The sequence below is a fragment of the Tenebrio molitor genome, chromosome 2 (assembly GCF_963966145.1).
Source record: "Tenebrio molitor chromosome 2, icTenMoli1.1, whole genome shotgun sequence".
In the NCBI taxonomy this organism is placed as follows: Eukaryota; Metazoa; Arthropoda; class Insecta; order Coleoptera; family Tenebrionidae; genus Tenebrio; species Tenebrio molitor.
The window spans coordinates 26998055-27068445 of NC_091047.1; the positions used below are offsets into that span (position 1 = coordinate 26998055).

Consider the following 70391-nt stretch of genomic DNA (forward strand, 5'->3'; position numbering starts at 1 on the left):
TGATTAATTTACATCAAAATAAAACGGGGGTGTTTCAAATGTTCCAAAATATTCTTGGATATAATTATTTAATTCATTTTCATCGTACAGGCCGTTTGGTAATATTAATATCATTTCTAATGTCTTCTTTCTTGATTTCATTATTTTTGAGTTCGGTACGTACAATGGCCGGCAAAAAAAATTAGCCATCACTTTTGTGTTACGTCAAAATCCAAATGTGTAATTAATGCTTTTTTGACATTGACATTTAAATGATGGCTAATTTTTTTTGCCGGCCATTGTACTAGTGGATTTTTAGCAGACCTGTATTTTATTTCGTTGTTTTTATACTCTTCAGTAATGTTATCCCAAGTATACCAGAGACTTGCTGTTTTTAAAGCAATTTACCTTTTAATCCGGATAAATTAACAGGATTTTCAGAATAACTTATTTCAAAATCATTTTCTTTAGATCTAATGTGTATCAGACTCATTTATTCAGTTTAAAAAAGCAAGTTCTGATGAAATCAGCCCAGATTCAAAGGCGAAGTTAAAGACCGTCCACGACTCTGAAGAAATCAGCCCAGCGTCGAGAATATCCTTTTGTGATAAAATAATTGAACAAATTAATAAAGATATCCCGTCTTTGAGTTCAGTGAATCAACTCATGAATCGTCTTTGATGAACAAATATTTTTTACCACTACAGTCGAATAACGAGTCTGTACTAAATAAACTAAGTTTAAAAAAACTAAAATCCATTGCAAAAAGACAGGGTTTAAAGAACTATTCACAATATAACTCAAAGACTAAATCACATCTTATAAAATTAATTCTAAAAGAAGAGCTTAATGCTGGCGATTGGTTTAATAAATCTACTCCAACACCATGGCTACATGTCTTAGCGCACATTATTCCGTACGATATTAGAAGAAAATACGTAACAAAACGAATTTGGGATAAATTTCAAAATTCACCGAACATGGAGCACATAACACAAGACATGGCAAATTTACCACCCTTTAGATTAAAATCGCGTAAACCACTTTGGAAAGAAGAATTCCTCATGCAACCATTTTCCAAATCTGACTATTGGAAGGCAGAAGGTTTACAATCTTACATGCTGGGTGTCGGTTTGGCTTTTTGGGAGGATGTGATCTTTTACTGGAAGCAGTAAATAATGACAGAGACTACCACAAAACAATGAACGGAGAAATATTTCAAAAATGGGTTATTATTATTAGTCAATTAATTCCTGGTTTAGCAAAACTACCATATACCTAAGTGTGTTGTGATAATGGATAATGCACCGTACCATTCAATGCAATTCGAAAAACTGCCCACGTCGTGTTCCACAAAAGCAAAAATGCAAGAATGGTTAATAAATTACCATGTCCAATTTGAAGCAAATTATACCAAAAATCAGTTGTGGGAAGTAATAACACCTTTTAGAAGAAATTATCAAAAACAATATGTTGTAGACAAAATTTTAAATGATCGTGGACATGAAGTTCTTGATTACCCCCATATCATTGCCAATACAATCCAATTGAATTGGCGTGGGGATTGTCTAAGAATTATTATAATAAACACATAAATGAGCAACCCTCAAGTAGAAATAAAGTTGCTGATTTATGGTCGGAATCACTTTTGAAATGTACACTTGCTTTCAAAACTTTCACGTACACCTATTTTTCGCTGTATTAAATCAGGGTTGTAATTAATCAATTCTGACATTTAAACTTTTGAAAAGTCAGAATGCCTCGACTGACAGAGCAAGACAAAGTTTTGATGCTTTCCAAATTAGAAGAGGAGTGGTCCATAAGAGGGGTTGCTACTCATAATGGACTAAATAAAAGCACTGTTTTACAATTAATAAGTAAAGAAGGTGAGATGGTGGGAACAAGTAGGGACCGTGAGTAGAAGACCAATTATATTTTTTTTAATTGCTGTCAATGTTATCTTTAACCTAATTTCAAAATTACCCGTTCACACTGCTTAAATTTTGCAAAATCGTTGTTACTTGATTTTGAATGTGTACGTGAAAGTTTTGAAAGCAAGTGTACTATGCCGGCCAAAAAATTTTGGCCGTCATTGTCTGTCAATTCCAAAAAAAAATTTGGAATCCCTACTTTATTGTCATCATGATTACCGTCTTGATTATGAACGTTATTTTTTGGGTGGTAAATTTCAAAACTCAAAATTATTTTGTCATCTCTACTACACAGAACGTTTACCTCAGGTTATCTATGTATGATTGCTCTAATTTTGTTTATTCATGTCGGATTTTCGGAATATCTGAGCTTCAAACAGTTTAAATTGATTGTCAAAATGACAAGAATCGAAAGTGGGGTTACGATTCCTAAAGGTTTATTTACACTTTACTTAAATGTCAAGAAAGTGACGGCCAAAATTTTTTGGCCGCAATAGTACACCCGAAATTTGGCAAAACTATTGTACACAATGCGAAGAATTAATTGCTTCAGATTGGACAAAACACATGGGTAATTTTTCGGTTGCTAATATTCCTCCGTTCATTATTTCGTTGGCAGACTCTGATTCAGAATCAGAATCAGACTTTTGTAACTCAGATTAATAACCATTTAGGAGAATAATTTTTAACTTCTTTTGGTTCAAATATACCTATTAGAAATATTCTTAAACGAGAACTGCGCTACAAATATGTGTTTCATTTTAATTAAAGATTTAGATTATTGTATTGTATTTAGATAAAATGTGTTTAATTATTTTTTTCTACTTCCTTCTCTAAAGTGTCAGATTTTGCACTGACAAATAGTGTATAAAACGTCACTTTAAAAACGATTGTTCATTAGTCACAACTTGGTGTCAATTCGGGCGTTTTCGGGATATTAAACACGCTCGAAGTTTCTTTAAACACGGCTTGAATTTTTTGGACATATTTAGCTCTAGATCAAGTTGGTATTTTGACGTTTATCAGCTGGAGCGCGTTCATAATACTCTGGGTAGGTATAAAGGTTACCCGTGGGTCACCCAAACGCCGTTCACAAATTAAAATTGGGGGAATAATCACGCTACCCCAGATCGTTCGCAAATGTTTAGAGTGACACAAGGAGTGTGCCCATGTTACCGATGTCTAGCGGTGCGGGAGAAATTACCCATACGTCAGATTTGACGTCTGTGAAATATCTGGCGGCAGTGGAGCGGCGGCTGCGTGAAAAAAATATGTTCTAAGGTGTTTTTATACATTTTTAAATTATGTTTTCAATAATGGGGAGAAAATTTTCGAAACTGGAATGGCTGACTGCAATGCATTTGAAATTATCTGTTGGTGAGTGTTGGTTAACCCCGGTGCAATCCATTCAACATATCCAATTCTTAAAGGTATTCCTTGTGCAACCACACTTATATTCTCTTCTTCCCCTTCCTGTATTGAATCCGGGGATAACAAATTAAAGGGAAAAACCGTTTTTTGGCCCAGAAACAATTAATTTTCTTTTTCTTTCGTCAAATTGCATTTTTAATTTGTTGATCTTCATTTAAGCAGGTGGTTAAATAGACGACAATTAAATGTGAGTTGACAATGTTGACATTTACAAAAACAAAAAACACGTGTTTACCCGATTCCGTTCATAATGCCGGAGTGACACTGCAGTCACGTGATATTCCCCACACTCTACCTTCGCCCATATTTTATGAACGCGCTCATGTGGTTTATCAGTTTTGCATCCGGCGTGAAAGAAAACGTCATTGCAGTGGAATAATTCGTTGTATTTTTCAAATATGGACCTGAAGCCACCAACAGTTTGTATCCTGAGAAATATATACACTGCCGCTCAAAAAATTCCGGACACCTACAAAACTGTTATTGTGGTACGGTCGGTGGACAAATAAAACTGGGACACTTAAAATTTAATCTATGTAAATCAGACCATTGAATTGTCAATATATTTGTCAGTGTCTATATAATATGTCACACCAAAGTTAACCTATTTGTGATAAAGCCGTAATTAAAGGATGCAAATTTGTAAATTTTGACTTATGTGATTGTCATTATTGTCCCAGTTTTATTTGTCCATCGACTGTACATGAAAAATCATGAAATCTCTTAAATTGTGTTTAAACACAATTTAAATAAGGAACATCATCTTTACCATGAAAAAACGAAATGAAGAAAAGTTAAATTAACAAAAATAATGGAATATTTAATCAATTAACATGCAATTAACACCTACAATAACACAACTAATTCAACATTAATAAAGGGTGTTACCACCGCGAGCTCTTATAACGTCTCTTAAACGATTTGGAATGCTTTGAATGTAAGCCCATTCTTCCTGCAGAGCCACTCTTAAGCCATTCAACGTCTCCGGTCGGAGTTAGCGACGTCTCACTCTTTTGCCCAGAAAATCCCAGACGTGCTCTATTGGATTCAAGTCGGGACTATCGGCTGACCACGGAAGAAGTATACCAACTTGTTCCAAATATCGAACGACAATCCTCGCCATGTGCGGAGGGCGAGCATTGTCATCCATAAAAAGAAAATTCTCGCCAATAAATGGGGCATAGGGAACCACATGAGATTCTACACATTCCAGGACGTACCTATGTGCCGTCATTGCGCCGTTTTCAACAAACACCAAATCGATGTGGACCTCTAAAGATATACCAGCCCAGATCATAATACTGCCTCCATTATATCCAGTTCTAGGCGATATGCAGCATTGACTGTATCGCTCCCCTGGTCTTCGCCACACCTTCTCACAACCGTCTGGTGATCTAGGATTAAATCTGGACTCATCTGTGAAGAGCACGTTCTTCCATTCGTTGTCGCCCCAATTCACATACTGGTGTGCAAACTCACGCCGAGCTCTTCGATGTCCTACCGTTAATCTGGGGTCTGTAGCTGGTGTTTTCGCAGACAAACCTCTTTCCTTCAGTCTCCTTCGGACTGTTGGGGCTGAAATCATAACTCCACGAACATCAGCTAATCATCCAGCAAGGATAGTTGATGGCAATCCCCTATCTCACAATACAGAAAGACAAAGAAAACGGTCATCTCGATCAGTTGTTGACCTGCTATGATCAGATCCGGCCTTCTCGTGAATCCATGTGTTCCACGGAACCACGAGAGTGCGTCTTGCACAGTACTTCGCGGTATATTAAGGTGTTGTGCACTATACCGCACACTTCGGCCATTGTTGTTGAAAGCTACAATTTGGGCAGCAATTTCAGAGAGCATGGTACACAAATGAGCCAAATCTGTCATCTGAAATGTAGCTTTGAAAAGAAAACACAATCTAAACATAAAGCAACTTTGTAAATGAATAGTTTTAGATACGCATAAAGTGCGAAAATCACTTAATGTAGGTGTTGCCCTAAAGAGTACAATATAATAATTAGCATTTTCTTTTAAAACCCTGCTAAGGCATTAATTAATTGATTACTTGACTTAAATTTTCACAAAAAAAATAAATTAAGTACTTTAAATTTAAAAAAATGAAGTGTCCGGAATTTTTTGAGCGGCAGTGTATATTCCTATTTGGTATGTTCATTTAGTTGTATGTTTAAATTAACGTTTAATAAAAAAGTTGCTTGTTTCGTTTGTGTGTTCCATTTGTTAATTTGGTCGTAGAAAAAGTATAGTATTCAACTCGTTTATAAACTTCTCTAGACACTTGTTTATTAAACACTCGCTCCGCTACGCTTCGCTCGTGCCTAACATAAAACGCGTGTCTAAAGTGCCGTTTATAAATCTTGTTGCATAATATACTATTAAAATGTAGCAAACCGGCAGCAATGTTCGGTTCAATTATAACCTAAAATAGATTGTGTAAATGGGGCGGCCGATGCTGATGCCACCTACTTCGTTCTTAAAAAAAAAAACACACTATAGTGATTTATTTTATTAACCATTGACCTCTATAACAGAGGTCAGTGATTTTAACCAACGTAACAACTGCAATTTTGATTTTGACAGTCTAGACAGTGGTGGCTCGTCAGGGTAGGCAAGGTAGGCGCCGCCTACCCAGACTTTGCCAAAGATATAAATTTATTCAAGTTAAAATTTATTAATAGGCAAATATAATTTAATAACTCCGAAATGTAATTTTTAATTTTTGTTTGTCTACATTATCGAATGTTTTATCCATTAGCAGCGCGCAATGAGCGAATGAATCTCCGCCAATAACTTTGCACTGTCTACCAATACTTTGGCTTGAATCATGTGTGCTACGCTATTGTAAGCGAGGGCAGGCGACTGCACGCCTAAGCTAAATTTCATCTGAATTTTGCGAACGTGAGAGATTACCCTCTCTCTCTCTTTTCTCTTTACACTGTGTCAGAGTGAAATTGACGTGAGGGCAAAATATGTCAATATAGCGTTTAGAAGGCAACTGGATCGGTTGCCTTTGCGGCTTTCGCACCGATTCGTTTTCTACCTAGTCTGGGGCGCATGAGTTGTTGCTTCATTTTCTTCAAAATTCAGATGATTTTACAGATGTTATAATAAGTACAGTGGGGAGCACGGAATTTCGCACGCCAATTTGTACGTCATTAAAAAAAAACTATCTAGTCTAAGCTTTATTGTCATTATAATCAATAATGAGGTGGGATACGCATGATATATGTGATCATGACTGATGTATCACCTAAACTGTCACGAAACTGCCGCCAGTATCTCATTTTAATAAAATTAAGTCAGTGAAATGTCCAATGTGTGCGAAATTCCGTGCTCGCCACTGTACATTTTCATTTATAAAGGATAGACATTTACAAAAAGTAGGTAACTTGGTATTGTTAACTTGTATAAACCTCGTCACAAATTAATCAAGGAAAGAAATAAAATCAACTTACTTTTCATTAATAAGCAAACTTGTAACTTGTAACTATTAGTATTATTATAAGTTACTGAATAGTAGTTTTGTAAACATATAATTTTTGTGACCAAAAACATTAATTAATATCTACTGGTGTCAAATTATGTACATAGCCCGTTCGTTAGAAACTTTCTGATTTCCCAAAATCGTATTAATATGAAAATTGGTGGCCGACTATAATCGACTGCTCCAAGCTCAAATAAAATATTTTCAAAATGGCGACACTTCCGGAAATACCGGAAAACGACGTCATCTTTGTTTTTTTAAATAGAAAGGCCCCATTTTAATTATAAATTTGGATTCTACGTAAAATTTTGAGTTTAGAACGTTCTTTTGTTAACACTTATCTGTCATCGTTTTTGATCCACGTCACCTTCTTCTCTAAAAAGCAAGGTTACATGGCTTCATTAAAAAAATATATCTCCTGAACCATTCCAAATAAATAATTGTTTTTTGTTTATCGAATTCCTGAAGGTTTGGTCGATCTTTTGCGCTATTCTATTAGTGACATTTTTTTTAATGTTTCATTCGCCGACTGCAATTTTCAAATTTATGTATTGCCGCCTACCCACACGAAGAGGGTACAAGCCGCCACTGAGTCCACAGATAACGTAGTCCAATGTTTTTTGAATAGACTTTACTGTATTCTCCTGGGCACAGCTCCTGGGATCTAGGCTCCTGGGTATCAAAAAAATTAACCTGTTTCGATTCGACGTTGTTCACGTCTTCTCAAGTTGCAGCATTACTTATGCATTACTTCAAGTGAAATAATAAAAATTTTAAATAAATCATTCCACAAAAAGTCAAAAACCAATCTGAAATGGAAAGTGGAAACGAAAATGACAGATGCGAGATGCGCCTAGCTTATCGTGCCTAACCTCAATATTTCACGATTTAACCTAAAAGTTTCAAACAAAACGGACTTAAATTTTGCATAAAAGCCATGTGTTTAGCAGTTTTAGCAGCGAAGAGTGAGTAACTGTGACTATGGAAGTGTTGGATAGTAAATTAAATTCCGGGACCCCGGTCCTAATTTCCCAAATCATTTCGAAACTAGTTGAAAGCATCAAAAGTAAACGAGTCAACGATCTGCTAGAAATTGCAGAGTACAAGTTTTTAAAAGAAAAATGTCTCAATGGCGATTGTGCTGTAAATGTAGTAGCCGCCAGTGCGATTTTATCGCTTGCCCGCGACGGCAGTCCTTCACTAGTTAAAAACATGATTACTGATTTTGTCACAATCATTACAACGACCAAGTAAGTACAGCACTGACAACATAATTTTTATAACTCTACAAATTCTAGGTATTCTTCTAATGTAACACTCTTAATCAACAACTTACTGTTGATTGATTTACAAAACGAATTTTCTACAAATAATTTGTACAAATGCTCATTTAATCTTCGTTTGCCCCAACACCCATTCATAATAATGCTGAATGAAAACCCCAGCTCATGGTTCCAAATTTTCAAAGAAATTACATTTTGTTATAAAACTGCAAATACAGAGTATGGCCAATTACATTTTTTTTTTTACAAACTACAAACTACCATTTCAGAATCCAATCCCACTGTAATAAACTATATAAACCTGTATTTTTGTACACCTTATGCAATCCCAATGGGAGTCATTTGGTTGCATTTAAACTAAAACTGTGGACCTTTCTTATTCACACTGAGACAACAGATATTATCAGTACCTTATTAATGTGGATGCAGGTAAGTTACACACTTGAATTTTTTTGAATACCTACCAAATTATCTATCATTGTAGTTTGAATGTGGAGATACAGTTGAAATTAACAGTGAATTGTTAATTGAATTGTCATACTTAAACCCTGAAAGAAACATCATCGACCCTAATCTTCTTCTTTTGTGCCAAATTTCCACATTACAAAAACTCATAACAAACAATTTAGACCCCAGAGCTATGATATTCAGTGTGTTAAATACGTTAGAGTGTCATGAGAGTTTGATTGTCTTAAATCCTGTATTGTTAATTCTAGCCAAATCAATTACATCATGTTCTTCAGTATATTTATCACAACTACTACAATTATGTAAGTAAGATTTAGTGTCCAAAACAAGAAGCTCATTTTTGTGTTGTAGGCAAAGTAATAATTTATCAGACAAAATACGACGCAGTTACGAAAAATATAGTCAAACATTCTCTGTTGCAATGGATAGCAAACCCCTCTAGTTTAATCAGTGACGCTGTCAAACAAGCCAACACTCTGTTTTCATTCCTTGAAAAGAACACAGTTTGCAGCTCACACAGTAAAGATTTTGTAAAATTTTGCGAACATTTTGAACAATTTATAATCACAAACAGCGACATCTACACTGCCAAACAACTCTACATCCTGTTGCAAAACTGGAAGAATGATGAAGATATATTGATTTGGTTGACTAAACTTCAAAACGTCCCAATCTTTTTCACAGTAAAAATCGTAGACTTTCTGTTTGGATTGTTCCTGACTAACTTCGACGAACCTGACATTAATTTGAAAGTATTTGAACTGATTCTGAAATGTGTGGGATATAAGAAAATTTTAGCCGCTAATGTGCTCACTGCCATCTTGTACAGGTTGACAAACACCACTGACTCCAAATTGCATTATCAACTGTTAAAAGCCGTACCAAGAATGGCCGTTGTGAAGGACAACATGCAGAAAATCGTCAGTACCATTCAGGCTTTGAGTAAAGGGGGAAGCACTTTGAGGACATTCAGTACAACTTTAATGCTAGACTTGTGGAAAATCGATCACAAGTGTTACTCCTGTTTGGAGAACTTGTTGATATCTCCGTACGCTTCCCAGGGGAATAGGTGGGAGTTTTACGTCACCAGAGCCTACGTTTTGAAGGAGTTATGTGCTTTGAAGTGAGTACATGTTTAAAGGGTACGCAACACAAAATACACCGTTTTAGTCACTAAGGTGTTTTTTCTATTTCGGTGTCACAATGAGCATTTTTTGTAATTTGCCTCCATTTTGATTATCTAATAGACATATTAAATCTCTGATATTAACGAACGCGACGTCATCATCTGGGATGTCCTTATAGCCATTATTTCAAGGAACATTTTACGAAAATTTTTAGGTTGGCGAAGCTTAATCCTTCATGCGTGTCAGTTTAAATGTGCAAAGAATTATTTATCAGGCAACAAATTTGCGACCGTATTTTTGGCAATTTCACGTATTTCAGCGAGCGTACATGAAAGATTATCTTCCACATTCGTGTTTTGTGACAGAATTTGGATAAAACAAAAGGCGACTTTGAAGACTTGATCAAATTTTCACTTTTAAAATTAAGACATTACCAACCGCCACAAAAATCCCTAAATCGAGGAAAGTAAACATTTTTGTTTAAAAACGGCTTAAAAAGGGCAAATTACAAAAAAATAGTAAAAAACTCGTTTCATAAGACCTTGAAAAACTCATTCTTTAAAATAACTCGTGGCTACGCCACTCGTTTTTTAATCTTGAATTCGTGCTTAAAGACTGGTCTTATGAAACTTGTCTTTTACTATACTATTTTGTGACACTGAAAACAGTTTCATAATACATAGATCAATTTTATAGCATCGTTTCTAGTGATTATGGAATATTGGGTTGGTATTGACAGTAAATGTCAGCGTTAAATGTGATGTCATTTAAAGCTGAATCCATGCTGTGTCACTAGATAATTATTTTATATTTTTTAAAATTAAATGAATGAAGCCGACAGAAAAAAATAGAATGTTACACTCGTTTCACAAGACATGTTGTCGAACTTGTTCCTTTAGAGCACTCCTCGCTACACTCGTCGTGCCCTAAACCCTCTCGTTCGACAACAGACCGTCTTGTGCACTCGTATAACAATATATGTACTAATTAAATGTGTCCAGATATCTACATTATTGTGTCCTTTGTTATCTAAATAGTGACTTATTTACAAAAACCTATTTTTTTTTTGTAAAATAAAACAACTCTCAATCCTTTTTTTAAGGCAACATACACATCGTCTGTCTCTTAATGTTGTTTCTTTATCTATTAGCTTGTCTTGAACATTTCAGGCCTGAGCTTTACGGCAAAGAAATGGTGGCTCACATTTCAAAAATCCTGAACGAATGCAATAACGCAGATGGCGCTTTGGCAAGCGCCTTGGCCATCGAGGGTATAACTCACTTGTGCAAGTCTGAAATCATCGACGCCGTCACAACTTGGGCCACTTTGGCGCCGATGTTCAAGAACGAAACTAGAGTTCCAGTCATAAAAAGGTCCACTCTTCAATCCCTCTGTTGACCATTCACTTATCGATGGATTTCAGTGTGTGCACTCTAATTTCGGAAATTCCCAACCTGTCGTACACCGAAGCCTATCCCCAACTGATCGAAGAAGTTGTGGCAAAGTTGTGGGAGTACACCGTCATGAACCCCGACGACGAAGTATGGACCGCGGCTTTAAGCGCTTTGACTCACTTCAATCTGGAGCAAATCGTCGCACAAGCCCCTGACAAGTACTTCGACGAGGAAACGTTGAGTATGAGCGAGAATGATCACGTGGTGGCGGGTATTTGATCGTTGGATTTTATTTATGGTTCGCTGTTAACAGTCGAGTTTCAGGGCATTGTTGGATCTACTTTTTGAAAAATTGCAGCGAATCAAAGCTGGCCATAGCCGGTGATTTTTTGATCAAAATGGTGTCGCTGGAGGTGTCGAGCTATTTGAAATTTGTTTATCAGGTTAAGGGGCCCAGAGAGCCCGCCAATCACTCGTATTTGCCGGTGAACAGCGTAGTTCGAGGCTTGTCGACTTACATAAAGTCGAAGATAATGAAATGGAAAGGGAGTCCCTACAAAGAAGTGTATTTGCAGTGTTTGCGAATTTTCAGTCGGGAATATTCCAAACCGTTGCCCCCGCTCGACTGGTGCTTCCTCCAGGAGCTTGTTCACGAACCCGAAGCGAAGGATTACTGTGTGAGCATCGCAGCCCGTCAGGTAGTCCTCTCAGGAACCGCGAGGAGGTTCATAGTCAACTATATCGAAGCGATCGCGCAAAATCGCACAAATGTGAGTCGTTCTGACATACTGGACGAAGTTCAAATAATTAGTTTGCAGGAACATGACGTTCTACACGTCTACAGCAATTTGAGGCATCTTGGCAACAGTGTTCAACCCTTCGCGCTCAAACCTTTCCTAGAGGTGACAATTTTGAACGCGGTCGAATTATTTAAAGTTGGATCCAAGGAGCAGTTGGTGACGATTTTGAGACATTTGGAAGATACCTTACGCGACGAAACCATCCAAGAAGCGAATAAAATTGTGATTGCTCAAATCATCAGCGACGTATTTAATCAGACCGAAATTTGTTGCGAGGTACAGATGGTTGAAGGTTTCGATGAAAAGTGTAAATATTCTGATTTCAGTTGTTTGAAATGTTGTTAGAATGCGTTATACTGTTCCCCGTCAAGTGTATAAACGACATGAGTTCGCCAAAGTCGATGAAAGAGGTGAGAACCGAGTGGTTGAAGAAGGCGATCAGAATTAGGTGTCATCTGGCGGTGAATAGTAGCGATGCCGCACTGAATTGGCTGAATGATTTGGTGGAGAGCGGGAGTTCTTTTCCGGCGTGAGTAGACTGTTAACAGTTGTCTTTGTTGAAGTTTAGTTTGAAGAAACAATTTTCATTAATAATTTGAGTGTTGCACAACCATTAATAAACCACTGTAGATGCGACATCAATTTTGAAAGCAACTGTACAGTGGGTGGTTCTTGCATGTACATTTACGTATAAGAGACACTAACTTCAAACTTTTTTGTTGTTTCCATCTCGATAATAACCCATTTTTTATAACCACCATTTCTCTTCGTCGTCGTATTGTTTTTTCTTTTATTTTAAATTTTTTCTTCATTTATTATTTTATTTCTTACGTTATCTTTTAAGGGTTTTTTAAGCAATTTCTATTTTACAAATCTATAACACACCTTTTTTTGCTTTCTTCTTCTACAGTCTACAATGATCCATTTCTGTTTCCCGTTAATAATGTCCTATCCTTTTTTTTTTCTTTTTCAGTTCTACATTTTCTCTACTTATATATTTTATTCTCGCGTTTATTGCCTTTCTGTTAGGTACTTAATTATTTCCTTCTTTAGTTCTAACTTCCGTTTTTATTCAGAAGCCTTTTTGATTTTATATCATTACATTTTTCATATTCTCGTTAATACATTTTTTCCTTGCTTTTGATCTTCTTGTGTAATCGTCATGAATTTTTTTAGTGATTTCAGAAATCCAAATTCTTTAACATCAATATCTCCTTTATTACCTCTTCTCTAAATGCATCTACGATTTTTCGGCATAGATTTGTAAATTTACTACAAATTCCTATATTTCTTTAATTTTCATGTATATTTTCCCAGTACTCCTTTCATTTTCTTTTTTTTTTTTTTTGTTTAAAGCATCCTTACTTATTATCTTCTGTTGAAATCAGAATGTAATTTTTTTAAAGTTCCATCAACCCGGCGCATCCACCATTTTTATAAGGTTTAAAATAGTTTACTGTGACATTTAATTTGGTCTGGTAATCTCAAAACAAAAATAGAACGAAATTAAAAACACAAATTTTCATAAAAAATTAAAAAATCGAGTTATTTTTCTTCTAAATACATATTATTAACGTTGTTGTAAAACTTTGATAATCTAATCCTTCCAGCTTTTTTCTGCTGGTTGCTCGATGTTTTCATTCGAAAAAATATTCCAATATTTACGTCACACATATGTAATCAAATATTTAAAATTGTATTTTTCCAGAACCACAAGATTCATGTTCGAACAATTTGCCACAGTTTTCGAGAAACACAGAGACAACACCGAATGCGTCTTGTGGGTTCTGGAACTCATCGGCCAAATTCAAGCCGTCACTGCTGAAAAAGCCGAAGAAAGCGAGATTCTGTTCCTGTGCAACACCTTCATTTTGGCAACGATCGTTTTTTCTGGACACTCTGTATTTCTTCAAGATTTTCCCGATTGCGACGAAATGTGCAAATATTTCCCCCGAGCGGTGGCCACTTTATTGGACATAAATCACTGGAGCATTTGCACAACTCAGGTTTGTTTCCGTCATTTCAACAGTACAAAAAAAAAAAATCTGACAAATCGAATTTCAGGCGCTGGAATGGTTTTGTCACATGACCACGGAGAAAAGTTTCAATAAAAAGTACAAAGAGATGTTCGTGCAGTGCTTACAATGTCTGAGGTACGAAAGCGAGTTTCAGAAGAACATGAAATGGACAAAATATCTAAACGTCGAGTGTTGATTTATCATAACGAGATTTATTTTAACGCTACGATCAGACTTCACAGTTCGTACAACTACGAAACAATAAACTTGAAAAATAATTCGAACTAAATAAGCTAGATAGTTATCTAAGAGCACGGTTACAATAGGCCCACGAGAAAATTATGAACCTTCTCGTTCTATTGCTGATTTGGCACAGGAAACTCAACATCATACAGAAGTTTCGTTGTCGGCCAATGGGGGAACAGTCAACGACGTAGGTCTGGAATCGATTCTCTCCGAAACACTCAAAATTTCATCGTCAGCGACATAACTTGGGGGTAGAGGGTGTAATCGTGTGGGGTCTAATAAATTTCTATTTTTTTCTTGCGGTGTTTGCTTTTGCCTGTGAGGGGTGCGATTCGGAGATGACTTTCTGCTATTATAGGACTTGAGTAATTTCGCCCTGAAACAGTAATTGCAGAATCGGAATTTATCTCAGTACATGAACTTACGCATCGAGCAGCTTTAGTAAGAGTCGGTTGTACTGTTGGTACTCTTCGTCCCCAAAGTGATTGGGGTCGTGACGGGCGTGTTCGTAAAGATCACAGAATTGGTGAATCAATCTTTGGCCGCTGCCGTTTAGTGGAGCTGCTAAGGTTGTCAAGAGATAGGCTCGTAAGTTTTCACTCGGGTGCCTCACTAGACAACTATCCTGTTTCGTTATTTCTGCCTCTGCAAGAACATTTTCAAACTGTTGATTTTTTTTAAATCTTAACAAATTTACCTAACGTTTTAACATCATCGACAGCTTTCAATCTGTAGTAGTGAGCGGGAATCTGCTGACCAGGATATACAATGTATCTAGGGTCCTTTTTACTTATTAATTGTGGTTCACATATAATCTTAGGTATAAGGTCAATACGTCTTTCGATTTCTCTTTTTAAAACCTACGAGTGTAAAATCTCAACTTTCTACTTATGGAAACTGATAAAAACATACCTTGGAACCGTCGTGCCCTATAGGTACATGCGGTCCTCTTCTAGATCTAAGCGCAAACCTCATGATTTGCCGCTTAGCAAATATAAACAGGAGAATAAAAGTCAATACACCTAACCCTATTATGATGACCACAGTTACACCAGAAAGTTCCTCAGACATATTCTTTGGTTTTGTTAATTTTTCTGCGTGTGCAGGCATTTGGCAGATCTATCACGGCTACTTAAACATTTAATATTTAATTCTCCGGTGAGGCGACTCCTTGCAAAACACTTTCTAACAGTCAAAGCGTGCTACACTTTTTAACCTTGACATTATCGACACAAATATTTGCACCACCTCCACATAAAGAATTAAACGAAATAAATTATTTACAACCGCCCCAACAGTAATTATACACAAAAGTTTCATAAATACTTTGATTTGACAGAACTGACATTTCAACAAATGAGAAATGACAAGCAGCTTCGCCAACAAAACCAAAACAGAACAAACACGAAGTACGAAGTTGCTGACTTGCCGTTCTCGACATGCTGTTGCAGTGGCTAACCTTAAATTTCCACATTTTTCCTGTTACATTTTAGGCAAGATGAGTAAAATATTTGAAGGCGATTCGGACTCGGATGCCGATATTAAAACCGACAACGATTATGCAAAGAACTACGATAACTGGAGAAAGAAAGAGGAACTGAATAAATGTAAATATATAAAGTGTGGTCCAACAGGAAGAGTGTCTTTTTATTCTAGTGAAAACAAAATATGGAGAAGAATTGTTAGATGAGGATGCATCGAGTTCTTCAGACGATGACGACGACGGAATTGAGTTGACAGAAGAAGTTGAAAAACAGTTTTTCAAAACTTTATCCTGCCTAAAAAACAAAGACCCTCGAATCTATGATGCAAATGTGAGATTCTTCGATGGCCCTGAAGACAATTTGCAAAAAGTGCAGAAAAAAGTGAAGAAAGAAAAACCACTGTACATCAATGATTATGAAAGAGAACTAATTTTGAAGAAGAATGGAGAACTGAGTGAGAGTGATGAGGAAAAGGAAGATCCACGTGCAAGGTATTATTAAGTTTTGAAATTAAATCGTGATTGTGTACAAGCAAAGAAGTTAATAGGTCACCAACATATGTTGAAGAACAACAAAAAATTAAGGAAAATTTGAAAAAAGTCCTCAGTGGTGTAACAGAAGATGACGATGAAGAAGAGTGGGGTGGGATGCTTAAAGTGAGACAAAAAACTGAAGAAGAGAAAATGAGAGAAGAGGCAGAGTATAAAGAGTGGCTGTCAGGACAAAAGGAAGATATCGAAGATAAAGACTTTAAAAGTGAGCTGAAGCCTCTTAAAGACTATTGGAATAATCCAAGTCTAGATAAGGATGAAAAGTTTTTACGAGACTACATTTTACAAAAAAGGTAGAAATTTATGCTCTTTACTTTAATTAGGCTAATTTTAGAGTATTACAGATTTTTGAACAAAGAAGATGAAGATTATATTCCAACATATGAAGAAATCATCCATGATTCTGATCAAGATTTATCTGAAGATGAAGATGCCATAGAGAAACAAGAAGAATTTGAACACAAATACAATTTCAGATTTGAAGAACCAGATCAAGAATTTGTAAGTCACTCTGCAAGTAAAGTCAGATTTGATTATTCAGATTTTTTTGCAGATTAAACGCTACCCTAGAACCATGGAACAGTCTTTAAGAAAAACAGATGACAAGAGGAAAGTCAAGCGAGCAGAGACCAAGGAGAGGAAACAGAAAGAGAAAGAACAGAAAATGCAGGAACTGAAGAAACTTCAAGAGCTCAAGCGCAAAGAAATTGAGGAAAAAATACAGAAGCTGAAGGAGATCACTGGAAATACAGACATACAATTTAAAGATGATGATTTAGAAAGTGATTTTGACCCTGAAGCTCATGACAAGCGCATGCAGAGCTTGTTTAATGACGAATTCTACGAAGGTGCTGAAGAAGATCAAAAACCTGAGTTTCCAGAACTGGATGAATATCTGGAAATAGGTGAGTCATTTTTTATTATTTGCTGAATGGAAGTGTCATTCAACTGATTTGTAGAAAACTGGGACAGATGGGATGGTAATGAACAAGCAGGTGAAGAAGCAAGAGAAGATGAGGAACATGTGCCACATTGTGAAGATGAAGATTTTAATGTGAGTTTACAATGTTTTTTTTTTTTTTTAATTTAAATATTTTGCTTTTTAGATGGATTGTGATTATGACCCAAAAGCTGATGTGAAGAAGGAAATGATTGAAAATAGCAAAGGAAGGAAGAAACGCAAAAGAAAGTCTTTATTCGCCAAAACTGTAAGTGAGCCAAAACCGGTTTTTGATCCCAAAGACAAAACGTATGAAGAGTATTTAGACGAATATTACAAACTGGATTGTGAAGACATCATTGGCGATCTTCCTTGTAAGTTTAAATACAGAAAAGTGGAGCCAAATAGCTTTGGACTGAGTATTGAAGAAATCCTGACGGCGAAAGATCGAGAATTGAATAAGTGGTGTTCTCTTAAAAAAGCGATACAACATCGTCCAGATCATGTGGAAAAGTATGATCAGATCGCATTCGCGAAAAAAGCCAATAATGTCGAACTTAAGAAAAAGATCCTGCCGAGTCTGTTTGAGGATGAGAAAACTGATCAAAACGAAGAAGTAAAACAGAGTGGAAGTAAGAAGAAGAAAACGAAAAAAGTCCGATGCGTAAAAGGCGGAAAAGGAAATGGCGCCAGTGAAAATGACCACGTTGGCAGTAATGAGATAAAAAAAGACGATGTGTCTGAGGCACAAGATTTAAATGAAAGTAATGTGATGAAAACTAACGACAACACTACTGAAAGTAGAAACGAAAATGAAGTGAAAACTGGCGGAGACAGCAGTAATGTCAGTAGAAAGAATAAAAAGAAAAAGAAGAAAGTACAAAATAACGACAAAACTAGTGGTGTTGACGTCACTAGAGGTAAGAAGCGAAAGCGTGCGAATAGTAGTTCCAATGGCGACGGTGTTGCAATTAAGAAAATTTTCAAAGACAAGAAACAAAATGTAGGAATTTCGGATGCCCGATTATCTGCGTATGGAATTAACCCGAAAAAGTTTAAGAACAAATTAAAATATGGCCAAACATAAAGTACAACATACATATTGTTATGTAAATATGACGGGAAAATATATCATTTAAGTAATATGTTGAAATTACTCATCCTTCCAACGTAAAGATGGGCTGTATCACGACACCGTTAACTTTAATCATGACTCTAATTACCATGGTGACCAATTCATCTCTTTCTAGCAAGTTATAATTGCATAAATCTATATCGTTTTATGTTTACTTTAATTACGACTTTAGTTAACGCACACTTTAATAACGGTGTCATGATACGGCCTGTTCTTTACGCGTTTCTATCCAGTATTCTCAACAATACTGAAAAAAATGTTACAGAGAACACAGATAATAGAAATAAAACTCGTTATTGAATTATAATTTATTTATTTCACCCAGGTTAGATTAAAATAAAATGAACTATATTAAATTTACATCTCAATATAATATTTCGGCAAATCGGAGTTTAAAACAATCACGGCGAATTCGAAATATCCATATTGTCAGATTTTTCTGATGATTCTTTCTCGTTGGTGGAATCCGCCTCTCTGGCGTTTGACTTCTCCTTTTCCGAATCGAAACCCTTCTCCTCCTCATCGTAATTCCTCGGCACCTTCGATCTCGACCTCGACCTCTCCTTTTTCTCCTTTCGATCCTTCTTATCCTTCCTCCTGTCTCTGCTCTTGGACCTGCTCCTCTTTCTCGAGAGGCGCGGCGACGGCGTTCTCCTCCGCCCCTTCGACCTGGACCTCCTTTTCTCCTTGTCCTTCCCCTTGCGATCCTTTGACCTGCTCCTACGCCTACTGCGCGATCTAGACCTCGACTTCTTCTTCTCCGCCGCAGAGCCTTCAATACTGCTCTCTTTGTCGGTCTTCTTGTCCTTGGTCTCGCGACTGCTCTTCTCCTTTGTTTTGCTCGTCTCTTTCTCTTTAGACTTCCTCGGCTCCTTCTCTTTCGACTTTCTTGTCTCCTTGTCGCGCTTGCGGTCCTTCGAGCGATCCCGAGTCTTGCTGTCTTTATCCCTCGACCGGGCCCGCGAGTTTCTCTCCTTGGACCTGTGCCTGCTGCGCCTCTTCGTCGCCGACTTCGAGCGCGACCGGCGAGACCTCGACCGTCCCGAACCGGAGCGCCTCGACCTGGACCTGGAGCGTTTTCTCGACCGGGACTTGGAGCGCTTTCTGCGATCCCGCGATCTCGACCTACGCGGCCGCGACGACGACCTCCTGCGGCGGCTGCGAGAACCGCGCGAGCACGACCTCGATCGCGACCGCCGCCTCCTGCCCCGCGAGCGCGACCGGGAACGGCGCGAGCTGCGCTTGTCTTTGGTCAGCATGCCGATCACCGGCTCTATGGAGGCGTTGATCATGTTCTGGGCCTCCTTGAAGCGCGACATCGCCTCCTCGATCTCCTTTTGAGCAGCCTCGTTACTCTTGGCTTGTGGCTTGATGATTGGCTGGGTGGCGTGGATTATCTCCAATGGTTTACCTTTGAAATCCTCTCCGTTCAGCTTCAAGGCGTTCACAACGCTTGGCTGTTCCGTGAATTCGATCAAAACGTGCGTGCTGCCGTCGTTGGGGCACTCACATATGCGCAAATACTTCACTTCTCCGCATGACGAGAAGAACTGAATTATCTCATCAGCAGGTATGTTGGGGTCAAAGTTCACAACTTGGACGGTTCTGCGAGTCTCCTCGACTTTGATGCTGTCGTATTTGGCGGGTAAAGGGGGGTACGGTACCAGGCCGTTGTCTATCAAGTGCGGATCTGTCGTTATGACCACTTTGTCTTCACCAGTGCCTTGGAAAGAGTTTGTAACATGTGGGGGCAACTTGGGTTCGTTTACGTTAAATCCGGGTACGATTGTACCATTTCTTGTCATCTCGAGGGCATAGTATTCGTCAGGGATGTCTCCATTTATCACCGGAATTACGATCAGAGCCCTATCAATGAATACAGTGTTGGTCATGTGTTGTGCTACACCTACAGTGCTGGAATCTACAAATTTTACGTAACATATCCTGGATTGCACGGGACAGGAGACGTCTCTGATCGTGGGGTACAGACGGATGTCTTCGATTTTGCCCAAATAGCCGAACAGCGTCTGCATCTGATCTTTTGTGGCCTGGGGGGCTATGTTGGTCACTTGGACCACTTTTGTATTTCCTACGACCATTTCTGATGGAATATGCGATCACTTATTACTCCATTTACACTGAAATCAACGTTTCAACTTCTTTATTAATAACGCAAAATGTACGTTTACGGTGCCAAACACAAGCGACACTTTAACCACAAACTTGAAACTGACACTAATTTAGTAATTTATTATTCTCATTCTTGCCAACCGTAGGTGCGTAAGTGGGATCGAAATCCCCCACTGTTTTGCGCGCGTGCGTGTTGAGAGTTAGAAAGTGGTGCAAGGGGAAATTTGACGATATTTAAATTTAAATTTTATATCAAACCTGTCATCGTGTCAAACGGCTCTATAAAACATACAATCATACATCATCTGCCAAAAACATAAAATGGATTAAGGGCCGGTTGTATAAAGCTTAGTTAACATCGTGTCAGCTAACAACGCGTCAAGTCGGAAATCCGCTCATTTGATTGGCTGATTCAAATAAAATGTTAAATATCATCCAATCAGATCGCTTGACATTATGTTAACTTTAACAACGACTTGACATCGCTTTATGCAACCGGGCCTAAATGTAATCAATATGAATTCAAAACTATAGAAGCGGGAAATTTAAAAAGACTAACCCTTTGTTTCCAATCACTTAAGAAATTATAATTATAAATTATACTTAGAAAATTATACTTTACAAAAAATACTTTCATTTTTGCTGTTCACAATCATAATTAATAAAAACTACAGACCAATGAAAAACTAGAGAAAATTTGCCAAACAACTGTCACTAAAGTCTATTTTTTCCTGGTAGGCGCGTGCGTGCGCATCTCCGAAAGGTAGAATCACATAGCTAAGATTTTTAGCAGGATGCAGGAATTGTTAGTATTTTTGGTTGCATATAATCTAGGGGGATCATTATTTTTGGTTGCATATTAAAACTCATGTTCATGATTTAATTTTTGTATAATTTGTAAAATGTAAACAAAAAAGTTTATGAATAAACTCGTGGAAAAATTGATAACAAATATTAAATGTACATTTTTTATTTTTATTTAATACATACAGGAGTTAATTTGGGTACAAAACAACTCCATACTTTTGGATTCAATCGTTAATTTCAAATAAAATAAAATAATCATCACCGCACTTTTCACGTAAATAAAAATAATTACAGTGACATTGACAAAAATTGACAGTTCACATGAAAGCAGCAAAAATTTCATAACATGGACATGGCCTGCTTCGACTACAATCATTTATAATAACCATGTATCTTGCAAGAGAAAAGGAAAAGGCTTAATTTACACAGCATCAATTGTAGGAATTCTGTTTGCAGAGAAAAATGAGTGCACTGTTTTTCGAATGAGATATTTGTGATGTTCATCCAATTGAATCATACATTTCCTATCAGGTTTCTTCGGTGCCTGTAATTGCCCACACTTCTTTTCTTCCGCCAAGTATCGTTGAATGGTTCTAAATCCACAACCTTCAACACAAAGTAATTAAGCTGTGATACAACAAAAAAAAAATCAGAAAACAATACCAGTATAATCTGCAGTTTTTTCCATTTGAGGCGTCTTGGTTAACTCGGCAAAATCCTTGGAGATCTCACGAAATACTTTAACGATCATTTCTTTCTCGGCTTGTGAGAAATTTGCTATATGCATTAATAAAAAACTGTTACTTTCTGTTAGCATAAATCCAACTTACTTATTTGGTGATCGAAATTGAGACATCTTGTTGACATATAAGAACTTCTTAACCTCTAAGAACTGTTTTTTTAATAAATAAATGGACACAACACAAAACAAACAAAAAAACACACACAAACCACGAAAGGAAAATTAAGACACGATGAAACAAAAATGGCAGCTTGGACCTGATTGACAGTACAGAAACAGAACACTGTAATATTGCACATTTCTCCAGTGTAAGTAGAAAAATAAAGTAGCCAATAGGAAAGTCGCATTTCGTTGCAGGATTTTGTAAATGCGCACGCACGCGCCTACCAGGAAAAAATAGACTATAGTTTTGACATTTTACTAGTTTTAGTTTGGTGGAATTAGATATACCCAGTAAATAGTTACAGTAAGTGCCACGAAGGTAAGCGTAATGGATATTGAAACTAATTGTCGCCAATTTTTCATCGAATGCGTCGATTTGGTAAAAAACCGACCTCAGAGATTTGAGGTTAAAGACAGCTAATGATCTGACTGGTCAAATTATCTAATTATACGTAAAAACCTTGGAGTTTGCAAGAATTTGATAATTATAAGTGAAACACAAATGAAGCACAATTTGTTAAGTATAATTTTTTAATTATAATTTTATTGTGCACACCGTCATTCACAACTATGGACCAAACTTTGTTAATTATAATTCGTAATTATAAGTGATTGGAAACGAGGGGTAAGGCCCCGTTGTATCTATAAAGCGATGTCAAGTCGTTGTTAAAGTTACTCTCGTGTCAAAAATAAATTACTCCCTAGAATTCGAACTTTTAGGGAAATAACGTTTTTCATGTTGTGTTAACTAGAATTTTCAAAAGTTATTTTGAATGTCTAAGGTTGGTTACTTTGAATTGAGAGATTAAATCCAAATAAATATGCCGCCAGTAACCAAAATTGATTGTGAAACGAAAAATCATCTATCACTTAGCGAGAAATTAGTCATTTGCAACTGTTACTATTAATTTGCTGTCTTACATTTTTGGGATATCTTTTGTTTGTCACCAGAAACCACATAGCCTCCAACCTAACCAAATTTATGGCAACCTAGTAACGAATATCCCTAAATTCTAGGGAGTAATTTATTTTTGACACGAGAGTAACATAATGTCAAGCGATCTGATTGGAGGATATTTAACATTGTATTTGAATCAACCAATCAAATGGGCGGATTTCCAACTTGACACGTTGTTAGCTGACACGATGTTAACTAAGCTTTATAGATACATAAAGTCCATTCACGTTGGATTTTCCCTGCCAAATTGTTGTTACTTTGCAAGCCTGCGCCTCCTTTCCTAGTAATTTTTACATTATCGTGTTTTATTCGTGATAGAGCGATTGAGAGCGATTTGACGTCTTTAATTTTGAATGTTAGTTTGACGTGTGAAATAAAGTCACAGATTTTTTAATAAAATTCTATTCCTGGGTGATTTTACCATGGGGAAAAGAAAAAAGGTTAATTTTAAAATTGCGTTAACCTTCCACAACTGACGTAATGGTGGTAATGTGACGAAACCCGCAAGCTAATACGGACTCAAGAAAAAATAGCTTCAGTTCGAAAATTAATTAGTTAGAATCCTTTAATATTTAATGTATTGTATGTATTAACATGATTACAATCTATTTACGACCTTTATTGAGCAGTTTTAACAATACAACGTTATTTTAAAGGTAATATGTACATCGAAAAAACTTAAATTAGAAAAAAATCATTAAAAATCAAAATACACCTTTCTTTTGTGGTATGCAATTGTAACAATACATTCTTGAAACGTCACAACCACAATCAAAACGTATAAGTGTCTCTGAATAACTGAAATTTTATTGCCAAATTTGTTCCATCATTTAGATGCATTCCTTACTTCCATCCAATGAAAGAAACTTCACACAATTTCCTATTGGGTTCATTTTTTATAACTTATTCTGGTTCCTCATCACTCATCAATCATCATGTTAGTCGCAGAAGGTTAAGTAAATGTAGTCATTAAGAGTTTTTTCACTTAATCAACAACGCAAGCAGAAAAATACAACACCAGTAGGTAGGAGCATTGTATGTTCCTAATCCTATCATACCGATTAACAACTGACACTATTTTTAGTGCAAATGATAACAAAGTGGATGTATTATTACCTATTGTTATCCTCTAAAAAGCTTAATAACAATATTTGAAAAATGACTGTTTCTTTGCTGACAGCGAATAACATAACCTCTACAGTCTACGAATGACTTGGTTACTTTATCAGCCCGTATTGGTGACATACACAGCTAAAGCATTTTTGAACCAAAAATCACACTGCCACAATATTGAATTATTTGACCTTGACTAGGAAAATCCAACGTGAATGGACTTTACATACTTACAACCGGGCCATAGACAACTATTTGCTCCACTAAGTACAAAATCTTGTAACAGATATAACCTGAGTCTGTGACCTGAGCAATACTGTAAAGGGCAACAGATATTTCTGTTTTTCTATTTTTACTGTACATTCAAGCATGTGTGTCATATTTCCACTGGCAGAATTAGTGGAAGTATATTGAATCCAATTGTTTGCCTCAAAGTTTCGTATTTAGGTGACGTTATTAATAAATACGTTTGAAGCACAACAATTATTTTATTTACACATAAACACCTCTACAACTATTTATTAAGCAGCATTTTCCTGAAATCTTCGTTACTTTTCGCCACCACGCTCTTACTCTCTCCGTTACTGGTGCCACCTTTCACCTGGAGCGTCCTGGGAATCATGGGCACCTGCAGCTTGATTCGAGCGGATCTAGATGGCACCGTTGATGTCGGCAGGGCCGGTTTCTTCGGAGGGGGCGCGCTGATGGCGACACTGATGGTGTGTTCTCCAATCTTCATCTGGTCAGTTTTCTGAATCGCTTTTTTGGCACTCGAGCCATCCGGGAACTCGACGTACGCCAACCCCTTGGACTGACCGCTCTTATGGCGAACAAGTCTGACAGTTGTTGCGCCGTATTCTTTGAAGATGGCCTCCACCTCGTCCTCGCTCTTGTCGACTGGCAGCCCCTTGACGAAGAGCTTGTTGGCCTCGACTTGCACTGAATATTTGAAACCTGCTTTTCTCTCGGTGCGGTCGGGTTTGCAGTTCGAGATGAAGATGGGGCGGCCGTCGAGGAGTTCCCTGTCGCGTGCCAACGCTGTCATCACTTCTTCCTCAATACTGAACTGGACGTAACCGTAACACCGCGACTTCCCTTGCCTGTTGGTCACCACCTCGATATTGACCGCATTGGGGAAGACTTTCTTCAGTTTCTTCTCGTTCACTCCCAGGTGCAAATTACTCACAAACACGGTCCTCGTCGGATCCTTCAGGATCGGCCTCTTCTTCTCGCTTTTAGACTTTTTCACCTCCACTTCACGGTCTTCGCTTACAAGCTTTCGCTTCTTTCCTTGGTGCTCTTCAACGACGGTCTCTTGTTGTCGGGGCTGAATTTTGACCAGCTCGTTGCGCTTCTCTGTACATTTCATAACGTCTGTCAGCGTTCCGCACTCTCGTTCAAACGTGAGCCACTCTTCTGCTATGTACTGGGGCCAGTCGGTGCAGCTCGCCAGCGCCCTCTCGAACAAACTCCTCAACTGATTAGGCTGTCCGTGTTGTCTCTCCAAATTCGCGTACTCTAACCAGATACTCGCCACCCCTTTGTTCTTGGGATTTTTCAAGATATTCTTCCATAAACGTCTCGCCCCCGGCATGTCGCCGTTTTTAGCCAAGATCCTAGCGTACCATTTAGTCACTTTGGCACTGCCTTCGTCGTTGTATCGCAGTTGTTCGAGAGCTTGATCAAATGATTTGTACAGTTTCTCTTTGTTGTCTGACGTTCTGTTGACATACTCGAGGTACGACAACCAAAGTTCTGTGTTCTGACTGGTCCCTAGATTTGACAAACCTTGCTCAAAACATTTCATCACTTCAGTTTCTTCCCTGCCCAAGTGTTCCAAGATTCTCAATCTTAGTATCCACAAGTCTTCACTCCAGGGACAGTTTCTCAAGGCACGGGAACTGACTTGATCTGCTGCTTCTCCTAGTTTTAGGGCGTATGCGCAATAGTTTGCCCAAATGGTGACGTTGAGGCACATTTGGGCCACTGCTCTTTCGTAAACACATAAAATGGTGGAAGGATCTGATAGGGATTTGATGTAGTCTTTGTAGATTTGCAACAACTCAGTTTCTTCTGTTGTTACTTGCAGCTTGTCTTCAAAGGGTCTGTAAGTCTCTAAAACCTTTATAGTTTTGTTATATCCCCACTCCACTGGTTCCGTCTTAACGTTTTGGTCTTCTGGGAGTTGACCTAACCACTCCTTCCATTCTTTGTAAGTGTTCTCCATGTCGAGTAGGGGGACTGACAGTTGTCGGCGGAAGACTTCTACTACTTTGAGTACTTGTTCCTTCCATTGCTCTGTGCCTTGTTCTGCTACTGACAGATGGGCAAATTCTAGTTCTCTCAAAGTGTCCCACAGCAGACTCCCATCAGCTGCATGCAACCCCGCTGCTTGCAGGCCCCTCTCTAGAATTTGACGAGTCGTATCCAAAGTGCTGGCGCCTATAGAATATTGTGCATACTCCACCCACAAATTCACCGCTAGAAAGAAAATGACAACTGATAAATGACCTGAGAGAAAAATGATTTAAAAAAGTCATGCTATGGTCACTCCACATATAATAGATATTTACAATTCAAGTGGAATAAGACCATTATTAACAAACGCATGCGAAATTTGCACAACGAGGCGAAGCCGAGTTGTGTAACCGCACAAATTCGTTAATGATGCGTTATCACACGTATTGGGCGATTCAAAATGATTGTGGATAAGTATGGCAACTATGTATGAAAATGTATGTGGCAACTGTGTGGGTAGGATAGAGTTGACATTTCTGTGACAGTTCATAGTCGCGCAATTTTGAAAATTGTCGAGTTAATGTGTAATGTTATTAAAAAAAAGTCAAATGCACGCATATGAAATGTCATACAAATGTCAACTCTACCCCACCCACACAGTTGCCACATAAATTTTCGTACATAGTTGCCATACTTATCCACAATCATTTTGAATCACTCAATATAAAAAAGCGTGCGATAATTAAGTTCTTATCTACGCCCATGGGATAAATGACTCTTATCCCATCCATTTTGGGTGAAAGATAAGAACTTATTATAAAAAAGCGTGCGGTAATGAAAATGCGTGTGGAAATGTAAATGCGTGTGGTAATGTAAATGCCTATGGTAATGAAGTTCTTATCTCACGTAAAATGGATGGAATAAGTGTCATTTATCCCACGGGCGTACATAACTATTACATCTGCAACCCTACAAAATGAAAATATGTGACTTACACAAGTAATCCTCGACAGCTTTATCAAAAAGCGCAAAAATATGTTTGACCTCGCTTTCTGAACTTGCCAATTTTTTCTCGTCGTTAATCCACGCCAACCAGATCTCGGGAGTGAGTGGAAAATATTCGTGGAATCTCTCATAGGCCAAACGCATTGAAGTCAAGTCTCCAAGTTTGCGGTACAAGTTAACCAACTCTTCGTGTGCATTATACAGATATTTGTTGTCAGAAATTTGTCGTTCTAGCTCTTCAGCTTTAGAAATGAGAATCTGAAATGCGAATTTGGCAGATTAAAATGATTTTCTCGGCTAGACAAGATTACTTGTTCTTCCGCATCGTCGTCCGAACTGGAATTGCCCGAGTCCGAATTGACGTCCATCGGCTCGTTTGAATTGTCCTGTGCTTCCATTTTCCAATCTTCACTTTTTTGAAGCGAAATTAAACAACCGTACAATGTTGGTGGAAATTAATAAATTGCGAAACATAGGTTATGTTGTGTTTACTATCCCCAGCCGGCGGTCACCAACAAGTTATGTACTCGACCAAAATAATGTTAATTAATTATGTATACAAAACAAATTTGATATCTAAATCTAAAAAGACCGTATAAATAACCATACATGCTTCAGTTTATTTGAATTACGTCTCGTACGTCATTTTTACATTTTTAAATAATTTTCTTTTAATGTTTTAGGACTCATGTTGTAACTGATACGCATGCGCGTGTCAAAAATGTCATTAGAAACGTCATTTTTGAATTTAAAGAGGAAGACATTTCGTTAGTTCTTTACAAATGTGAATTGTTATCATTTGATTGTTATTAACTTATTAGATTCGAGTAATTTGATTTTTTTAATTATGTCTATTGATTCGAAAGTGGAAGCGTGGTTGAGGAACATGGGATACGACAGACAAATACCTGAGAGCCTCACCAAGTTAGTCAAACACACACACCAAAGTCACACCACTAACTTGTAATTTTCAGGATTTGTAATCCTTCAACTGCATTTATTTGGGAACAGCTCATCTCGAATGTTAAGCCGCGACAGGAGGCGCTAAATATAAAGAAAAACATAATTATAAATAGGTTAACAAAGAAACCCCTTGAAAGACAGGTATGCTTTAAATGAAATAAATTCTTGTCTTTAATTCACCATTTGTTTTAGAATGAGTTCAATTATCCTATTAGAGAGATTGAAGTATACATGGAGAGACAAAGATTAGAGAAGAAAGTTCAAGTTCTTGAGCATAAGGTGGAAGAGAAGGGTGCGATGATTGATGATCTTTTAAAAAAGAATAAAATGAAGTGTAAGTTTTTGAAATGAATATTTTATGTGGTATTTAAATTGTTTGTTAATTTAAGATGTGACCATCGATAATATAAGGTCAAAGATAAAAGAAAACAAAGAGAAGAAATTCCTTTTAGAAAAAAAGTCAAGAAAGATGGACGAGGATGCTTGCTATGCTGAAGAACTTCTCACTTTGGCTAGAAACTTGACGCCAGTAGAAATGGAAGAACATACAACAACTGGAGATGCCATTACTGTAAGTTTATGGGAGATGAAGAATTTTATTTAAAAAAAAGAATTAGGAAACGTTACAGAAATGTGCAGAGAAGCTACAAAAGCTTGTGGACGGTTTCTCTTTCCCTAAAACAAATAAATCTTTATCTACTCTGTCCAGTACGATGAAGACAAAAACACCTAAACCTCAGTTAAAAATTGATACATTTTCGCGTTACCTGAATCACTGTACTACCTTAACTAACATAATACCAACAAGTAGAAAACACAGAAAGGCAGATAAAGAAAACATTAATTTTTCCAAGCAGAGTGGGTCAGTTAGAAGTTTAAAATTTTCAAGTGATTGTAATTTAGATGTGCCAAAAAAAACTAACACGAAAAAACCCCAAAGAGAATCTTTGGGATTGCTACCAGATGATTGTATAAACTTGAGCACTGAATTAGATTTTTTCTTGCAAAGTTCAAACAAAAGCGAGTCTTCTCTTTTGAAATCGATGTCTGATTTTGACAATTTAATGCTTGAACCGGTCATAAAAAATCAAGATAAATGCCTCGAGACGCTTTGTGAGGATAAGGAGGTAATGGAGAGCTTGAAACACTTATTGCACAAGAACAACAGACATCTGATTTTAACACAGTGGAAAAAAAAATTTGAAAATTCGATTGGTGAAATAGGAGATATGCTGATAAAATGTAATCAACCAATTAGGTACAGTTGAAACACTTTAGTTTCCAGTTAATTTCACTCATTCAGGCGTGTTTAGGTCAGATAAAAATTACAATCAGGATGATTTGACCCAGCTGTATTTCACTCACGTCAAAATGGAGTTGGAGAAAGAGAAATGTAGAGCGGTCTTGAAAAAGCTGCAGGAAAGTACGAGAAAGCGCAAGGAGGAGATTCTCGCAAACCTGCAGTCCCAAAGAAACGCAGACGAACTCGTAAGGTGTTTCGAGTTAGAAATGGAAAAAGCGTACATCACTGGGGCTAACAATTTTCTGCGTAAAGAATGTGAGAGGTCGCAAATGTCTGACACTGGTAATGAGTTGCAGAAAGTGTGTGTGAAGATTGATCAAACAAAAGAGGAGATTGTGAGTGGGTGGGCGGTGACGGATTGTTGTTTATTTTAGTCTTTTCAGAGCCACAAATCGCAGTGTATTCAGAGCTTGATCAGCGACACTTACAGGGTCATAGAGAAGATTCAAAGTAATCGGGAAGAGTTTTTGTCAGTTGTGAAGAAGTTTGCTCCGTATTTTTCCGACCTGTCTTGGGCCACGGGTTTAAAGAATGAAGTAAATAAGCAGGAAGTTGAGACTTTCAAGTCGTTTCCTCTCGAGTATAACAGAAAGATTAAGATTGGGTAGTGGCGGTAGATTTTCGGTGGATTTGTTTTGCTCAAATTTGATTTCCAGGGGGTCAAAGATTTTCTGCAGAGACATTTGTGACACAACAGTCCCATCGTACATTGAGCTGGATCCAAGTAATCTTGAAATGGTAACGGCACTAATGGATTCGCCCTGCAGCACCCCAGAAAGTGTCATATTTGACATCCTCCAGTCCAAAGTTACGTTGAATACGTTTTTGAAGTTTGCACAGTCGACTTCAGAGTTTCCAAATTTAGATGGGCAGACTTGTAAAGTTTTTTTGTTTCAGTTGAAATATGTTTGCTTATTGTATTCATTTCAGATTGTTTGGAGGAGCTCACTCACAAGGAGAAGTACATCGAGTCGGTTGTGAACAAATTAAATTCGATAATCAATTCAGCAGGTGTGAAGCGAGTACTGTCGGGACCAGAGGAGATGAAGAAAGTGGCCGATTTGCGGACAGAAATGCCGTTCAGAAATTTTATTTCAGAGAAGAGGCTAGTCAACGGTCACAATTATCAATATTATGACAAGATGTTGGAAAATTTGCGTCATAATTCCTAATTTATAGGAGTGAATTTTGTTTTGTTAAATGTAATAAAAATATAATTCTACAATAAATATGAAATATTGGGTAGTTCTTGTTCTATTTTCTTCACGTGGATGAGAACTTGGTTACTAGATTTGAAAATTGATCTAAACGAAAGTGTTGTTTGGTGGAGTCTAACCAGGAGAGGTCGCCAGATGTGCGACGGCTTACGGACTGCTTTTTCAACAAAAAAAAATCTGGGTGGTTGCCCCGACTGCCCATATCACCACCCTGAAAGGAAACGCTCGAACGTTCGTAAATTTACGAGAAAAAAAATGGCAAATTTTGACGCATTTGTCACGCCGGTGGGACAGGCTGAACGCTCGTCGCTCCGGGTTCGAATCTTTTTGTCGGAGTTTTTTTTTAATAGATAGAAAGAAAACGCATTACTGTAGCCTCCTTTATGATTCCTTTTTTTTTACATGGGAGATGAATTCTATCGACAGTATTCTACACTGCTGAAATGCTGGAAATGTGTGATGTGCTTGGAATGTGATCGAGTTGTTCCAGAATTTAAGTCACAATTTAATTAAATCAGAATTTCATGTCAAACAAATGATTTATTTTCTTCCATTAAATCTGAAATCACAATGAATATCAAGCTGTTTTATTAACATTTCGATTTCGATTGCAAGATTGATGTTCAAGCATGACCAACTTCATTAAACTAAAGTTGACTCAAGTTGCAAAAAACCACTTTGCATTTGCAACAGCACTTTTAGGGCATTAGTCATTTGAAATTACTTTAAAACTGTACTTATACGGAAAATATTCAATCCAAACTATGATTTTCTGGTCCCTTTGTGCCTTTATTTGTTTCAAAAATATGAAAAAAGTGCTGTTGCAAATGACAAGTGGTTTTTTGCAACTTGGGTCAACTATATGTTATGGCCATCCCAAATGTCGAAAAAACGTAAACCAAATGACAAGCCGATGATGGAGATGAAGTGGCGATATCTAGTGAAATTTAGAATAACCACACATTTAAAAAGTTAAATATCAGGTTATGTTATATGCCATTTCATTGTCAAAAACTGTCCGTTTATACTTTTATGCACGGCCTCCTAGATTCATAAGAGACTCGTCTCTTATCCGGCCTGCCGCATTCGTAGTTCTAAGCAGTATTTTTGTTTTATAGGGTGCGCCACAATACGGGGCTTATGTGTTGTACTGGTTGCCTGCCTTGCAGGAAATTATTGTTTTATAGACGTGTTTTCAACATTTTTCAACAGTTTTAACGCACACATACATTTGACACTTTTTCAAAATCTCAAATCAAAAAGTTTTTTATGAACGGTAAATTTAATTTCAGCAATTTTCTTTTTTATAATTTTTTTTATTTGTCTGTGAGTGCAAGTTACAAAAATTTACAATGACAGGAAGTTCTAATTTTTAAATAAGTGTCTTACTCACATTTTACCATGAACAGGACAATGAATTAGTGGATTTCCCGAAAGATTGAGGCCAAGATATTCTTTAAAACAAAATTTATATTTTCCTTTGGAATGCTTGGTAGAATTTCTACTATTATTGAAATTATTGTAAATTGTATAGTTTGCGAACGAGAAATTGGAATTTTAGCTTCTTCACTTGCAATGGGTAGATTGTAAAGATTATAATAATGAAGATTTACCATAGTGTAAGTTTATTTACCTGCTAGTTACTAAAAAGGGATGCCGAATATCAGCAAAATGCAGATGTTTGTTTCTCCTGGAATGAACTGCTCATAGCCGTAAATCTTCATTATTATCTATAATGTTTAATCTTCCCAAAACCCATTGCAAGTGAAGAAGCTAAAATTCCAATTTCTCATTCCCAAACTATACTAGACCCACAAATTGATCATTGGGGTAACTTAGCCTTCCTCTATCTTAGTAATAAATTAATTCCAGTAAAGGGATTTTCTTTTTCGAATTTGAATCTTGTAAATGTGACAAGCAATAATCACATCCATGGATTGCCTCCGTTATTTTCATAATTAAGTAGCCACATAAAAAGCTGTTGCCGCCGTCTCAATTTGAAAATTGGTACTTGGCAAATAAGTAAAGGAAGACAATTTTTCTAGTTTTTCCAGAGAACTATCTTGCAAGGTGACTGAAATATTTACATTGGTCCTTAAATTTTGGAATCTTGGTAAAATTTTACTACATACTTGCATATTCTGCGGCACGCATGATATTACCAGTACGATCTCTCAGTCCTATCTTCCATGCCGCATTTAAAGTGATATCATTGGGTAGATTATGATAAGAAATGTTAACTTTATGTCGTGAACTAATACAACATTTTTTCTTTGTTTGTGGCATTTTTTAAAGTTTCGACAGCACTTAGTTTTTCAAATTGACAATTTATTATATAAAATGTCATTATTCATACGTATTTTTAGTTGCATATACTAATATATGGGTCACATTAAAGTCGCTAGATGGACATACTATACGGGGAATTTTCAAAAACAGACATTTATCGAATGCGACAGGCCGGATAAGAGACGAGTCTCTTATAAATCAAGGAGGCCGTGCTTTTATGACACTATGGCAGGAACATGAAAAATTAGTTAGCGTCTTAGAACCTCGAATTCTGTAATTCTTGCATCGTTTTACTCCGAAATGATCAAGCTCCACGACGAAATTCCCATTCGGAGCGGTTTTGCTGTGATCTTTCATACTTGCGTGTGTAAAAACGTATTTAGAGGAAAGTTAGCGTCTTAAAAACTCGAATTCTGTAATTCTTGCATCGTTTTACTACGAAATGATCAGGTTCCACGACGAAAACGTATAAACTGACAGTTTTTGACAATGAAATGGCATATAATATAACCTGATACTTAACTTTTTAAATGTGTGGTTATTCTAAATTTCACTAGATATCGCCACTTCATCTCCATCATCATAGACAACACAGTAAACCTATAGAACGCAAACTCCTATGCATTTTATCGTTTTTTTTTGGAAACGCACCCACCACAAGCCGTCAGGGGACGCTGCTGTTTTATAAAAATAAAAATCGCGGAAACTTATGCCAAAATTAAAAAAATATATATATTTTGACATATTAAGTCAAATAATAAATCCACTGTTACGAGAATTTGCAGAATGCAAAGGTATTTAAACCATGTGGAACTCGCCATAGATTTTCAAATCCAATTAAATATCCTGGGCATTTTATGGAATGGATTAAAAACACGGGTAACAAGCAGTAATCAACTTTGTAGCCTATTAAAGTGTAGGTATAACAGCTACACTGTGTGTGGACTTTATTTTACCAGCAAATACTTCGGCACGAACAATAGATTGCTGAATGTGGCCGTACCCTCGACTCAATACAACTTCCTTGCTTTTCCAGTCCAGACTTACTTCCAGTAATAGTAAAAAAATATTGATAATTATATTTTAACTGAAAACTATTTTTTATAGAATTTTCATCCGATCTACTAATCTACGATATTTCTGCTGAAGACGCTATAAGTAAATTGTGTAAATCCTGTTTTATGTAGTAATGAAGATATAAATTCTTGTGAAAGTTTCAAAAAGAAAATAAGAAAAGCTGAGCATAATCAAAATTATAAAAAGTCAGAATGTTAATCCAAAATTCGGGCTGCAACTACGGGCTGCAATGTACCGAAAACGTTACATGCAAAATTCGATGTCAAAATAAAGAGCAAAATTTTGAAGGTGAAGAAGCCATAAATCTCTGTTTGTCGCAATGGAGGAAAAGAAACACCAAATCAAAATTTATAAAAATGCAATGGAAGTGCAAAAAATTGAAAATAAAAACTTCAAAATAAATGTAGTCTTTTAATTTAATAAATAAATTATTTTGAAAATTTAAATAAATAAAAAAGCCAGGATATCCAGCTGGCTGTGTCTTATTGTGCACCTACCACAAGCCAGTAGATGGCGTCGGGACACAAAAAACTATGGGAGTTTGCGTTCTATAGGTTTACTGTGTTGTCTATGTCCATCATCATAGTCCATCATCGGCTTGTCATTTGGTTTACGTTTTTTCGACATTTGGGATGGCCATAACATAGTTTAATGAAGTTGGTCATGGTTCAAGTAAACAATCCGATTGGTTTGATTTTTGACAGATAGATTTTTTTGATTCACAATTTGACAATCAGCTGACAAATGACATTTGTGCACGTAGCCAAATAAATTGGAATAGAAATAAAACTACATTTGTTGGATAGATCGTGAAACAACACAAAAGTAAAAACAAATGTCATTTTATTTTAATTTAGGCTGGTTTTTCCACATTTTTCTCCAAATTTTCCAGATTTTTTTTCTATTAAAAACATTCAATTGAGTTACCTATGTAAGTATTTCCATCCCGGAAGGATATCGAACAAAAAAAAAGAATTAATTAAATATGTCGTTCCTATCGTCAGTTATATTAGAGAGTGCATACAAAAATTATAAATTTTTAAGTTTGCCCGAATTTTCCGACTTCCCTTTGTAATTGCCCCGAATTTTTTTTTCCGAAAACTTCCAAAACCAAAACAAAAAAGAATTACACATAGCCATCGTTCGAATCCTGAGTTATGGTTTTGAGTTCATACAAAAAGTTTAGTTTTCCGGAAATCGTTTTGAAAACAACATTTTCCTGCTTATTTACGCGCACGAAAATTGAATTTTCCGAACTAGTACAGTAAAGACTTCACAAGATGCAAAATACAAAAGATACTTTAAAAAAGAACAATTTTTACAACACACGCACAAAATTGACAAACTTGATTTTCGTGGAATTTGTAAAAAAAAAATTCTAAAATTGGTAAATTTCGTCTTTTTTATGATTTCCGAAAAAATTTAATACAAAACACGTCAGTAAAATCTCTTACTTGACTCGGAGCTTTAAAATACTCGGCACAAAGTGCCTCGTATTTCAATTTAGCTCCTCTTCAGTAATGTGAGATTTTCCTGACTTTTATGTAAATAAATAGTTTCCAGATTTTTCTCCAAATCTTCCAGATTTTTTTTCTATTAAAGACATTCAATTGAGTTATTTTCATTCCGGGACCATATCGAACAAAAAAAAAAAAAGAATCAATCAAATATGTCGTTCCTAAAGTCAGTTATGATCGAGAGTGCATACAAAAATTATAATTTTTTCTCCCTACCGGTTAGAAATGTAGGCTGTGGATACCTCATTTGAGGTGAGAAAATTCAACTTTCTCGCTAAGGTAAGAAAGTTAATAATGAAATGTTTATGGTAAAACTGTACCAAAATACAAATGTCAAAAGTGTCAAAAGTGAAATAAGTTATTGATAAATGAAAGCCAATTCAATGAAGTAAGTTGGTAGGTCAATCATATAATCTGGAAAATAAACAGATAAGCTAGGTAGGTAGATTACTGTACCCTGTTTGTATCAAATTTTCGAACAAACCTCAAATCTTCAAATGCGATGACAAGTTAATTAAACAAATAACACAGCCTACTATTCAATTCTCAAAATTTTCGTTTTAATCACGAATATAACCATCTTTTTTGACTTTTTTCAACAAAGTTGTGCCGGTAGGGAAAAAAATTGTATTCAAACCTTGTTAAGAAAGTGTCCTTGCAGACCTTAGGCACTTACAAACCTCGTCTACGACTCGGTTTATAATCTTTGCCTGCGGTCTGCAAGAAACCACTTTCTTACCTTGGTTTGAAATAAACTATTACAGTTTGTCTGAATTTTCCGACTTTCCTTAATTAATTGTAATTGTCCCAATTTTTTTTTCTTGAAAATTGTTAGGACTGTAACCCTTTTGTCTGCTGTGTTTTTGCTGGGTTGTTGTGATCGAATTGGACGCTTTGTGATTGTCTTCAACCACCCACATTTTCCTTTCTATTTTGCACAGATGGGGGTTTATGACCGCTACCCTTGCAGCTTCTTTAGGGGCTGGACAAAACTTGTATGAAATAGCGTAACTTCACTTCTACTTGAGCAGCTAAACGTCCAAGACGCCTTGTAGTTGTCACCAATTCGTAAATAAATTCATTCCTTGTTAAGTTTAAATCCGTTTATTTTATTTAATAACAACATTCATATCATCGTACCGATCGAAGCGTACGATACAATACATTGGTCCTTCGAGCCGGATTTAAACCGAATTATTATAAAAAAGTGAAAAAGTTCTCGAGTGAGTGTCGTCATCGAGGATTCCGACTCTTGGTTCAAGAAGCGTGGCAGCATCCAGAAGCTCGGTAAACAAACCCAACGCCATAGTCTCCACCCAGGAAACCAACAGGCAGTCAAGGACAGCGAGACGTACACCCTCATCGTGGACAACGAATCCAGGTCAGAGATATCTGTTTCCTTTTATCAACCATCCTCACCCGTTATTGCCATATTGTTCTTTTTGTATTGTCATTACGCGGCGTGAGAAGTTTGAGTTGCAAGCTCGAAATCAGATTTAATAATGCCGGAAATGGAAAATCCAAAAACTAGTCGTTCCACGGCAAAAGGTAAATTAACGCGAATAGAAAAATACGTAAACGATGACACAATTGAAAAAAATATTCATGATCTAACCATACGTTTAAACTTGGTAGAGAATGCTCTAAAAGATTTTGAAAAAGCACAGTGCGGTGTTGAGTCATTGCCCGGTATCGTATTAACCGACGAGGAGGACGAACGTGATTCCTTCGAACGGCGTTATTGTGATGTAGTCTCCAAAATTAACAGCTTGATTCACAAAAATCAGAATAAGGAACAGGCGACCACAACATCTGTCCGTTCCGTATCAAATTCAAATCGCGATGATTCTTTAAACATTCAATTGCCTGTGTATAGCTTGCCTACATTTTCGGGTTGTTATAAAGACTGGTTATCATTCTCAGATCAATTTAAGTCAGTTATCCATGAAAACGACAAATTAGATAGTTGCAAAAAATTCCATTATCTAAGGTCTTGCCTAAAAGGCGAAGCGCTTAAGACCGTAGAATCGTTATCGGTGTCAAACAATAATTATCAAATTGCATGGGATCTACTCGAAAGACGTTATGCCAACGAGAGATTAGTAGCGCAAGAGCATGTGTATGCTATTTTAAAATTCCCGGTAATTGCAAAGGCCTCGCATACTCATTTACGCGAATTAATTGATATGTTGAACACCAACATGGAAGCGCTAAAAATGTTGAAAGTACCGGTAGATAGTTGGGACGCGATCATTGTTCCGATTATAACCGAAAAATTGGACTTTCATTCGAAAAGGGAATGGCAGAGCAAGGTCGATGCATCTATTCCCAAGTACAAGGATTTTTTACTTTTTTTAGAAAAACGCCATCAAACATTAGAATCGTTGTTTCTTACGAATACACTGGTAGTAACGAACGTCCAACCATCTAAATCAAAATCAAACAGCTACTCAAGCACGTCGAACAACCAGTCGTCAAATAAATCAAAATTTTGCAATGCGTGTAAAAAACCAAATCATTACACCAATCAATGCATCACATTGTTGAAATTAGACCTTAACGAAAGGCTCAAATTAATCCAGCAATTAAAACTATGTCAAAATTGTTTCAAGGACAATCATAATGCCGTTAATTTCAAATGTAAGGAGTGCGACGCGAGTCATAATACTCTAATCCACGGTGCGACCGGTCTGGAATCATCAACAGCCCGTCCACAGTCGGTTTCTTTAAATTCTTACTCTCGTGTAAACTTAATAAAATCAGGCATTCTCCCGACTGCTATAGTTTTAATTAAGGACAAAAACAATCAATTCCAAGAGTGTCGCGCTTTTCTTGATGGGGGTTCCATGAACCATTTTATAACCTCCGATATGTGCAAAAGGTTAGGTCTCACGCGACAAAAGGTTCGAATAGAGATCGGAGGTATAAACCAATCAGCGAGTAGTGTAAATCACGCGGCTCGGGTTACAATAAAATCGCGACACAACCAATATTCGCAAGAACTCAGATGTTTGGTCTTAGACAAGATTACAGAAAATCTTCCGGTTCACATAATGGACATGTCAAAGATAGCCGTCCCCGAAAACATTAAATTAGCTGATCCGCGATTTGATTGTTCAGGACCAGTCGATCTCCTAATTGGGGCCGAACTATTTTTACCGTTAATGTGCATCGGACAAATCCATCTGGCGCCGGGGCAGCCACACTTTCAAAAAACCCATCTGGGCTGGATTGTCGGCGGCACTTTGGGCGAGTTGGATAATAAAACAAAAACTTTGTGCCATTTTTCGCAACAAAAGCTCGACCTTCATGAGCAGGTAGAAAAATTCTTCTCCATCGAAAGTGTTAATGCGGTCGCCGACAAACTTTCACCGGAAGAGAGAGAATGTGAAACCCATTTCTGCAACACCATAAAACGGGACGCGCAAGGGCGGTTTATTGCACGTCTACCTTTTCGAAGCAACCCACCAGACTTAGGAGATTCTCACGCTGGGGCTGTAAAACGTTTCCGGTCACTAGAAAGTAAACTCAACAGACACCCCGAATTAAAAGAACAATATTCGAACTTTATGACCGAATATCGGCAGTTGAACCACATGGAACTTCTAAAGGATCCGACGATCAATTTTGAAAATTCTTGTTACTTGCCGCACCACGCGGTCCTTAAACAATCAAGCAGCACGACGAAATTAAGAGCGGTATTTGACGCCTCTTTCATAACGACAAATAATAAATGCCTAAACGACAACTTACTTGGGGGTCCGGTAATACAAGACGATCTCTTTTCTATTTTGATCAGATTCCGAACGCATCGTTACGTGATTACAGCCGACATCGAGAAAATGTACAGGCAAATCCTAATCGACTCGGTAGATACGGATTATCAGAGAATCTTGTGGCGCGATCACCCCAACGAAGAATTAAAAACGTACAGACTAACGACTCTCACATACGGGACGAAACCAGCTAGTTTTATCGCGACACGTTGTTTGGTCGAATTAGCCGTACAAAATCAAAATGTGAACCCGTTGGCCAGTTCAATAATAAAGCGTGATTTTTACATGGACGATCTGTTAACGGGTGCAGACACCATCTCGGAATTGTCGACAATTTGCGAGGACGTATCCACCATTTTACAAGGAGGAGGTTTCAACTTGCGCAAGTGGACTTCAAATGTACCCCTGACCCCCCCTAAGATAAACAATTGTCAAAAAAACGGTATAGTTAACTTGGATAACGACGTGACGAAAACCTTAGGATTGCTCTGGGATTCAAAAAATGATCTTTTAAAATATGACGCGAAACCAATCGATCAAAAATCGAGGGTAACCAAGCGTTCGGTTTTGTCAATCATAGCCCAGATATTCGATCCACTAGGTATCATCGGAGCGGTTATTACGAGAGCAAAAATAATCTTGCAAAAACTTTGGTCCCTAAAGATTGGATGGGATGAATCAGTCCCACAAGACATCCATTGCGTTTGGATCAACTTCCTAAAAGAATTACCATATTTACAAATGTTAAGAATACCAAGAGGAATGTCCGAACTGACGCAAATTACAAGCGTGGAATTGCATGGCTTTTGTGATGCGAGCATGTCCGCGTATGGCGCTACCATATATGTTCGCACCTTCGCCGAAAACAATTGTTCTGTCCGTCTTCTATGCAGTAAATCGCGCGTAGCACCCTTAAAGACAATCACATTGCCGAGGCTGGAGTTGTGCGCGGCCTTGCTATTGGCTAGACTGATAGTTTCGGTAAAAAAGGCGCTAAACATTCGCGTCACCAAACAGTATTTATGGTCGGACTCAATGGTAGTGTTAGCATGGTTAAATAATAGTCCGAACACGTGGCAGACCTTCGTCGCCAATCGAACGGCCGAAATTCAGGAATTAACCGCGATCTCCGAGTGGCGACACGTAAAGGGCAAAGAAAACCCCGCAGATCTCGTGAGCCGCGGTCTTTCACCGCGCGAACTTGTCGACAACGAATTGTGGTTTAAAGGCCCATCATGGCTACACTCGAATGTCGCGGACCTATCGCCAAACACGCCAAACACGGCAATTGATCATGACGAAATTCCCGAGAGACGTAAACAGACAATTGTCGCGGCTGAAGTAATGACAATCCCATTACCTGTGTTGACAAAAATTTCGTCTTTTCACAAATTATATCGAATAATAGCATACTGCCTCCGTTGGCTGCATAATCACAGGAAATCGAAACAAAGGCAACTAGGAGATTCGGGCGCAATAAAAATTCATGAATTGCAAAGAGCTAAAATCACCATCATCCAATTAGTTCAAAACCAAGCATTTGCCGATGACTTAAAAATCCTTCGACAAAATAAAGCTCTTCCTAACAAAGGCAGATTGTTAACGTTAAGTCCTTTTCTTTCAAAAAACAATTTGATTAGAGTCGGAGGACGATTAAGAAATGCTTCTTTAAAATTTGACACCAAACATCCGATCTTGTTGCCAAATGATCATCACGTGACCAAATTAATAGTTGAACAAGCTCACGTTGAAAATTTGCACTCAGGAGCCGAAGGCACGTTAGCGGCACTGAGACAAAATTATTGGATAATTTCACCCCGTAGTCTCATTCGACAAGTCATACACAGATGTAACTCTTGCTTTCGGTGTAACCCCAAACGAGTGACTCAAATGATGGGAGATTTACCTGCATGCAGGCTCGAATCGAATCGCCCTTTCCTTATTTCTGGAGTCGATTACTTAGGACCGATACTAATCAAGGAATCAACCGGTCGCGGTAAAAGAAATGTAAAGGCTTACGTCTCGATCTTCGTTTGCTTAGTAACCAAGGCAGTTCACTTGGAGTTAGTCGGTAACTTAACAACCGAATCATTTCTGGGCGCTTTGCACAGATTAATCGCCAGAAGGGGTCACGTCCGTCACTTGTACTCCGATAATGGTTCGAACTTTATCGGAGCCGCAAATCAAGAAACCAAAAAATTCAAGTCATTTTTAAAGTCTTCAGAATTTCAGTCCGATGTGATAAACAAATTAACGGAACGAAATACCGAGTTTCATTTCATTCCAGCGCGATCACCGCACATGGGCGGATTGTGGGAAATAAATGTTAAATCGGTAAAAAATCACATTAAAAGAAGCATCGGACTTGCAACTCCAACGTTTGAAGAAATGTACACGCTCCTCACGCGAATCGAGGCAATTTTAAATTCTCGCCCCCTTACACCCATAAGTAATGACCCCAATGACCTCGAACCATTGACTCCCGGACATTTCCTTTCCCCAGGTGAATCTCTGACTGCAGTCCACGAGGGTGACATCACCGAGGTTAAAACCAATCGACTGTCCCGTTGGCAACTCGTCGAAAGGATGCGTCAACTCTTTTGGCGAAGATGGACTCGGGAATATCTCTCCCGACTCCAGGCGAGATCCAAGTGGAGAAATCCCGACACCACACCTGCCGTCGGCTCCCTGGTGTTGATTGCTGACGACGAGCTACCTCCGCTGCGGTGGAATCTGGCGCGCATCACCGAGCTGCACCTCGGAAAGGACGGGTTACCAAGAGTGGCGTCGTTAAAGACAAAAAACGGTGCTACGAAACGTTCAGTGCACAAACTGTGTGTGTTACCCCTAGAACGCGAGGACGTTCATGTGTTGACTCATTACGAGTGAAAAACTGTAAATTGCTCACCTCGTTTTTTTTGTTGTGTATTTATGTTTTTTGATCTTTTTTTATGTACATATTTTGATTTAGTTTTGTTTTTTTTTAATTTAGATTTATGTATTACATGTATTAGGTTTCTCATATTCGTCTTTTGACGTATGAAAGGTTTATCTTATTTTTTAAGTTTGTACCATTTTTCTTATCTTTAGTTTATATCATTGTACCTTGTTTACCTTGTTTATCATGTTACTTATGTTCACTTAATTTCATTTTTCTTATTTTTCATATTTTATATATATTTTTTTCTCTTGTATTTAATTTGCCTTATTTTATTCATTTGAAATTTATCATTTTATTTTGTTCAGTAATTATTTTAATACGAAATTGATTCAATTTATTGTTGAACCCTGGAAGGCTTCAAGGCCGGCGGCATGTCTTCAACCACCCACATTTTCCTTTCTATTTTGCACAGATGGGGGTTTATGACCGCTACCCTTGCAGCTTCTTTAGGGGCTGGACAAAACTTGTATGAAATAGCGTAACTTCACTTCTACTTGAGCAGCTAAACGTCCAAGACGCCTTGTAGTTGTCACCAATTCGTAAATAAATTCATTCCTTGTTAAGTTTAAATCCGTTTATTTTATTTAATAACAACATTCATATCATCGTACCGATCGAAGCGTACGATACAATACAGTGATGGACGTCTTTATTCGAGAGAAAGAATAACTGTCACTTTTGTTGAGGACTTTATTCGTCTCTGGTTTCTAGTTATTCTCTACCTACTATTTCAGATTCAGATTCAACTTCATTTATTTCCTTGCTTATTTATTACATTTCATTCGTTCTTAGGGCGATGGCAAATTTTTACAAGGGGGGCGCTGCTGAGGCTTAAGGCCTTTTCAGCCCTGGGATTATTCTAATTACAATTACAATGTTATACTTAATGTTAGACAATGATATGGTTATAATACAATAATGATACAATAGAACGGAAAAAAAAACAAAGCTGAATACAATGGAAGTTAAATAACGTTTGATGGTAACAGTGAACTTATGCTAGGTGAAACAAACTTATATACTAGGTGAGGCAGATGGGGCTGGGGGGTACAGATGGTGTCCTGGGCGTCCTTGATGGATGGATGGTCCTGCTACTGGATTGTTCTTTTTATCTTCTGGGTCCTGTTGTTCAGTATCTGGAATGGAGAAAGAAGAGCAGAAAGAGAACAAGGGGGGTTAGAAGGTCTTACCGGGGTAAATGTCCTGAGTCCCGGTAGTCCTGGCGTCGTCGACGGCTACCGCATGGTCAAGGGGGTTGAGTCCACAAGCTCCTGGAGGTCATCTGGTAGGTCGGTGTAGGCTGGTGAGAGGAGAGCTGTTGGGGGGTGTTTTAGCTTGCGCTTTGGAATTTTCGGGATTCTGTTGAGGAGGCGGCCGTCTCGTGACGGGTATTTAAACGAGGTGGACAGGGTTTGGATGGCGAGGGCGTTGTTGGAGTTTAGGGTGCGGGTCACGTAGCGGCTCTGGAGTTCTTTGAGGCGGGATTGGATCGGGATTGTGTTGGTTTCCTAGTGGAGGTTGTCGGAGGAGAACCTGTCGGTGAGTCGAAAGATCCTGCGGAGCATTCTTCTCTCGCAGGCGGAGATTTGGTGGAGGAGGGCCGGGTATAGGGTGGCGTAGATGGGGGCGCGGTATTCGATGACGGACGGATGTAGGATTTGTAGGTGTGGTACAGGGTTTTCGAATCGCACCCACTGATGCGCTCTCGAATTCTGTACAGGAGGTTGGCTCGGTTGCGGGATTTTTTGAGGGTTTCTTTGACGTCCTGGTGGAGGGTGCAATTTTTGGAAAAGGTGACGCCGAGGTAGCGGATGTGTTGAAGTTTGGGGATGGCCTGGTTGTTGAGTAGGAGATGGGGGGCTTGGTGACGGGACCTGGCTCCGGAGTAGGACATTAAGATGGACTGGGATTTGAGAGGGTTTGGTTTGATTCTCCAGGTGTTTGTCCAGGTGGTGATGTCGTTCAGGTGTCCCTGTAGGATCCTGGCGGCGATCGCGGGGTTTCTCTGGCTTGTCCACACGGCGGTGTCGTCGGCGAAGAGTCTGGTCTTCGTCCGGGGGGCATCTGTAACAGGAAAATCTCTGCAGTATACAATGTAGAGAAGGGGGGAAAGGATGGAGCCCTGAGGAACCCCTGCTTGAAGAGCGATTGGGCGGGACTTAATGTTTTGGATTTAGACGCTGCAGGTACGATTTGAGAGAAAGGAGTCGATGAGTTGGATGAAGTTGGGGTTTATTGCAGGCGCGGATACAGAATTTTACTTAGGGGGGGCAATTTTTCTCTAATTTTGCCTATCTACCAGAAAATTTGTTCTATACGAAAAAAATGTATAAAACATCAATTTGTCATTCATACAATAATACTTGCATTTGAATGTTCAGCTACACTGACCGGCACAAAAAGCGACTCATTATGATTTTTTAATAAATAATCTTGAAATTATATTTGTGCTTATTTTTTTTTTATAATGGTTAAATTGGGATATTTTCAATGATCGGGATGGTCACCACGGCAACCGAATTGTTTTGTTTAAATAAATTATTGAAAAGTTTGCGCTACTTCCATGTTGTGTTTTTGTCGGTTTTTTTACGTGTTAAAAGATTTAATTTGACAATACGAGATACTAATTCAAAATACATACTGTTCAAATTTTAACAATTTTTCATAACATAATTTTTTTTTCTAAAATATTGCTTTTATCATTTTTCATTAAAATCTTATTTCCTGTGTTTAATGTTTTGTTTGTCGGATATTCTTTGGCAAAGAATAACTTAAATAGCACTTTTCAATACAACATGATACCAAAAAAAAATTCTCAAGACAATGAATTAGGTACTTAAAATTCAAAGTGAGTCGCGAAGTGAGTCGTTTTTTGTGCCGGTCAGTGTATTTAGATAATTCGAAAAAATTATGAAATAAAAACATAGGTATAGGAAACGAAAAGTCCGTAACATGTAGACAATAAGTAGACATAAATAAAAGCAATACTCTTTCACACCCTGGACATGGCGTATTTTAAACGGAATACAAAGAAAACGGGGTAATTAACGGGATAAGACGGCTGGGTTTGTCAGCTGGGCAGGACTCCAGGAATAATGGCACCAACCACTTTGAAAAAACATCTTACACACACTATTTTTCACTGTGCTGTGTTACATTCGCTTTCGCATTCGACTAATTTGGTCCGGCTTTAAAATACTGAAAGGACCCAATAATTATGAAATAGAGAAATACAGATAATACTTCAGATTAGGCCCTCAAGCAACCGGTGGTGACAAATGGGTCATCAAATATTTGGACGAGACTGCGACATGAGCAAAAGACGGAAAAAAAGTGGACAGTTATTCAATTGTCTTGTAGTAAAGTGACTTGTAAAGAAATGATGTGTTTATGACGATTTCAAAATATTGAAATTGGTCAAAATAAAGTACTCGTACTTCGATTTCGCTTTACCCTGTATCCGCGCCTGGTTTATTGGAATTTTTATGAGTTTCTGGACCAGCCCGTCGTGCCAGACCCGGTCGAAGGCCCTCTCTATGTCCAAAAAGACGGCAAGAGTGTGCTCCTTTAGATTGGCATGTCGGGTGGTGTTCGTGTGAAACTCAAGGATGGGGTTGATGGTGGAGCGTTCGGAACGAAATCCGAACTGCTCCGGTGGGAGGAGGTTGTTGATCTCTAGGAAATTTTTTAGGCGGGTTGAGAGGATTTTCTCAAAAACCTTCCCTGCAATGTTCAGGAGGGAAATGGGGCGGTATGAAAGGGGGTTGGTTGGGTCTTTTCCCGGTTTGGGGATCATGACCGTGGTGGCATGTTTCCAGGCCGGGGGGAAATGGTGGGGGCGCATGCAATTATTAAAGATAACTGTCAGGGCAACAATGACAATCCGAGGGAGGTTTTTAAATATGGGGGCTTTAAGTTCGTCGGGCCCCGGGGCCTTTTTGCTCTTCAACTTCCACCCTATTAATATGTCCTGTTATTATTATAGTATTTTACAGTAGAAGTCCGTTAGGATACCCTTTACTGCCGAGCCAGAGATTTTGTGAGACGAGCTCGCAGAGCGAGTCGAATAATACTGGCGAGGCTGTAAAGGCCCTAACGGACGTGTATTGTACAATAGTTTTTGTAATATCTCTACGATTCGTTCACAATTATCTTTTTGAAATACATTTTTTTCGACACCATCGAAAAAACCGAATGATTAATAAGTGTGCGGAGGACGTCGTCATGTCAACCGTTGTTTGTCAGATTTGTTCAACGCTTAACTTTCCGTTGAAAATAAATGAATGAAATCAATAAAAAATCGCAATCAAGATATGCTCGATGTCCGGAAGTGAGGTATCGTTATTGCCTGCAAAATCGCACTTGTGTTAGTCTTAAAATTGTGAAGCATCATCTTCGATCTTGTCTACATCTGCTGCTGTTTGTCAGATTTGTTCAACACTTAACTTTCCGTTGAAAATAAACAACTGAAATCAATAAAAAACCGCGATCAAGATATTCCCGATGTCCGATGGCCGCAGAGCAAGTGAGGTCATCGTTATTCCCTGCAAAATCGCGCTTGCGTTGGTGTTAAAATTCTGAAGCATAATCTTCGATGTCGTCTACATCTGCTAGTAGCATACGGATTTCGATTAATTCAAGGTGTGTCCCATAACATTAAACATTAATTATTGTACCAATTGTAAAAAAGTTGAAAAATAAAGTTTAGATCTACGTTGCTATAGTTATTTAGTCATTCATAACGGCCGCTCCCGCTCATAACGGACACCCTTAACGGACTCCGGCCGTTGTGAGGTTGTTTACATGGTGACAAACAATCCGGAAAGCCACCTTTAACAACTAGGTATTACAAAAAAATGTTAACGACTTCTCCTTATGTGCCTTTAAAATTTAACATCATGTTATAAATTATTATCTGGTCAACTAAAAGGAAGATTTAGATGTCTTCTGAAAGACAGAACTTTACATTACATTAAGCAGCCAAAATCATTTACACTTGTGGAGTGCTACATAACATCTCTCAACATTTGCGAGTGCCTTGGCCTGATCATGAAGAAGAAAATGGTGGAATTTATAACTTTGCAAACCATTATGGTAAATAATGCTCAAAATATATTTTTCCTTCAAGGACAAAGGAAAAGAGATGCGTTTACAGATACATAGCTTAAATGGAAAGACGAAAAAAAACAAATAAACATTATTAATAGGTCCACGAAGAAAAATGAGTTAACATTGATTTACAGTTTATCGGCGGCATATTTTATGGCTTCGACCAAGTCACTGATGGCTTCAGCTAAACTTTTCATAGATGAAGCCCATGTTTCTTGGCTTTTTATAAGATCAACTGGATTAAAATTGTCTTGCAGCGACACTTGAGGCAATTTTTTCTTTGTCTCTCTGATACCTGTTGTGTCATATTAGGTACATTCATTGTTATTGGCTCCGGTTCTGTTATTTAGATAATTTAATAATATGTTTGAACATCTTCATTATCACTTCTTTCTGCTTCTATGTTTCCCACAAGGTTTATTATATCTCCGCCTATGTTAAGTCCAGGTTCAGAAACGTTTGGTGCATCGTCAATTGCAACAATACTACGTATGTACTATGTTTAAAATTGATTCTTCGATATCAGTCAGAGGTTTTTCCTTGACTGACCCACCACCATTTCTTCTTCTGGCATTTGCTTCTAGATCCCCAAAGGCCTTAAAAACATATTTTTGTTGATACTAAATATTTTGTCTGTATAATTCTTCGAATAAGTTGTAAAATACACGTTTCCACTCTTCTACTGAGCCCTTTGGACCTTCAGGATCATTATTTAATATTGTTTTTAAGTTTATCCATTTGCTTTCTAGAGGGCGATTCAAACCAGAACAAGACAAGGGCGGGGCTTAAGATGCGCGCCGTTAAAGTGACCAGTGGCGTATGAAACTATTACTACTTGATTAAAATAATAAACATTACGAAATGAATGGACAAAATTGATTTGAATTTTCATCTGGGTTTTTTTTCATTTTACACAACACAAGTAGTACACAAGCACAACTGACAGACAACAATAAGCGGAAAAACGGGAAAAATTTTACTTTCTAACGCCGCCACTGTAATACACGTCTTTCCCTTCTGAGACCATGGACTGAGCCGACGTCTTTCTACGCAGACTACGTGATGTCCTGTTCTGGTTTGAATCGCCCTCTACCTACTATCCCAGCTTCATTTGCGAACATTTTAAAAAAAGAATTAGGCAAATCGGTCCAGCCGTTCTCAAGTGATGCGCTTATAGTGGAACCAAAAATATAGTGATTTTATGGAATCTGGTCGATAATTTCTTTTACAATTTTGGGGTCACTTTTATTACCAACTTGAAGAGAGTTATAAATATTCTATGACAGATGTTTTTGAGCCGTCTGAAAATGGACCATCGGAGACAAAAGTAGATAGAGCCCAGTCGCGCGACGAGTGCCAGAAGTTTATTGCCCTGCCATAACTGACCCTCTCAAGTTAATGTCCTCCATCCCTCATAAAATCACTATATTTCTGGTTCCACTATACCAACGAACAGCATTTCATTTTTAAATACAAGTGAGTCTGGAGGAACGGCCGAAACTCCACGAGTGTATTTACACGTGAAAATAATGTTTAAAAAAACTCATATGTTCTTATCCGATTTTCATTTGTTTTTAAGTAATAGCGTAATAACAAATAAATAAAATTGCAAACATTATCATTGTCTTAATAAGCGTTTTCTTTTGTTAAATGTTAAAAAATACCGCCGTTGACCTCTAAACATTTTCTGCTTTGTCTACGAAGGGCTCTCCCCTGCAGCGTTTCTAATCATCGAATTAGTGCTTCCCGAGTGGTCACTTTTGACGATTCTTGATGGTAGGTAGGATGGTAGAGCCGAGGGTAGAGCTCGTGCCAACTCTCATAATCGATGACGCAGAAACCAAAATGCGTACCGACGCTGCTGTACTATTCAAATTAAAACATCGCTACTATTTTTTCACACTTTACAGATTTGTGAGCCAATTTATGTTGCTAATGTTGCTATTTATTTGGCGACAGGTCCCTAGAAAATGTCGGGCATTCTAGTCCAAACCGTTGGACAGTGTAAAATACAAATTTGAAATTTCACTATCGAAGGTTTCACTTATGAAAATTGGGCTCCGCCTTCGCGCAGCTTTTGTCAAGGTCATCGATCATGACAGTTGGCAGAAGCTAGTGTAATATCCCAGTTTGAATTTAAATTGCCGTCGCCAAAGGAGACCAGGAGAAGTAGAGGGACGTCCTAGAAGATGCGACTGCGGGGGAGCGGGGGTGACTTTTTGGGGGTGGCTTTTTGAAAAGGGGTTGCTCGCTCTCTACTAGCTCTCGAAGTGAATGTTTGTTCTCTTCTGACCAGTTGTTGCGTTTGTTTATAGAGTGTTTGTATTGCGATTCTTTGGGTTGTTAATTTGTTGGTTTGTCAAGACAAATTCAGGTAGTATAATTGTAGTTTCAGTAAGTGTCCACAGGTAAAGTCCATTCATTTTGTATTGAACTTTTCAAGGTCAAATAATTTAAATTTTGGCACTAATTATGTTTTGTAAATAGTGACATGCATATAACCAACATAATGTGATTTAGCAATGCTCAATTCAACGTTTACGGTGTTTACCTGCATGTCACTATTTACTATTCCGGACACGGAATCTTGGCCAACATTTTTTTGACATTTCTAGCAAAATGATGTAAACCAATCATTAGCGTCATTAATAAATGACAATTATTAAAAATCACTTTGAAGTTTTTATTCTGACATCAAAAAAGCAAGGAAATGGCATTATCGAGTCAAAAGTTGGGTTATATTCAATAAAGGCCAGTTCACACATATTTGCCAGTTAAATGTCAGTTATGGCCAAGATTCCGTGTCCGGAATAGTACAAAACATAATTACAAAGCCAAAAAATAAAATTATTTGACCTTGAAAAGTTCAATACAAAATGAATGGACTTTATATACAGTGTGGAAAAAAATGATTTACATCTAGTTACCTTTGCATTACCCTTGTAAAAATACGAAATGCCGCTCTACAAAAAAGAGAAACCCTAACCTCAAAATATTCCAAAATTCCAAATGTGATTTATTTTTTATTGCGAAGGGATGATATGAATGCAAAGTAGAGACTGAAATTAAAAAGGAGCTAACAAAAGCAAGTCACAGCTAGTGTTGAAAGTGGCCACCAATTTAGTAAATTGTTACAATTGTCAATTCAATTGATGACATTTATTGACAGAACTAATAGTTCGGCACTTCAAAAAAAACAGTAGAGCGGTACAGGAAAATTTACATGTGCAAAAATTCCAAAGGTAACTAGATGTAAATTGTAAATCATTTTATTCCACACTGTAGATAGATCAAATATAAAGTAGGTACATAAACCGTCATTAGGATCATAGATCAACTTCTGTGATTTCGTTTTATTGTGCAATTTTGCAGATTTTTACGAAATAATAATTGTCAAACTTTTTGACATACATATTCTGATTATGATTATTTATTGGTTAATATAAATTAAAGCAACACATTTATCGGAAAAATAATACAGGGAAATGTGTTTTTTTACACTAATTTAAAGTAACGTATGAACACTTAAATTTTAAAGTACCCAACTGTGAAAAGAATAAATTAACGATGCCGTGTAACATTGCCCCCGCACTCCACCAGAAATTTCCCGCATCGTTTGGGAAATCGTAGCTCCCTTGACCTAAAGTGTAAGGTAACGGTGAGTTTCCCAGTTAAGTGGGTTACACACGGATGTGGATGTCTTCTTGATACATGCACATGCATAGATCAGCGTACGAGCAAAATTTCTGGGGAAGACACATTCATCGCGGTGTTCTTTGTTCTTCTGATTGTGCATTCAACAACGTGGCTTTATTTTGCTTCCACATTGACGATGTTGCTTACGCGTTCACGTATGCACATGCATGTCTCAAGGTATTCACGTCCATGTATAAGGGCCTTTAGGGAGGCCGAAAAAAATGTTTTGATAAAATTTAAAAACCTATCGTAAACTAAATAGCGCCTCTATGTCTTTTTAGTCTCTTGTAAGGACTTTCATGAAAAATCAGGAACTTGATTAAACACAAATAACATCGAAGAAGTCCTACAAAACTCGTGTAGAAAGATATCAATAGAATAGCAATAAAACATCCTGAAATTTACAAATTTTATTATTTTAACACACACTTCAACATTTTCAACCTATTAGAAAGAGAATTGAATGTTTTAATAGTAATTATACACCAAGGTAGAGAAGACATTTTTTTAAGCCGAGGTAGTTTATAAAGAATAAAGAAGCGAGGCTTAAAATTGTCTTCTCTAGCGTGGTGTATATATTATTTTTTTCACTACTAGATACATTAAAACCCTTTCTAATAATAATTATTTATTAAATTTGTTTGTCCTATGCGACGATCCGAGTTCTCATTTTTCAACGGTTGCTATGAAAATTGAAAATCGTCTGTCTACGTTAACCAATAAAATCAAAGAAAATCTTTCGTTGCTAGGTGACGGCTGTCCATTATTGACTACTGGTTAATAATAAAAAAATATTAACCTAGGGAGAGAAATTCTACTTCTGGGGTCGATTCGAGACTCAATAATGACGCCTTCTAAGACTAGTAGTGAAAAAAATTAATTACTCCCTAGAATTCGAACTTTTAGGGAAATAACGTTTTTCATGTTGTGTGTAACTAGAATTTTCAAAAGTAATTTTGAATGCCTAAGGTTGGTTACTTTGAATTGAGAGATTAAATCTAAATAAATATGCCGCCAGTAACCAAAACTGATTGTGAAACAAAAATCATCTATCACTAGGAGAGAAATTAGTCATTTGCAACTGTTACAATTAACTTGCTGCCTTACATTTTTGGGATATTTTTTGTTTGTGACCAGAAACTACATAACCTCCAACCTGACCAAATTTATGGCAACCTAGTAACGAATATCCCTAAATCCTAGGGAGTAATTTATTTTTGACACGAGAGTAATCGTCTTTAGATACAGTATTATTCACGTACAGTTGCGGACACGGAATTTTAGACGTCAAATTTATGTCAATTCAAAAAATGTCAATGTAAGCCACGCTTTATTGTCATTATGATTGGCGTTGCAAATTAAAATTTGAAATTTATTACTGTCACCCATAAGAACATAGATACAATTAGATTGACACATGTCAACATGTGAAGTGAGGTTATTCGTTCCTAAAGGCTGCTTTACAGCATACGTGAGTGGAATGACAGTTGTGAACGAAATTTTTTGTCCGCCATTGTACAGTTAATTTCAAAATTATAGAGTACACTTAATTTTTTACAGTGTGAAATGCACTTACATTTTTTGTCAATGATCAATGTCAATTTTGACAAACAAAATGCCTAATCTAACCGAAAACGCGAAAGTGCTTATTCTTTCCAAATTAAAAGAAGGGTGGTCGATCCGGAGGATAGCCCAGTATTATAACATCGCGAAGAGCACCGTGCAGAGAATAAAACAGACAATATTATGGTGTTCTAAAATATCAGCGACGTTTTATGCTGTCAAGCTTACCTAACCTATATAAAAAATGAAGTTCAAATTTCAAAAAGGCATCTTTCCATGTGGAAAAAACTGTAATAAATCGACTTTTTGATTTTTCAGGTGTGCTCTATAATTCTGAAGTTAAATATGAACGAAAAATGCAATAACAGATGTACGGATATACCTATTATACCTTTCAAATTAATAGAATACCTTCTTGGACTCTTGATTTAATTTTTAAATACAAAAATTTTGGGTTACATTTTTACCTGGTCAGTGTCGTCATCTTACGTAAATAATCCTGTGTATAATTACGACTTTTTAACGTTATTTTTACACTCTATCAACAAAATCACTAGATTAATAAAATTATACATGTAGATATTTTTAACTGTCTAAAGACTCTAAAGGAATGTCAACACTTCTGTATTGGGTTGTGCCAACTATTCTGACTTCCCTTGTCAACAGAGAACGACTAACGGGGCTTATCAGGGACTCATCTATCGGAATATCACCTTTCTCGTTTGTCAAATAACTAATGACGATGCTCACAACCATAGTTGCCACCGCTCCCACTAAGGTGTAGCAAAAATGAGATAATTTGAAAATAGAATGCGGCTCAAATGTTTCTAATTGTAAGGAAACATTGGATGGAATAGCACTTTTGTTGAAAAATTGGCAACCCTCAGTAGAAAGTGGTTTGGTAGTGTCTTTTATCAGTCCCCGAGACTGATAGTATTTGGCGGGAATTACAATACTGGAAATACAAATCAAACCAGCGATGGCTCCGTAGAAAGCTCCCTGGAAGAAGAAAAATAAGTTTTGGATATTGTTTGAGAAAGAAACTTGCTTTAGCTCTGACTCGCGGAAATAACAGCCCCACAGTAAAAACTCCTAGTAGAGGGCCATTGCTTATCGCCACGATAGCCATGTTTAGAGGGATAACGCCTCCCAAATGATCGACGACAAAATTCATGGCAAGACACAAAATCCCTGTTGTTATAACAATGAGTTTTAACACGGCGCATTTAGTTTTTTCGGTGATATTTTTTGGTAATAATTTTGATAAAAAATCTTCATATATGGTGCCAGCCAAGCAGTTTAGATTTGCCGATAAAGTACTGCAATAAAATGTATTTGAAACAAATTTATTTTGATTAAATAAAGAAACTACCTTAAACCAGCACTCACGATTCCAGCAATAAAAATTCCAGATAAACCTGGGATATCTTTAGCAACGTCCACGACAAAATACGGCACCAACTGGTCATTTTTTGTAACTTTCTTAGTTGTGAGAGGGTCACAACTGGCATATTTGGCATACATCACAAACCCAATTAAAACGCAAACGGCTTTAACTGTTACCATACCAATTCCATACCATATAAGAGATCTGTTTGCCATAACAATTTGTCATTTAGTCATAAAATAATACTCACAGTTTGGACTCGGCATATGTTGGAACTGACAGAATTTTCTGAATACAAGTTTGATGGATACTAATTGTGCCCATCCAATGAATAGTTAATCCAACTACCACAACCCAAAAACCATCACGTTTGGTGAGATCAAGACTAAAGCTTAAAAATAAAAACAGTTGAATTATGAATTTAAAGCAGTTAAGACTAATTTACTCGAAAAGGTTCAATCTCTCGCCATAGAGAGCTTTTGTCCAAACTTCCGAAATTCCCCCAGACGATCTGACGCCCAACACGAAAACAAACATGAGAGCCCCAACGGTAAAAATAAATTGAAAAGCGTCAGTCCATATTACGGCTTTTACACCACCGATACTGGTGTAAAACACGCAAATGCAACAGACAACGGGAACTACCAAATGCACTTTTAGACCAGTGGCTGCGAAACGGATACTTTCAAAATTGTATTTTAAAACGACATTGTTTACCTGTTGAGAACGCTAAAGCTGCGACGTAAACAATTACAGGATTGGAGAGAAGAGATGATAAAACGTAGAGGAAGGAAGCTAACAATCTTGTTTTGTGATCAAATCGTCTTTCCAAATATGCGTACATGCTGGTCGCTCGTACATCAAAGAAAACTGGCAGATAAATAAAAATTGTTGCAACTGTTACGAACAATATGCAAATGCCTCCCAGTAAGAAACTGCCTCCATAACGGTACGCGTCTGCAGGTAGTCCCAAAAGACTGATCCCCGAAATGTGGCTAAAATTATTTGATTTTTTTCCAGTAGATTTTGATATTGACACATATGTTACCTGGCGGTTAGCGAAATAGCAACAGGTAAAGGTTTCATGCTGTTTCCACCCAACAAATATTCGTTGACGGTTCGTTGTTTGGTTCCGAAACAACCGAAATAAATCCCGATGATGGAACTAAAGACAAGCATTACACAAAATAATATGTAGTCATACCATGAAAAAAATGGTTTGGTAGGGTCGACGAGTGTCGCAGCAACGGTCGCGTTTATCATTTTTTACAGGAATAGTACTGAGGAAAATTGTTTGCGATACTATTCGTTCGTTGTTAAAACAGTTTTATTTTTTGCATGCATACCTTTATGATTACCATGCCTACTGTATACAGAGATAAGTATGGTAATATGATACAAGAAAGGACATTGATAAAAAGTCAGTCAAATCATTTGAAACACTTTGGAAAATTTAACAAATGCAAAAACTAGAAACGCAAAATTTCTTGTTATTCATGGACGTTTTATACATATGTAATTGAACTTGGAAATTATAAAACGATTTTACGGAATAGTACAACTAGAAACACCTAATAAAGCAGTTCTGGGACACCTGCATATTCAAGAAAAATATCTACATATATGTTTTTCTACAACCGTCAAAAGAACGCGACATTTATGCATCGTTATCAAGTTACAAAGTATGTAATTTTTTGGTAGATAAAAATAGTTGTCAAAAAGTTTCCTTGGAACGATAAATTTCCGACCTAGTACTTACAAAAATGACCTTGGTTAAAAATTCACTTGAGAATGGGCTGGCAGCATTGATTCTTAAATGTCAACAAAGTTTGACATAGAAGTCACTTTGGTTGAATTAATTAATAATAATTTTTTACTTTTTAAAAATGATTTAAATTTGTCGGCATGAAAAATTTTGTGGATTACACGTCCAGAAAATGTTTTGCGAGTGGTCGTGTTGCTGTGCCTCGGCTAACGCGCCTCGGCTACGCAATACACTCGCACTCGCAAAATATCATTTTCTGCACTAATAATCCAAATAACTATTTCCTCATCGTAAAAACAGTGAAAAATAGTATATTATGATACAAATTTATAAGGAAGCCTTTAAAGCACACGCGACGAGTTTAAAAGAGCACGATCACAAAAGAAGAATTGGAGGAAGATTTAAACGAAGAAGGCTACCCAACCGTAAATATCAAGAGGAGAGGGACCCCAATCCAAATGGTCCTGACTGAAATCGAACGCAAATACAAATCGATATACGATAAAAAAAAAAAATAACTGGCCGGACTCAACATTTCGATCGAATCGCTCAGACCGAAAGCAACGATCCAATGCCACCGATGCCAATTATTTTGACACATCCAGAAAAACTGTAACGCGACATACAGACGATATAGGTTTTGCGCGCGCGCGGTCAGCCTGTGAGGTTGATCTGCGAGTGGTCTGCATTATACTGGTTTTTCGACACTTGTTTTTCTTTTTTTTTTTCATTGCGAACCCTGGAGGACTTGGGGTTGTGATTGGAGCCTTCTTGCCCCATATTCTGGGTCGGTGAGTAACCGACTTTTATGCAAAGCAATTGTGTTGAAATCGTTCCCTTATCTCCCGTGATTGTTCTTATCTCTTTTTTGCGGCTGATTGTCGCGTGCTCTGTGACCATCATGGTCAAGTGCGACCGATGTAAACACAACATTTCACGATCGGAACAATTTTTGACTTGCTCTGGGAAATGCGGTGGTAGTTATCACATTACGTGTACTGATCTTAATGATGCTCAACATGAAAATCTAAAAAAGAATGGCAGGATTGAAACGTGGACCTGCACTTTTTGTAGTATTGTTTTAACTGCTTCTGGTTCTGATGTAAGTAATGCCACGACATTAGTACCTGGTGCAGATCAGGTCCAAACTGTTTCCCTTACTACGGATAAACTTCGGGAGATTGTATCCGATGTTGTAATGCGCTACAGCTCCAGCCGTTATCTAACAAGATTGATTCGTTACAGCTTTCAATTGAAAAATTAACCTCTGAAAATTTTAAGTTGCGCACCGAATTAATGAAGTTAAATAGAAATAGCCAAAGTAGTGCTGTTTTTGAACAAAAACTGCAAAAACTCCCAACGGATCTTAGTCAGGAAGATATTGAGACCAAAGCTTCATATGCCAAAGCTGTTGCTAAAAATTCTCAGAAAACAATAATTGTGTTGCCGAAGGACAGAAATCAAACTGCAAATAAAACCAAAGCTGACATCATAAATAGAGTTGATCCCATAAACACTTCCGTTAATATAGGCAAAGTAAAAAATCTCCGGGGCGGTGGTCTTTTGCTTGGTTGTGACAATACTGATGAATTAAAGCAAATTGTCAAGGAAAAACTCTCAGACTCATATGATCTCATCAGTGCGCCCCCGCATTCGAGTTTCAGGCATCTCAGAAAAGTTGAGTGAAGTAACTTTACTCACTTATTTGTCTAAACAGAATGAATGTATCTTTGGTAAAAAATCTGAATAGAAGCTTCTAAAGTTAGCTCCTTTAAAAAACAATCATAGTATCTTTTGTGCACTGATCGAGGTGGATATTTCAACTTATAAAAAAGCCCTGAGTGTAAGGTCTGTACGACAGCTGCACGATTTATGATGCTGTAGAAGTATATAGATATTTCAATTGCAACGGTTTCAATCATTCATCACATAAGTGTAAGTGCTCTAAGCTGTCCTCGCTGTGCGAAGGACCATGCTGTCAAGGATTGTAAAACCTCAGAGCTGTGTTGCATAAATTGTCTAAAACTAAAGGAAAAGGCTGATGATGAAGTTATTGACTGCAATCATGCTACCTGGGAATACGATAAGTGTCTATCTCACCAACGACTCATCAGCAAAGTAAAGCGTGATTTGTTTGGGCTATCACAATAGCAATTACAGCTTATTTTGAATGATACAATATCACAATCTCGCACTACGTTTGTTTTAAGCTTATACTACCAAAATGTTGGTGGTATGAATAGTAAGATTAATTCCTTTTTTAACTCAGCTTCTACATCCGACTTTGATTTAATAGCCATTTCTGAGACGTGGTTATCTGACTGTGTCTATTCCTCCGAACTTGTTAATCATGATTTGTTTTCTGTATTTCGATGTGACAGAAATTTTGCTACTCTGGGTCTGTCTAGGGGTAGTGGTGTCTTGCTGCTAGCTCGTAACACTCTTAGTGTTGAAATGATTGATGTATCGGCAATTCGTACGATTGTGCCTTCTCTTGATGTGGTTTGCTTTAAGGTAATGTTGAACTCTTTGACACATATTTATGTGTTTGTTTTATACTTTCCTCCATTTTTGACTATTTCGGATTTTTTAACTGCGTTGGAGTGTCTTGAGTTGATGATTAGTTCTCTTTCTTCAAAAGTCCTACTTGTTGGTGACTTCAATGCTCCTGGGTTTGGATGTGTCGATGGTTGTGTGTCTGATTCCAGATGATCAGCTGTTACAAACTTTTTGAATATATTGAATCTTTCTCAACATAATGTCGTTTACAATGATTTAGGTAGACTACTTGATCTCCTGATTGCTGATTTCAACTGTGAAGTACATCATGATTTCTTGTCGTTTATTGGACGTCAGATTCCTGATGTTGCCGCTTACAATTTTAGGAAGACTGACTTTGTAGGTTTGTATAGAGAACTTATGGATGTTGATTGGAGCTTCATATCAGCTTGTGATGATGTTAATGTTATGTGTGAACGTTTCTATTCTAAACTATACAAAATTTTTGATCTTCATGTACTACTCAAGAAATGTACGACGCGGCACTATCCTGTATGGTTTAATTCTGCGATCATTACTAAAATCAGGAAGAAGAGTAATGTTTTCAAAAAATATAAGCGCACTGGTCTTCCATCATATTTTTTAGAATTTAAGAACTTTAGACGTGACGTGAAGCGTGAAATTGATGTGGTTTTCCGTGATTATATTTCTAAGGTACAAGAAAACTTGGTCGGTGATCCTAAGAAATTCTGGTCATTTGTTAACAATAGGAAGGGTCGGAGTAGGATTCCTTCCCGTATGAGCAATGGTGGTCATTCTTTGAACTCATTTTCTGAAATTGTGAACAGTTTTGCGACTCATTTTAAGAATTCATACGATACTGCAGATGCTCTTGCGAATTTAATAGATGTTCTTGGAAATGCTACATTCCATTTGTATACTGTTTCGGATGCTGATATTTTGGAATCCATTGGATTGCTTAAGTCGGGTCTATGTTCGGGTGATGATGGAATTCCTGCTTTTTTGATTAAAGACTGTAAGTACTTACTTCTCCCGCCCCGTCACAATTCTGTCTAATTTTTCTAAGTTGTTTGAATCTGTATTGTATAGGTTTATCTATTCAAATGTTAAGTGGCATATTTTTGAAAGTCAGCATGGTTTTGTCTCTTCGCGTTCTACGATTACAAATCTAGTATGCATTACCGACTACATTGCCAATGCTCTTATAACAATACTCAGGTTGACGTGATATACACTGACTTTTCGAAGGCTTTTGACAAGCTTAACCACAACATCCTTCTTAGTAAATTGAGTGCCTTCGGTTTCAGTCCTTCTCTTTTATCTCTACTTAAATCATATATGTCTGATAGGGTTCTATATGTTGAGTATATGGGATTCAGTTCGTTTCGCTTTACAGTTAATTCTGGCATTCCACAAGGATCGAATCTTGGTCCTTTGCTTTTCTTGTTGTTTATAAATAACATTAATGAGATTTTCACCGTTGATTCCCTTTTATATGCTGATGAGTGATGACTTAAAGTTATATTCGAGAATACATAACATGCATGACTGTATAGAACTACATTCAATCGAATGTTGACTTGCTGTCCGATTGCTGCTCCAGAAACAAATTACTTCTGAATAAGGACAAGTGCATTTCTGTTTCGTATTCGCGTAAGCATGACATTTGTCGATTTGATTACAAGATAGACAACCATACTTTGTCCAGTCGTTCTTCCACCAAGGACCTCGGTATTTGGTTTGATTCCAGGCTGGTTTTTGATGCGCATATTAGCTCTGTTGTTGCTGCATCGTTGAAACTTCTCGGATTTTTATTTAAATCTTGCAATGAGTTTCGTTCCGAGAAATGCTTAACTACATTGTATTTCTCGCTTGTAAGATCTCGTTTGGAATATGGTTCTATAATATGGTCTCCGTATTATGTGACATATACTAACTCTATCGAATCTGTACAACGTAAATTCCTAAAATATCTCTCCTTTAAGGAAGACGGAACTTATCCGCCCGTTGGCGTTGATTATGATTTCTTGTGTTCCAGGTTTAATTTTACCCCCCTCAAAGTTAGACGGGTACTTGATACGGTGACCTTCCTCTTTAAATTATTCCATAATAAAGTAGACTGCTCCACTCTTTTGAATGATCTGTTCATCAGTGTCCCTCAGATTTCATCAAGATCACATAGATATTTCTATGTTCCTAGAGCCAATACAAATATTCTTAATAATTCTCCTTCGTTCAGGATGTTTTCCATCTTTAACTGTTTTAACGATATTTGTGATCTTCAGACTATGCCACTTTCGAGTATATTGGTTGTTATAATGTGTAATTTAGATCTATTGCATCGGCTTGCTTGATGAACACTTCATTCAGTGTTATCTCCCGACATGGGACAGTAGTAATAATTGTAGCTGACTGTTACTGAATTCTGTTCATGTTTTTCTTGTTTTAGTCAACTTTTATTTGGACAGTAGTCTGTTAGTTGACTTATTCAACAATAATAATAATAATAATAATAATAGCTAAGGGCGGCCCCGGCTCGTTTTTTTAAAATAGATTGTTAAACAAATCTTTTCTTCAGCAACGCCTTTCTTTACTATAGAGCTTATACGTATGTCTGCTTAGATATTCTATCTAAATTCTAAATAAATGTGATGTTAATTATTACCTAATATTAAAAATTTGCTTCAAATATGCGAATGAACATTGTCTGAATTAAAGTTACATATGAAAAAAAATCAATAATTTCAGATTAACAAAAACAAATTGCTATGTTTAGAAATAATATTTTTCGAATTTTCATTAATAAATTTACGGCTTTTATATTAAAATTAGTTTAGTTCGTAAAGTTTGGAATAAATTCGATAGAACTGTAGTTTAGGTGTTTAGGTAGTGAGAAGATCTATTAGAAAAAGGAGAAAAAAGTGGGACTTGTCATTGAAAAAAAATATTGATGACGTCATTATTAGGAGATGAAAAGCTGTCACCATAAGTAAAGTACTGAACAATATGCACTTTTTACAAACAAAGTTGACCTCTTCGATGATTTTTCTCAGATATTAATAGTTACAGTTTTATCGGAGCCGAGGGCTTCCTTAGCTACTGCTGGCAGACATCGATAAACTATCTCTCTCGTACCTATGTATACGCATAAGACTTTTTTGTCGCACTTATTTAAAATGTTTATTCGCGTCGGGTTATTATTTAAAACCCTCGTATTAGTCTGGCTCTTTTGCACATATTTTTAATATCAATTAATAAATCTGCCATAAAAATTTCAGACTGCCTAAAGTATATTTTTTGCGTATACTAAAAAAATGACTTTGGGGCAGTCGGGTTGTACTTTAAAACAGTCCAAATAATCTGGCATTTTTATTTCTGTAATCTATAAATGCTAAACTAAAAAATCAGTATAATTTCAAGTTGCCTAAAGTATGTTTTTTGGGATAAATTTTTTGCAAGTTTCATATGCTGCGCAGTAGTAAAATAACCGCAAACGCCCTTAGCGACTGTCGATTCCAGATTCACTAACATTCAAATAGTACATTTTTTTTAATTTCTGATTGCCTAAAATACCTTCTCCAAATTCGTCATCAGCTCTCGGACTATTAAGCCATTGGTCCCGGTCTACTGAGTTGGTCATCATGCCCCTCATAGATTTGTAAACCAGTCCTAGACTGTGTAACAATTTTTATTACTTGATAGTAATATCCGTAATAGTGTATGTACTCCGGCAAAATTACCGTGCCGCCGGGTGGAGGTGGGATAGTGCAATAATAATAATACAAATGTATGAAATGTGCAGAAGATCACCCAACGTTCGAATGCGAAAAAGAAAAAACGATACCGGCGAAATGTGCAAACTGCAACGGCGAACACAGATCGATTCATAAAAACTGCCCGATGAGGCCAAAAGAAGAAAGAAAACATGGAAACCGGTGGAAGAAAACAAATCGACAACAATCCCGGAAATCCAACGAGAAGAAAGAAGAAAACCAGAAACAACCACGAAGAAAAGCAAGAAAGAAGAAACCACATAAGAAATGGCAGCAATGATGGTCGAATTCGCAGTGACAAAACCCAAACAAAAAACTTCAACGCCAGAGTTAACAAGATCTTAAGCCTTTTATTCTAAACGCGAATAATGAACAAGAAAGCACTACACATAATTTTTTGGATTGCCAACGGACTTACGAGTCGCGAGAAGAAATTGGAACTTGAAAATTACCTCAACGAGAAGAAAATCGACATCGCACTAATCAGCGAAACACACATGAAACCATCGAACCAACTGAAAATATGCAACTACGACACCGGAAGGAAAGAAAAATCAAAAATGGAGGAGGAGTAGCAATTTTGACACCCGGCCTTTTGGACATTGCAGTAACGAAAAACATGACAACGCAAATGGACTGTTACAACGAAAACGAACTTACATCGGACCTACACCTAATACGAAACGCAAAAATAACCGAGAGACAAAAAACAACAAAGAAGGTACCTAAACTGTCAAGAAGACACTGAAAATAAAAATCGAGAATGTAGAAGAAAAACCGGAGATCGAGAAAGCAATCAAGGAATTAGAAGCGGAAATTAACGAGGGACTAATCGAATCAACAATAACCCTGCAAGAAAGAAAAACAAAGACGATAGGTACTAACATCTAAAATTCCTAATCAAGAAAAAGAAGAAAGCAAAGAAAACATTCAGCAGAACTCTAGCACCACAAGACAAAATCGAACTCAACAAACTGACACAAAAATTACACGAAAACTAACCGCAAAACGCAACGAAAAATTCGACGACTTTATAGAAACGATCAATGACGGAATTATAATCATCCATGGAAAATAGCAAAAGCGCTGAGGACAACAAGGACAAAGATACCACCACTGGAAACTAACGGAAAAAAGCAATCACCGACAACGAAAAAGCCAACGCATTCGCCACAGAATTAGAAGAACAATTCAAACCGAATCAGATGAACAACCCAAAATTTGACAACAAAATCAGGGCGCACATCAAAGAAGAAATAGAAGAAGCCGACAAAGGAATAATAAAGAAACTAAAGACAAGGAAAGCACCTGCAAGAGACGGAATCACCAACAAAACGATCAAGAACCAAAACGACGAAGCAATGAAGAAAATCACGAACATTAAAAACGCAATAATAAAACAAGAACACTACTCGGAAACAAGGAAAAAATCAAAGACAATAATGATACCGAAGCCGAGAAAATCGACAAAAGAAACGAAAAACTACCAACCAATCAGTTTATTACCATCGATCAGTAAGATAACAGAGAATAATTTACAGAATACTGAAACAAGAAATAGAAGAAAAAGAAATACTTACTACCCGACGAACAATTTGGATTTAGAACGCAACATTCAACGACGCATCAAGTTATGAAAGTAATCAACCACGTGGAACGAAAACAGAAGAAAGGAAAGAAAACAGGAGGAATATTTTTGGACATAGCAAAAGCTTTTGACAAAGTATGCCACGAAGGACTAATCTACAAGATGATGGGAAGAAAAATTTCTAAGAAAATGACAAGAATAATCAAATCATACATGGAAAACCGAAAGTTCACAGTAATGATCAACTAAGAAGAATTGGAAGAAAAAGAAGCTGAAGCAGGAGTACCACAAGGATCAATTCTAGGACCAACACTATACCTAATTTACACATCGGACATACCAAAGTCAACGAACACGACAACAAACTCGTACGCTGACGACACACTGATACTAGCGATGCACATCAAAAATACAACTGGAAGTACAAAAACACAACACGCTCGAAAAATGGATGGAAAAATGGAAGATCAAAGCAAATCCGGACAAAAGCAACGCAATAATTTTCTACAGAAAGAAGACCAGAACGAAAGGAAAGCCAACGGACAACATCAGAATGAACACGACAAAAATCCCATGGACGAAAAGCACGAAATACTTAGGAGTCACACTGGACGAAAATTTCAACTTCAACGACCACATCAAAAACATCGACGCCAAGGCAAGAAGAATCAACAACTAACTACATGTATCCACTGCTGAACAGAAGAAGCAAATTGGACAACAGGAACAAAGGAACAAAGATCTATCAAGCAATAATCCGACCGACAATGACATACGGCTCACCGAGCTGGAGGAAAACATTACAGAAGAACATAAGAAGACTACAAACCGTACAGAACATTACAATCAGACAAATATTGAAGGCACCATGGTATCACACGAATGAACAACTGCATAACGACATCAAATTTCCAACGATCGAAGAACACATTAGAAAACTCACCGAGAACACAGAAGAAAAAATTAAGACACCCCAACCCACTGATAAGAAGAATAATGGAATAGAAGAAGAAATGAAGAAAGAAAAAAAACAAGAAAACAACGAAAAACGACAAAAGAAAGGGAGAAATCAAAGCATAAAGCAAAAAGGAATTTAATGATGGTGGCAAAAAGAAGAATCTTCAAAAACCGCGTAACAGAGCACTGTTCAGTCCAGTCCTCACCGCTCAATCAAGTCGTAATATTTGTAGAGTTAGTTGGTGATTGGTCCTTTGTGTATCAATACGTCTCATTCGGAATTATTTTGGCGTTTGCAAGAGAAAAATGTTGCCCAAAAAGATTTTCGAAACCGTAAGCTTTTTCATTTTTATGTAAATTTCATAAATTTAATTTCAGTATATACAACGTGACTTTGAAGGTTGTGCAGATATTTTAACCTGAAGTAGTACACGTTAAAAGAAGGCAAAATAACCCAACTTGCCTTATACAAATGTTAATGGTTTAGTCTCCAACCTAAAGAATCAGGCAATATTTTTAGGAATTTACGATTTACGTCAATGTCATGCTAGAATAAAAAAGTCTTCCAAAAAATCCAATTTGATCAGAAAAAACAGGGCGGCTATGAAAAGCAAAATTTCTGAAAACATGCAGCTTAACTTAATAAACTGTCACTTGTCAATAGTGACATTTGCCTCATTTTTATTTAAAAAATGTTTTTACTGAAGAATGCACTATTTATGAAAATAGAATCTCATTTTTCAAACAAGAAGGACGAAAATGGTAAATAGATTTACTACACACAATTTTGTTTGTTGGAGTTTCGGCAAAATGTCTCATCATCGTGGTTATAACTTATAGTTATAACTGAAGCTTCCACTCATGTGTTCAGAAGTTTTATTTTATCTTTTTCGTTAACCATTTGTCTAACATTTGACGTCATTTAAATGCTTTTTTTTTGTTCGACACTGTCAGAAATTGAGAATTTTCTCCTGTGTGAAAGAATTTTGATAAATGTCACCACTTGTCAAAACGAAACGTCAAGCTAATTTTAAAGATTCTAAGCGATTTGGAGCCTTTAAGGGGCTTGTCGAACAAAAAAACGTTGTATTCAACTCGTTCGTGGATCAATTGGGGTTTTTGACACTCGTGGACCTTTAAAACGCTCATTTCACTCGCGTTTTAAACTGGCCCCCTCGTGCCAAAAAAACCCAATTTACACACGAATTCGTCAAATAAACTACTATTAGTTGCTCTCCCTGGATGAAATAAAAAGGCATAGTCTGTGCCAGGAAACGATAATTACAGTCGATTGCAAAAAAATCGAGTATCTACATCAAGTTTTCTACACTTTAATTCATTCTTCTTGTTGTCAATTTTGAATTTTGATGTTACCAAAACCAGCAAAATGTCAAAACTTTTCATTTCTTACGTCAGACCAAGTCAGACATAACAAATTTACATCCATTTTCACTTTTAGGTATACCTACAATACGAAATAACCAATATCCAACAGTAATAAGACCACCCCAGATCGTTCTTAAATTTTCCAATATCAAACATTGGATGTCGTAATCTCTTTTGTCGGATAAACTAAGTACCGAGCGATCCAAAAGTCTTTCTACCAAGTGAGCCATGACATTATTATAATTACAGCATAAAATAAAAAAAATGTGAAATTAAAAATATCAAAGGATACGGACAGACTAATAAAACATATTTTTAATTTTCATAAATATGCGCCAAATATGCTGCAGCCCAACGGCATTCGTTTTCACTGTCATGACCCACTTGATAGAAAGACTTTTGGATCGCACGGTATATTAATTATAATGACCCTGTAGAAAAGCAAAGGTTATATTCATCAAATCGCTTCTCATTTAATTGTTGTGTTTTTAGTCACGTGATGACTACTGGTTTGAGTGATTTGAACAAAATATCAACTACTTCAAAACCCCAATGGACTTCGGTCCTGTATTTTTCCTGATTTTCCAGACCCCTTGTGTATTAAAAAAAAAATAATTTGTTACACAGTCTAGGACTGGTTTACAAATCTATGAGGGGCATGATGACCAACTCAATAGACCGGGACCAATGGCTTAACGTGACTTCCGAATCACGAGACAGAATATAGCCTTTTTTTTAAATTAATTTGTAATTATGTACCTTCCAACATAACCAATATACCACCATAAACAGACTTCCGAATTTTATTAGTTATTTTTTCTACAACTGTCAAAAAAACGTGACATTTATGCATCGTTATCAAGTCGCAAAGTATGTCATTTTTGATAGTGAAAAAATATTTGTCAAAAAGTTTCCTTGGATGCTAAAATAGTTACATTTTAGCACCCAAGGAAACTTTTTGACGAATATTTTAGCATGCAAGGAAAATTTTACAAAAATTAAAAAATTCAAAAATTTTAAAATGCTGTTGTAGAAAAAATAGTGTTTGTATTTCGTGCGCAAGATGATTGTTTTGTTGGCGCATTCGAATGAGTTTGAAGTCTCGACCTGACGGTCTCGACCAAAAACTCATTCTCATGCCCCAACAAAAAACAATCACTTTGCGCACTTAATACAAAAATAACTATTCTGTTTATCTGTTAATAAACAATATCCAAGACCCAAGAGTCACCGTAGTAATCCTGATTGTCTTAGAAAAATGTTTTGGTATCATGTTGTATTGATAAGTGTTATTTAAGTTATTCTTTGCCAGAGAATATCCGACAAATAAAACATTAAACACAGCAAATAAGATTTTAATGAAAAATGATAAAAGTAATTTTTTAGAAAAAATGCTATGTTATGAAAAATTGCCAAAATTTTGAATTAGTATCTCGTATTGTCAAATTAAATCTTTTAACACGTAAGACAACCGACAAAAACACAACATGGAAGTAGCGCAAATTTTCTAATAATTTATTTAAACCTCGATTTAAACAAAACAATTCGGTTGCCGTAGTGATCATAGCACTCCCCATCATTGAAAATATCCCAATTTAGCTATTAAAAAAAAAAATAAGCACAAATACAGTGAGCGGCAAAAGTATGGAATAAATTCATTAGAAATTAAACAATTTTTTTTTCAAAAAAATCTTTGGACAGATCAATTTTAGTTTATAAAAATACATATTTTAATATAAAATGAAATTCAAAGCAGTCATTTGTTTTCGAGTTATGACGTTATCGATAGTTTTTTTAAATAGAAACCCCCTATTTTTGTTCTTGTTATAACGAACCAACAATCTTAAACTTTGACACAGCTTGTAATAAATTGAAGTGCAAAATGGCCAATTCAATTTTTCATAATTACCTACCTATTATTATTCATTAAATTATCTCATCGAATTACGCTCGAGGTTTTTTCGTCCAGGATAAAATTTCATTTTTTAAACTCTGATTTGGTTTCTTTTTGGTAAATTGACTCCACAAACCACCAGATAAAAAAACTCGTCCTTCGGACTCGTTTTTTTATCGGGTGGTTTGTGTCGTCAATTTACCAAGCAACCAAATTATTGTAAAAAAATTCAATTTTATCCGGACAAAAAAAACCTCTCGTGTAATTACAGTCGACTAAATGAAACCTCTTGTGTAATTACAGTCGAGAAATATACAGTGAATTTTTTTATCAATGAACCATAGGGAACAATTTTATTTAATGAAACATTTATAATCTAAATTATAAATTTTAAAGTAAAGAGGTTGACAAATATTTTAGTATTTTAAATGCTCAAACGCCTCAAACTCTTTACCAAAAGCCGCTAAATAGTAACCTACTCGGTCTCCAAATCCGTCGAATAATAATATTTATAAAATTATTACACTATTTTTCTTTTGATTTTCCTCTTTTGTCAACTGTAGTTGGTTGCAAAAAAAAAACGGAAACTGTCAGAATAAAATTGGCACACTGTTATGGTGTGAAACCTTGCAAGAGAGAGGTTAGATTATGATCAAAATTCAAAGACAATTTTAGAAATTATTTGATAGGTATTGTCAAGTAGACAATTAATTGACAAATGGTCAAAACCAAATTGTACCAACAACTGTATTTCACTATTTCTCAAAACTATTTCCTATCTCTATTAAATGTCAAAGTGAGGTAAATATGAAATAGTTTTGAGAAATAGTGAAATACCATTGACAAAAAAGGAATACTAAAAGAAAAACACTGTTATATGTATTATAATAAATTAAAATGGTCCAATAATATGAACTCCCAAAATTCATTCTGTTTTGTTACTTTCACTTTGAGATAGATAGGAATGTAGGTACTATGCCGGCCAAAAAATTTTGGCCGTCATTATCTGTCAATTCAAAAAAAAAAAAATTGTAATCCGTACCTTATTGTCATCATGATTACCGTCTTGATTATGAACGTTATTTTTTGGGTTGTAAATTTCAAAACTCAAAATTATTTTGTCATTTCTACTACACAGAACGTTTACCTCAGGTTATCTATGTACGATTGCTCTAATTTTGTTCATTCATGTCGGATTTTTGAAATATCTGAGCTTCAAACAGTTTAAATTAATTGTCAAAATGACAAGAATCGAAAGTGGGGTTACGATTCCTAAAGGTTTATTTACACTTTACTTGAATGTCAAGAAAGTGACGGCCAACATTTTTTGGCCGCCATAGTACTGTTATTTTTATTTTTTTTTTAATTTTAAACCTACCTCTTTTCACCGTTATTACCGTACCGTACAGTTACTTGGGGATGATTAGTGGTCCTAGGTAAATACCTAGAAGGACCGGGAAAATCCAATAATCCATTTGTTATCGAAAGAGTCAAAATTCCTGGTACACATTATATAATTTCCAGTACGGACTATCAAGCTGCAAACGTTTGGAACCATCGAAATCAGGTATGTATTATTTACGACATTTGTGTTGGTTCTTGCTGTTGATAAATAAAAACTTTATTAATTATGATTGAATCGTTGTTTTTTCAATTTTTTATAGGTAGGTACAGGTACATAGTTGTGATAAATTGTTAGGCTTTTTTTAAGATGCTTCTTATAGGTAAATTTCGACTACTTCTCGAGTCAGTACCAGTATTTAGAATCATCTTCTTCAATAACACAATACATATTTTAGGTCACATTGTGTAGGTATGTACAATAAAATAACATTTTTGGAGATTGCTCATAAGCAATTGACGTTGAACCTGGTACATATAATTGTCATTTTCTTTTAATAATATTTTATCATCATCCCTGGGATTCATTTCTAAATATATTTTTTTTTTCTATTGCCGTTTTGATGTCGGTGTTTCGAGCAGCAAATGGACATTTGATTTCAACAATTGAGTCCAAATCAACCAATCCGTCTGGTGATGCCCCCAAAAATGTTTTCTCAATGTCTACAAATAACCGCACGAACATAGACCCGTTATTTCTTCCAATTTTTGTTTTGCTTTTTCTTCGTTGTCAAATACCCCATTGCAGTGATTCAGGTAATTTTTTTTTCGAGGCGGCATAAAATATCTTTTATCGTATTTGCAGTGTCCGTGGTAATTTTCATATTT

The 70391-nt window shown here is 36.9% G+C and overlaps 8 protein-coding genes and 1 long non-coding RNA gene across 9 annotated transcripts; 4 read left to right on the top strand and 5 right to left on the bottom strand.

Annotated features, from left to right (window-relative positions):
* Positions 1-7469: 7469 nt before the first annotated feature.
* LOC138124625 (focadhesin) lies at positions 7470-14472 on the top strand. Its single transcript, XM_069039729.1, has 12 exons — positions 7470-8090; positions 8139-8342; positions 8393-8552; positions 8608-8893; positions 8943-9714; positions 10888-11091; positions 11142-11383; positions 11437-11882; positions 11931-12188; positions 12239-12441; positions 13621-13918; positions 13977-14472. The coding sequence occupies exons 1-12, from the start codon at positions 7822-7824 to the stop codon at positions 14124-14126; spliced, it is 3492 nt and encodes a 1163-aa protein (XP_068895830.1). The 5' UTR covers positions 7470-7821; the 3' UTR covers positions 14127-14472.
* LOC138124630 (protein C1orf43 homolog) lies at positions 14123-15494 on the bottom strand. The gene is made up of 4 exons (XM_069039734.1): positions 15089-15494; positions 14874-15036; positions 14602-14821; positions 14123-14552 (listed from the first exon to the last, which is right to left on the bottom strand). Exons 1-4 carry the CDS (start codon positions 15284-15286, stop codon positions 14318-14320), a joined length of 816 nt encoding a protein of 271 aa, XP_068895835.1. The 5' UTR covers positions 15287-15494; the 3' UTR covers positions 14123-14317.
* A 66-nt stretch (positions 15495-15560) lies between these two features.
* LOC138124626 (protein KRI1 homolog) lies at positions 15561-18294 on the top strand. The gene is made up of 7 exons (XM_069039730.1): positions 15561-15783; positions 15833-16151; positions 16208-16504; positions 16556-16712; positions 16765-17116; positions 17171-17265; positions 17318-18294. Exons 1-7 carry the CDS (start codon positions 15675-15677, stop codon positions 18236-18238), a joined length of 2250 nt encoding a protein of 749 aa, XP_068895831.1. The 5' UTR covers positions 15561-15674; the 3' UTR covers positions 18239-18294.
* Positions 18295-18579: 285 nt separating this feature from the next.
* Positions 18580-20584, bottom strand: Srp54 (splicing regulatory protein 54). Its single transcript, XM_069039733.1, has 2 exons — positions 20476-20584; positions 18580-20424 (listed from the first exon to the last, which is right to left on the bottom strand). Exon 2 carries the CDS (start codon positions 20383-20385, stop codon positions 18688-18690), a length of 1698 nt encoding a protein of 565 aa, XP_068895834.1. The 5' UTR covers positions 20386-20424; positions 20476-20584; the 3' UTR covers positions 18580-18687.
* Positions 20585-21370: 786 nt separating this feature from the next.
* Positions 21371-23281, bottom strand: LOC138124631 (uncharacterized). Its single transcript, XR_011157226.1, has 2 exons — positions 21887-23281; positions 21371-21829 (listed from the first exon to the last, which is right to left on the bottom strand). It is a non-coding gene; the product is annotated as an uncharacterized lncRNA (long non-coding RNA).
* Positions 23282-24666: 1385 nt separating this feature from the next.
* Positions 24667-28069, bottom strand: LOC138124627 (squamous cell carcinoma antigen recognized by T-cells 3-like). Its single transcript, XM_069039731.1, has 3 exons — positions 27753-28069; positions 27432-27699; positions 24667-26679 (listed from the first exon to the last, which is right to left on the bottom strand). Exons 1-3 carry the CDS (start codon positions 27837-27839, stop codon positions 24713-24715), a joined length of 2322 nt encoding a protein of 773 aa, XP_068895832.1. The 5' UTR covers positions 27840-28069; the 3' UTR covers positions 24667-24712.
* A 71-nt stretch (positions 28070-28140) lies between these two features.
* LOC138124628 (uncharacterized) lies at positions 28141-30952 on the top strand. The gene is made up of 9 exons (XM_069039732.1): positions 28141-28365; positions 28416-28545; positions 28597-28738; positions 28794-28975; positions 29022-29662; positions 29718-30042; positions 30091-30311; positions 30364-30584; positions 30638-30952. The coding sequence occupies exons 1-9, from the start codon at positions 28289-28291 to the stop codon at positions 30877-30879; spliced, it is 2181 nt and encodes a 726-aa protein (XP_068895833.1). The 5' UTR covers positions 28141-28288; the 3' UTR covers positions 30880-30952.
* Positions 30953-38860: 7908 nt separating this feature from the next.
* LOC138122793 (uncharacterized) lies at positions 38861-42472 on the top strand. The gene is made up of 2 exons (XM_069037093.1): positions 38861-40898; positions 42087-42472. Exons 1-2 carry the CDS (start codon positions 38861-38863, stop codon positions 42470-42472), a joined length of 2424 nt encoding a protein of 807 aa, XP_068893194.1.
* A 5885-nt stretch (positions 42473-48357) lies between these two features.
* LOC138124175 (sodium-coupled monocarboxylate transporter 2-like) lies at positions 48358-55582 on the bottom strand. Its single transcript, XM_069039126.1, has 7 exons — positions 55328-55582; positions 54997-55274; positions 54725-54947; positions 54530-54670; positions 54265-54483; positions 53941-54211; positions 48358-53891 (listed from the first exon to the last, which is right to left on the bottom strand). The coding sequence occupies exons 1-7, from the start codon at positions 55540-55542 to the stop codon at positions 53478-53480; spliced, it is 1761 nt and encodes a 586-aa protein (XP_068895227.1). The 5' UTR covers positions 55543-55582; the 3' UTR covers positions 48358-53477.
* Positions 55583-70391: the final 14809 nt, after the last annotated feature.

Excerpts from the sequence above, each read along its gene's own strand:
- LOC138124625 (XM_069039729.1), top strand. The coding sequence starts at position 7,822 with ATGGAAGTGTTGGATAGTAAATTAAATTCCGGGACCCCGGTCCTAATT. Across the intron at positions 8,091-8,138 it reads ACAATCATTACAACGACCAA|GTATTCTTCTAATGTAACAC; the intron begins GTAAGTACAGCA and ends TACAAATTCTAG. Across the intron at positions 13,919-13,976 it reads GGAGCATTTGCACAACTCAG|GCGCTGGAATGGTTTTGTCA; the intron begins GTTTGTTTCCGT and ends ATCGAATTTCAG.
- LOC138124630 (XM_069039734.1), bottom strand. The coding sequence starts at position 15,286 with ATGCCTGCACACGCAGAAAAATTAACAAAACCAAAGAATATGTCTGAG. Across the intron at positions 14,822-14,873 it reads CGATGATGTTAAAACGTTAG|AGGCAGAAATAACGAAACAG; the intron begins GTAAATTTGTTA and ends ATGTTCTTGCAG. Across the intron at positions 14,553-14,601 it reads TTACTAAAGCTGCTCGATGC|GGCGAAATTACTCAAGTCCT; the intron begins GTAAGTTCATGT and ends TTACTGTTTCAG.
- LOC138124626 (XM_069039730.1), top strand. The coding sequence starts at position 15,675 with ATGAGTAAAATATTTGAAGGCGATTCGGACTCGGATGCCGATATTAAA. Across the intron at positions 16,505-16,555 it reads GACTACATTTTACAAAAAAG|ATTTTTGAACAAAGAAGATG; the intron begins GTAGAAATTTAT and ends AGAGTATTACAG. Across the intron at positions 17,117-17,170 it reads GGATGAATATCTGGAAATAG|AAAACTGGGACAGATGGGAT; the intron begins GTGAGTCATTTT and ends ACTGATTTGTAG.
- Srp54 (XM_069039733.1), bottom strand. The coding sequence starts at position 20,385 with ATGGTCGTAGGAAATACAAAAGTGGTCCAAGTGACCAACATAGCCCCC.
- LOC138124627 (XM_069039731.1), bottom strand. The coding sequence starts at position 27,839 with ATGGAAGCACAGGACAATTCAAACGAGCCGATGGACGTCAATTCGGAC. Across the intron at positions 27,700-27,752 it reads ACGACGATGCGGAAGAACAA|ATTCTCATTTCTAAAGCTGA; the intron begins GTAATCTTGTCT and ends TTCGCATTTCAG. Across the intron at positions 26,680-27,431 it reads AGCTGTCGAGGATTACTTGT|CGGTGAATTTGTGGGTGGAG; the intron begins GTAAGTCACATA and ends TTTTCTTTCTAG.
- LOC138124628 (XM_069039732.1), top strand. The coding sequence starts at position 28,289 with ATGTCTATTGATTCGAAAGTGGAAGCGTGGTTGAGGAACATGGGATAC. Across the intron at positions 28,739-28,793 it reads AAAAAAGAATAAAATGAAGT|ATGTGACCATCGATAATATA; the intron begins GTAAGTTTTTGA and ends TGTTAATTTAAG. Across the intron at positions 29,663-29,717 it reads AAATGTAATCAACCAATTAG|GTCAGATAAAAATTACAATC; the intron begins GTACAGTTGAAA and ends AGGCGTGTTTAG.
- LOC138122793 (XM_069037093.1), top strand. The coding sequence starts at position 38,861 with ATGGACATGTCAAAGATAGCCGTCCCCGAAAACATTAAATTAGCTGAT. Across the intron at positions 40,899-42,086 it reads TGACGAAATTCCCGAGAGAC|GTGAATCTCTGACTGCAGTC; the intron begins GTAAACAGACAA and ends TCCTTTCCCCAG.
- LOC138124175 (XM_069039126.1), bottom strand. The coding sequence starts at position 55,542 with ATGATAAACGCGACCGTTGCTGCGACACTCGTCGACCCTACCAAACCA. Across the intron at positions 55,275-55,327 it reads GCTATTTCGCTAACCGCCAG|CCACATTTCGGGGATCAGTC; the intron begins GTAACATATGTG and ends AAATAATTTTAG. Across the intron at positions 53,892-53,940 it reads TTCCGCGAGTCAGAGCTAAA|GGAGCTTTCTACGGAGCCAT; the intron begins GCAAGTTTCTTT and ends TTCTTCTTCCAG.